This window comes from Mobula birostris, chromosome 8, assembly GCF_030028105.1.
Source record: "Mobula birostris isolate sMobBir1 chromosome 8, sMobBir1.hap1, whole genome shotgun sequence".
NCBI lineage: Eukaryota > Metazoa > Chordata > Chondrichthyes > Myliobatiformes > Myliobatidae > Mobula > Mobula birostris.
In genome coordinates, this window is record NC_092377.1 from 107,622,133 (window position 1) to 107,694,221 (window position 72,089).

Genomic DNA, 72,089 nt, shown 5'->3' on the forward strand with positions numbered 1-72,089 from the left:
CCAGCCGGGGCCGTCAGACGCACCAGTTACCCTCGGACCAGCCGGGGCCGTCAGACGCACCAGTCTCCCTCGGACCAGCCGGGGCCATCAGACGCACCAGTCTCCCTCGGACCAGCCGGGGCCGTCAGACAATGCTATCACACAACCACAGACAATACTGTCACACAACCACAGCCTGTGCAACTGATTTGACAGACACACTTGTGACAGCTAACTCGTGATCCATCATGGTGGTATTTAACTTTGAGACTTGATCGAAAGCACACCAACCTTTACGCTCCCTGCTTTTCCTCATCGTTCTCCAGGACAGAAGACTGCCATTCCGACAGATGCTGGAAAGGAGTGGAATTCATTTAGTACTCGTTGTTGCTGCAGCCACAACAATAGCATTTTACTTTCAGTTTGGGAGTTGTAGTTAACGGCCCTGTTGGTCTCACGTTTATTGTTTTCCTTTCCCTCTAAATTCTGCAACAATTCTCATTAAAGTCAGAGAATTTTAGAATTCTGTTGGAACCATCCAGCTCTCCATAAAGTATCAGATTGGCTTCCTGTCATCAGACATCCTGCTCACCTGATCTGTGACTTCTTCCCCTCCAGTAATGTGCAACTACAGGTGAGGCTTGTTCGGCACAGAATCTGCACGAATGGAATCTCATCCTGCAACTTGCTATGGTATGTTTTACGCAGGCAGAGTTGGCTGCGCTGTCTGCCGTGTCTGCTATTCACTATCCCTGAGTACAATTCTGGTTGTAGTACTGGCAGAGAGGCGTGTTTGCAATAGAGGATGCAGAAGAGATTTCCCATGGAAGATTGGATAAACTGGGTTTGTAGGAAATCTGGGGTGGAGGACATTAAGGGGTCATATACAAGGTAAATAAGAAACAACATTTTCCATAGGAACACACATAAAAGTTGCTGGTGAACGCAGCAGGCCAGGCAGCATCTCTAGGAAGAGATACAGTCGACATTTTAGGCTGAGACCCTTCATCAGGACTAACTGAAGGAAGAGCTAGTGAGAGATTTGAAAGTGGGAGGGGGAGGGGGAGATCCGAAGTGATAGGAGAAGACAGGAGGGGGAGGGATGGAACCAAGAGCTGGACAGGTGATTGGCAAAAGAGATATGAGAGGATCATGGGACAGGAGGCCCAGGGAGAAAGAAAAGGGGGAGGGGGGAAAACCCAGAGGATGGGCAAGGGGTAGAGTGAGAGGGACAGAGGGAGAAAAAGGAGAGAGAAAAAGAATGTGTGTGTATATAAATAAAGAACAGATGAGGTACGAGGGGGAGGTGGGGCATTAGTGGAAGTTAGAGAAGTCAATGTTCACGCCATCAGGTTGGAGGCTACCCAGGTGGAATATAAGGTGTTGTTCCTCCAAACTGAGTGTGGCTTCATCTTTACAGTAGAGGAAGCCGTGGATAGACATATCAGAATTTTCCATAGGGGATGTTTATCAACTTAGGGGGCACAGTGAAGGGAGAACAGCTTAGTGTGGCAAAAACAGAAAGAACGGAATAACTCAATGGGTCAGGTGGCATCTATGGAGGGAAATGGTCAGTCAACATCTTGTGTTATGACTCTTCATCTTCACTGAAGAGTAGAGGGGAGATAGCCAGTATAAAGTAGTGAGGGAGAGGGGTGAAGCAGGAGCTCACAGGCAATAGTTAGATGCAGGTGAGGAGAGGGTGATGGGCAGATGGAGTTAAGTGGGCTTGTAGGCTGGAGATACTGACAGAGGCTGGGCAGTAAAAGCTGGCATCAACAAAGGGATACAGATAGGAGAGGAAAATGGAAGCAGATCCGGGGGGGGGGCGGAGGGACCCATCGGAGTGTGTGTGGTTGATGGTGCAAGGAGGGTGGGTGTAGAATGAGATCGGGGAGAGACAGGACAGGCTCAGAGGAGAAGCAGGTTACCTGAAGTTGGAGAGTTCAATGTCATGCCATCAGGGTTTTAGACTGCCCAGGCAGAGTATGAGGTGCTGCTCCCCTGGTGGGGAGGAGCCTGGGGATGGACAATCTCAATGGGGGGATGTGGAGGAGAACTAAAATGAAAATGGCTGACAACCAGGATTTCCAGGTTGGTGAAGCAGTCACCTCATCTGCACTGGGTCTCTCTGATGAAGAGGAGACCCCATCAGGAGCACAGAGGCTGGAGAATGTGCAAGAGATTGGTCACGTCATATAGAGGGGTTGTCTAGTTGCCTGGATAACAATGAGGGAGGGGGTGGAGGTGGGGGGACATATGTTATATTCCTGGTGGTCACAGGGCAATGTGCCAAGGGAGGGGATGGTAAGTGAACTGAAGAATCACAGGGATAGCGATTTCTCTAGAGAGCAGAATGGGGCGGGGGGGGGCGGTTGACAGGAGGTTTGACTGGTGATGGGATCACACAGCAGCTGAAAATGTCAAATAATGATGTACTGGATGGATGTGTGGAAGCTAACCCTGTTTCCATCTGGGGAAGGTGAGGCAGAAAACATGCAGGAACTGATGGAGCTATGGATGGAGGCTCTATCAGCCGTCGGATTCAAGGAACAAGCTGAAGGTGGTACACAAGCCCCGAGAAGGCACAACACAATATGTCACAACCACCCATTCGGCAGCAAGGGAGATATGGTAATTGTGCTTGTGAATTTACACGTGTCAGCTAATTGTTTAATCGCGATAGTATTTAACTCCATACTTGTCGTCGTAGTGTTTGTTGAGACTTCGACAGAGCACAGCAACGTATTGCTGTCTGTTTGCATTCAGCCTTTTCCCTGAAAAGTTGGACTTTTGAGTCAACTGACTTCGAAGACCAGTGGTATTCTTATAACGTTCAGATTTTATTTTCAGCCTGCAGCATAGGCTTCGGTTCCCATTTGAAAGTTTTAGTTAATGACACTGTTTGGCCTGGCCTTTGTTGTTTATTTTCCCTTAAACACTGTTCGTATTAAAGTCTGTGAACTATCGACCTGCTTCAATGTGTCTCACTCCGCCCCTGGGCCATATCCGAACCTGGCAACAGCAAGTCTCGAACACACAAAGATGGACCCAGCAGAGAGAGAGCAGCTGACCTTGGCCGTGAGATTCATTGGTCAGGTAGGAAACAAGCTACAGGCAATGGAATCTGTTCTCAGTGAAGCTACAGAGGCAATGAGGCAGATAACCTCGTGCCGACAAGCCTAGCCTCACTTGGAGGAACAGGTATTGTCCCTCGCCACAACTGTTCAACATCTCACCACAGACAATCGGACTCGGGTGTCTGCGATTTCCGCACTCACGGCCGCTGTCCGCGAATTTACTGTGAACAGCCAGCATCAGCTGACAACCATTAGCGTTCTCGCCAGCTCATTTCAGCAACTTCAGGCCACCTCAGTCCCACTCCCAGCATCTCGCAGGTCCTTCTTTTCTGCTGCCCAGACAATCTCAGCTCCCGCTCCCAGCACAGACCAGATCCGACTCCCACGACCGTTCAAGTACCGAGTATTCCGCCACTAGGCAGATATTCTGGTGATTCCGATGGCTACAGGAATTTTATTACCCAATGCGAGCTGACATTCCAAGCCCAGCCTGGTCGTTTTGGTGATGATGCGCGAAAACTGGTGTACATGGTCAATCTCCTTGACGGACCTCCACTCAGCCTATTCAACGCTTTACGGGAGCAAGGATACCCCGCAGCCCAGTTGTTATGACATTTCGTGGCGGAGTTAAGGAGGGTTTTTGATCTTCCGGTACGGGGTCAGGAGGCTGCCTACCGCCTATTGAACCTGTACCAAGGCAGAGGAACGGTGAAATTCCGTACCCTTGCAGTAGAGACGGGATGGAATGAGAGATCTCGCGTCACTGCTTTCCAGCGTGGACTGAACGTAGGGGTCCTGCATGAGATCGCTGTCCGGAACGAGCAGGATAGTCTGGATGATCTGATTAATCCGGCTATTCGAGTTGACGACTGGGTAAATGGTACGCGCGGGGAAAGAATGTTTCAAACTTCCGCCTGATCACCGTCTTTTCTCTCCCTCCCTCACCTCATCACCGTCTTTCCTCGCCCTCTCCCTCTCCCTGGCCTCACCACCCAGCCCATGGAGGAGCCTATGCTGCTGGGGCGCCTGTCTCGGTTCCTGCCTCTACTGTAGTGATCCAGGACACTTCCGGGCGGCATGTTCCAAGCGTCCAGTAAAAGAGAATACCCGTCAGCAGGGAGGGGAGTCCTGACGGGTCGGTTCTCTCTTCAGTCAGCTTCCCCTAATTCTGTAATGCTCACAGCTTCCTTGTCGTGGAGGTCTCAGACTCATGCACTTGAGGTGTTTATCGACTCCGGTGCAGCCGGGAATCTTAAGAACTTCTCTCTAGTTGTCAAGGTCCGGATCGGGTTCCCCTTGAATTTACTTAAAATTGATCCGGACTGTTGACTCCCTGTTTCCCTTTGGTTCCCTGTTTTCCCGTGTCCCTCGGGCTTGGTGATTAGAGGCAATTTACTCTCGGCTGAACCGACAGTTTATTGTCTCCGGCTTTCAGCCGTTCGGCGTGAGAGCGTTAACCAAGTCACAGAAGGTAGTTGCGAGTCAATGTTATCTGGCTGGAGCCAACTAACTTCTTTGCCGGAGCAAGCCTAGTCTCCTCCCGGAGCAAGTGCCAGCAAGCTGCCTTTCCTTGCCATAGCGGGTCAGTCAAAGTTAACCCGCCGGGGTGAGTCAAGAGCTCGCCGCTGCTTGGAGCGTACTTGTGTCCAGTCATAGTTCTGTATCGTTGTGTGGTCTCCGTATCCATGTCGTGCGTCTAAAAGGGGTCCCGGCCCTGTAACCCGGAAGGGTCCTGGCCCTGTGTCAAGAAGAATCCCAACTCCGTCCTGTGTCTAAGGAGGATTCCCAGCTCAGTGTTTTATGGCTTGTGTCTCAGTCTGTCCCGTGAATAAGAAGAGTCCCGGCTCCCGAGGCGCCAAGGAATCGAGTCCCGGCTCCGGAGGCTCGTGTTCTGAGTCCTAGCCCAGACCCTTAGTCCCAGCCTAGTCCAGGGCCTGCGTCCTTGTCCATTACGCTATTCCCACTTCTGCTTTGCTCTCCTTGTAACGAGCAATAAACTCAATTTAGTTAACCCCACAAGACGTGTTTGTGTCTTGCATTTGGGTCCACCCTTGCTCCCCACCTTGTGACACTCGCTCAAAGATGGGGAGTTCCAACTCAGGAATTGAGAGAAAAGACCAATGTCAAGGTGCTGGACAGTCGACATCTGGAGAACTGGCCAGATCCACCTTTCCACCCAACCCCTCCAAACTGGTGCTTGAAGCCAACCATCATGAAGAAATGTCTTCCTATCTGGTTAATTCACCTGAACTGCCACTGGTACTTGGTCTCCCCTGGTTATTCTGACATAACCCATGGATCGAATGGTCTCTGAAGGTACTCCAAGAGTGGGGACCAGCATGCCTGTCTACCTGTCTGGGTCCATCTCAAGCTCCATCCCATGAATCCCCACCTGTGTCAGCTAAGGATGTGGACCTGTCTGGGATTCTGGCTGAATATGCAGATCTCTTTGAGGTTTTCAGTAAAAGAGAGGCCACCAGCCTGCCCCCACACCGGCCATATGACTGTGACATAGAACTCCTTCCTGGCACTAGTCCTCCCCAGGGCCGGCTCTTTTCCCCCTCTCATCCTGAAACGGTGGCCATGGAGGAATACATTAAGGAGACATTGGGAATGTGGTTTATCCATCCATCAACCTTGCCAGCAGGAGCAGGCTTCTTTTTTGTGAACAAGAAAGATGGCAAGCTCTGTCCCTGCACTGATTATCGGCCCCTGAACAACAACACAGTGAAGAACTGCTACCCTCTTCCCTTACTGGTGTCTGCACTTGAACATCTCCAGGGAGCAACCATGTTTTCCAAAATTAATCTGCGCAATGCTTACAACCTGATTTGCATAAGAGAAGGGGATGAGTGGAGAATGGCTTTCAGCACCTCTAATGGCCACTATGAATATCTGGTGATGCCTTTTGGTCTGGCCAACTGTATTCCAGGCCTTAGTTGATTATGTGCTCAGGGACATGTTGAACCTGTTTGTGTGTTTAGATGACGTCCTTATCCATTCCTGCTCTCATCAGGAGCACGTCCAGCTTGTCCAGAGAGTACTCAGATGCCTTCTTGAAAATAACCTGTATGCTAAGCCTGAAAAACGTGAATTCCATAAAAACCATGTGTTGTTTTTGGGCTATATACTTACCCCATCCAGTGCTCAAATGGACCCTAGTAAAGTTCAGGCAGTTGCAGAGTGGCCCAAACCGTCTACAGTCAAACAGGTACAGTGCTTCATGAGGTTTGTGAACTTCTATCGCCACTTCATGGCTCCTATAAACACACTCACCAAGAAGACCTCGGCAGGATTGCATTGGATAGATTATGCCAACCAAGCATTTTCTGAGCTAAAGCGACATTTCACCACTGCCCGCTACTGCAACACCCAGACCCATCTCAGCCATTCACTGTCGAGATGGATGCATCCGATGTAGGCATTGGAGCTGTCCTCTCTCAGCGCTCGTCTGCGGATAGTCAGCTACACCCTTGTGCCTTTCTTTCCCGTCGCTTGACTCCAGCCAAGAGGAACTATGATGTTAGGAACTGGGAGTTTCTGGCTGTCAAGGAGACCCTGGAGGCACTGCCTCTCCACCAGGTTTGCCCATAGATACCACCTCCAGCTCTCCTTGGGGAAACACACCTTTAGATACATAGTGCTCTATGGTAGCTCTGTGCATCTCCACTCTCCTCATTGTCGACTTCCCCTTAAAAAGATTCAACCATTTGGCAACAGTCACCAATTCTGATTTCCTGGCATCCTCTAATGCCTCCAAGGTTGGTGCCTTTAGAAATTCCTCAGTCTCCATTTCTGCTGTTTGCCCTTTCTTTCTTTTGGGAATTTTAACCCAATCAATTTACCCAGTCCCAAATTTGGCGTTCAAAATCCCAGACGAGATCCCCACTTATGTTATGCACCCCGTAACTGGGTTGCCAAACCAGCAGAAATGGATCACTCGTTGGAGTCTGGATTACTAGGAGCTAATAAAGTTTTATTAAAGAAATAAGTAACACAGTACTCTAATCGTAAGGATAAAAATGCAACAGGTTAGCAATGATAATACACACATGTACACAGAACTAGGGTAATAGGAATCAAACCAGGCTCTATCGCAGTCTAGGGGTAAAATGATCAGTCTTAAGTGATGCAGAGTTCAGTTCAGCTTAGTACAGCTCGCTGTAATCGCTGTTGGAGAGAGAGAGAGGTGGGGGATGCAGTTTGTTTCAGGCAGACCTTTGATGTCTTCTATCCTGCTGTGGTCACCAACTGTGACCCCTCCATTCCGGATACGATCGTTTTTCCGTAGTGAACCCGGCACCCAGGCAAGGGCGGACACACACACCAGGTTCCTACCGATCGTACCTTTACACCCTGTGAGCCTATGGTCGGTTCCCGCGAACCAGACCTCCAAACTCTCACCAACTTGTGGGGGTACACCGCTCTTTCCAGGGGCTCATTATCTTGTGGTCTCGTGGTGTGTTGCATGCCTAGTGAACCTGCTCTTTTTATCCCCCTACTGGGGTATCGCCTGTCCATCAAACTTCAAACAGTTCAGGTTCAAAGCAACCAGTCTGTCAATATTCTGAATTGTGTTTCTTTTCTGTTAATCTCTCTCTCCTCTCTCATCAGCATTTTGAATGTTTCTCCATTGTCTCTCTTATCTCTCTCATTAGCATCAATCGCCCGACAACTTGGTTTGGCATCACAATATTAACAATATCTTTCAGGATTTTTATTCTGATCTCTATAGATCTCTGTTTCCAACAGATCCCTCTAAAATGAAAGCTTTTTTATATAAGATTAAATTTCCTCAAATTACTGCTGAAGATCAACAGACCCTTGATGTTCCAATTGTTGAGCATGAAATTCAGAAAGCTATATGGTGAATGCAATCAGGTAAAGCTCCTGGACTCGATGGCTATTCAGTAGGATTTTACAAAAAAATTGAAAAATTACTTTCTCCATATTTTTTGGAAACATTTCATGAATCTTTTGAGAAAGGCAATTTACCTTCTTTTTATGAAGCTTCTGTTTCTTTAGTCCTTAAGAAAGATAAAAATCCTGCTGAATGCTCATCTTATAGACCTATCTCGCTATTCAATGTGGATGCTAAAAATCTTTCCAAGATAATGGTTAACCGTTTGGAAAACATTTTATCTAAAATTATCTCTATGGATCAAACAGGCTTCATTAGAGGCCATTACTCTTTTTCTAATGTTCGGGGATTGATGAATATTATATATTCACCATTATCCAAAATACCTCAATGTGTTATTTCTCTGAATGCAGAAAAGGCATTTGATAGAGTTGAATGGACTTATTTGTTTAATGTATTAGAGAGATTTGGCTTTGGTAATAATTTTAATGAGTGGATTCAAATGATCTATAAGAACCCTCTCGCTACTGTCATTACTAATAATCTTAGGTCTCCCTTCTTTTTACTTTCATGAGGTACTCGACCAGGGTGTCCATTAAGTCCTTTATTATTTAATCTCGCATTGGAGCCTTTGGCTATAACAATTCGTGAAGCTAAAAATATTTGTGGTATTTCTATAAATGGGACCATACATAAGATTTCTCTTTATGCAGATGATCTTTTGGTTTATATCTCGAATCCAGAAGAATCTATTCCTAATCTTCTGGAATTATTGAATAATTTTGGAAAATTTTCAGGATATAAACTTAACTTAAAGTGAATTGTTTCCTTTAAAATGTTCTTGTTTTTATATATAAGGATATTCCATCTAGAATTGTGAATTATTTTAAATATTTGGGTATTATCACTACAAAAAAAATAAAGATCTTTATAAAGCTAATGTAGTTCTTTTATTGGACTCTATGAAACAGTTATTTTCTAGATGGAATCCTCTTACACTTCCTTTAATAGGTTGTATTCATGCTGTGAAAATGATGATTTTACCTAGATTTTTATATATTTTTCAAAGTAAACCTATTTTTCTAACCAAAGAATTTTTTGATCAAATTGATTCTACTATTTTGTCCTTTATTTGGAATAATAAAAAAACCAAGAATTAATAAGTCTCATTTACAGAAATCTAAAAAAGAGGGTGGACTCATGCTACCTAATTTGAGATTGTATTATTGGGCTGCTAATATTTGACAATTACGTTTTTGGTTATATTGGCTTGATAAGAACCAAAAACCAGCTTGGATTGATTTAGAATTTAAAGCTATTAATCAATTTTATTTAACTTCATTACTAGGAGCTCCATTACCTTTACAACTTGCTAAAATCCCTAACTTAAATTTCTAACAATTTAAATTGTCTAGTCCTGTATTTCGAAATTTGCTATTTAAACCTTCAATTACCGATCCCATTTTTCTTTAATGGGGAAATAAGGGGATTTGTTCTTTCGCAGATTTATTTACTGATGGTCGATTGATGTCTTTTGAGGAGTTAGTTAGTAAATATTCTCTCTCTCTCACACACTACTTGCAATATTTACAGGTCAGACATTATTTACAAAAATATGTTTCTACGTTTCCATATATGCAAGTATCTGTTTTGTTGGACACTATTTTGAATATGAATCCCTTAGTGAGAGGTTCCATTGGTAGAAATTGTAACTTATTTTTACTACAAAAAGATAACTTCTCACTAAAGATTAAACAAGATTGGGAGAGAGAATTTAATATGACTTTTGTTAATGAAGACTGGTCGCGAGTTTTGAAAATTATATATATATATATATATATATATATATTTTGCTGAATTTCTGTATTTTATAGCTGTAGAATATTATATTAATAAAAAGATTTTAAAATGAAATTAAATGTTTTGCTTTTGGCCTTTTCCCTGAGAAATTGGATTTTTGAGTCAACTGACTCTGAAGACTAGCAGTATTTGTTTAATAATTAGATGTTCTTTTCAGCCGCAGCGTAGGCTTCGGTTCCCGTTTGAGAGTTTTGGTTAACGGCCCTGTTTGGCCTTGCGCTTATTGTTTATTTTCCCTTTAACACTGTTGGCAATAAAGTTTCTGAACTGTCGAACTGCATAACTCTCTCACTCTGCACCTGGGCCATATCCAAACCGAGTAACTCAATGCTCGGAGAAGGTGTCGAGGCAGACACTCTCACCGTTGAAAAGCATTGGGATGAGTAGGAAGGCATAGCAGCCCCAGGGCAGGTACACTAGTAAATGGGACTGGTGTGGATGGTACCCGATATCAGCATGGACATGTGGGGTGTGTTATACACCCATCCTAATGAATAATTTGGCCTTTGGAGGCCTCCCAGGCTCTAAGGGAATATGGCCAGCAGGAGGAAAATGCCAGTAAGTACACACAGAAGCCTCTACACAGCTCCTCATTGCTAAATCCAGCATAGTATCCTATCACTAGCCCCCACACTACACTAACTACTCCCCCCTCCCATCTTTCACCCAGGATCCCACACTCGCCCCTTACGACACTCTTTTGACCCAAATCCTTACTCCAACTCCTGAGCAGAGAACGCACCCCAACTACAAGAGGTGATTGATAAGTTCGTGACCTAAGGTAGAAGGAGATGAGTTATACAACTCTCATTATGTGCACATGCAGTTCAACTCCTTCAGTGATTATCCAGAAAGTTTGAAGTTAATAACTCATCTCCTTCTACCTTAGGCCACAAACTTATCAATCACCCGTGATGAGTTATTAACCTCAAACTTTTTGAAGTGATACCGCAAACACTGGAGGGCAGCAGCAATGAGAGGGGCAAGCCCCTGACCCAGCATAGACAGTGTGTTGCACGGCCTTCGGCTTCTCCTCTTCTGGACTGCTACAGCAGGCAAGCCCATGGACTGAGGCCTAGTCCTTACTACAACTGAGGCCACACAGCACTCCTGCCATCTGTCTCCCCAATAAGCAGGGAAAGAGACAAGTAGCATTTTACATTTCTAATGCCCAACAGGCTCTTTCGATGACAAGAGAAACATCCCAGACACTCGCTCGCGGTTAGGCTGCGCCTGCGCACCGCCTTTGCACACTGGCTCTGATGCCTTCCTATAGCGGGCACTGACAAGGTCTGCTTGTCCTGCGACGGTAAAAAGATGTTTAAACCATAACCATAAAGTCACAGAGATGTACAGCACTTACAGGGCTTCGGCCACTGAGACCATGCTGACCAACAACACCCAATTTTGCTCTAATCCTCACTAATTACTCCCCGTGATCGATTTAAGCGTTGAAGATTGAAACATCGAGGTGAATGCAGAAGGCGAGTGACTGTGCAGCACCAACTACCTGCCTCTTGCTCATTGCAGTGACGATCTCTCCCTCGATACTGCCAGATAAGGTGTCTGTGTGTGACAGCCTGTCGCTCGCTGCTGCTGGGTTTGACTGGTCTCTCCCTCCCTCGATGCTGTCGGAGGATGTTATCAAAGTTCTGCGTTTAGAGGATTGGACTGTGGACACTTACAGTTTGTTATATATATTCTGAATCTTCATCTGTTCTTTTTTGTTGCTATTTGGTGTGACTTGTTAGGTTTTTTGGCACGAATGGAGTGTGTTTAGGGGTTTGATGTTCTTACTGTTTGCAAGGTTTGATTTTCTGCATGGGGTGGGGGGTGTTTGAAGTTCTTGCCGTTTGCATGATTTATTTTTCTGCGTGGTGGGAGGGGGTTTTGAGGTTTTTCTTTAAATGACTGCTGTAGATTTCTTTGTTTTGAGGCTCTCTGGAGAAGACGAATCTCTGAGTTTTATACTGCAAACATACTTTGACAAAAAATGAACCTTTAGAAGTCTGTTCCTGACCTGGACTGAACTGGGGACTGCTTGCATGTGAAGTGAATCTAATGACCACAATACAACCAAAACAGTGATGTCGACAAAGAAAATCCTGATGACGGGATTTGATCAGAAATGCCAACTGTTTATTCCCCTCCATAGATGCAGACTTCATGCAATATTTTGTGCGTGTTGTTCAGGATTTCCGGCACCTGCAAAATTTTTCATGTAACGAGTGTGGCCTGTGGACTGGGAGTGAGCCCATCTTCTGCTCCCCACTCTGGTGTTCAACACCGGCACATCCACAGCACTCCCTGAGAAGCTTTCATTTTAAGCTCTGGCTACACATATACACATATTGCCCCCTTGGTGCCTAATGGGACCCACCCTTTCCCTGCAGTGCTGAAGAATCTAACCTATCAGTCCTATCAGTCATCTAAACCACCCAAGCTGAAGGGAGGAAGAACTGCGTCTACCTAAAGTACAGTCAGACCCAATCTGTGTGGCCGTTGGGTCCCGATGCATTTCAAGGGTGACGTGACCGGCATCTGCAGAGTCTCTTGTGTTTATGATCTATAGCTTGGCCAAAATAGCAAGGATCTTAGATTAGTCAAAGGAGGTCAGCCAAACACAACCTCCTGTTGCTATGGTAAAAAGTATTATCTCAGCACGTTGCTAATAACTTCGGACAAACACGCTGTTCTTAATCATTCAGCATCGGAACTCGATATTATTTGATGTCTGACCTGGCTGTGATCCAATTGGTAATTCTATTGAGTTATGCCAAGTGCATAAACCTATTTTCAGCATTCAAATGTAAACACATAGCAGATCTGTGTAATGATCTGAAATGGAAATACCATTGGCATTGAACACTTGAATACACCTTTTTTTTAAAAAACGCGAGGCCATCTTCTGTCATCTCACTGCTCAGGTATAAATATGTACAGAACTAGTGGCAGCAAGGAAGGACCACGGGGAGTCTCTGTCTGAGTGAGTAAATTCTGACTGAAGGACGCCATGAAATGTTCAAACCATCGACCGGGTGAAAACTTCTGCGATCATTTTATTGTTAGATGATTCTGACGATGATAATTGTGAAAAATCTGTCATTTTCTACAGCACAAGAAGGCTGGAGTTGAACTAGAGTTGCAGGGGGACGGGAACCAGAGTGCTTGGGCACGTAGTGGAGTGGTTTTAGGGAAAGATGATGCTAAGCCTACATAGAAAGACAGGAATTGAAAGGTTGAGCAGCTGAGAATAATGTTCTGAATGTCTCTATTTCAATACCAGTAGTATTATAGTTAAGGTGAATGAGAGAGCAGGGATCAGCCAGTGGAATTACGACATTATAGCCATTACTGAGACTTGTTTGCAGGAGGGGCAGGACTGGCAGCTCAATGTGCTGGGGTTCCATGTTTTAGACATGATGGAGCAGGATGAGTTAAAGAGGGAGGGGTGGCTTTGCAGTCAGGGAAAATGTCACAGCTGCACCCAGATGGGACAGATTGGAGCGGCGGGGTGGAGCTCATCTGTTGAGGCTTTACTGAGGAATAAGAAAAGATGACCAGTTGATGAGATTATATTATAGACCACCCAATAGTCAGCGGGACTTAGAGGAGCAAACTTGTAGAGAGATTGTAAACTGTTACAATAAAAGTGAGGGTGTGATCGCAGATTATCTTAACTTTCCATATATTGATTGGGACTCTTATACTAGAAAAGGGCAGGATGGGACTGAGTATGTCAAACGTATTCAGGAAGGTTTCCTTTATCATTATATAGAGGTCCCAACTAGAGAGTGTGTGATGCTGGATCTCCTGTTAGGGAATGAGATGGGGCAGGTGACAGAAGTTTGTGTAGGGAAACACCTAGGATATTTATGGTCCTCAGGTTAAGATTCTGAATTGGAGCAAGGCCAATTTTGATGGCATCAGAAAGGATCTGGTAAATGTGGATTGGGCCAGGTTGTTTTCTGGCAAAGACCTTTTAAAATGTTAGTGGGAGACCTTCAAAAGTGAAATTTGAAGAGAACGGAGTTTGCACGTTCCTGTCTGAATAAAAGGCAAGGGTGACAGGTTTAAGCTAACTTGGCTTTTGAGATATATTGAGGCCATGTTTCAGAAGATGATGAGGTGCATAGCGGGTACAGGCAGCAAGGAACAAACGAGATACTCGAGGAGTATAAAAAATGCAAAAGAGAACAATTAAATGGGAAATCCGGAGGGCTGAAAGAAGGCCCAAGGTTTCTCTAGCAGACAAGGTGGAGGAGAATCCCAAGGGCTTCTACAGGTATTTTAAGAGCAATGGGATAGCAAGGGACAAAGTTGGGCCTCTTGAAGATTGGCGTTGTTACCTATGCATGGAGTTGAATCTGATAGGGGAGATTTAAGTCTTTTTTGCATCTGTATTTACTCAGGGGTTGGACACAGCGTTTATAGAAGTGAAGCAAACCAGCAGAGAGGTCATGGACAATATACAGATTACAGAGGAGGAGGTGCTTGATGTCTCGAGGCAAATTAAGGTGGATAAATCCCCAGGGCTTGACAAGGTGTTCCCTCAGACCTTTTGTGGCGCTAATAAAGAAATTGCAGGAGCCCTAGCAGAGGTATTTAAAATGTCTTTATCCATGGGTGATATGCTGGAGGATTGGAGGATAACTAATGTTGTTCCATTCTTTAAGAAAGCCTCAAAGAAGAAGATGGGAAATTATAAGCCAGTAAACCTGAAATCAGTAGTGGATAAATTATTGAAAGCTTTTTTAATGGATATATATAAATCCTGCATGGGATGTTGTTCAAGATGGTTCAGTTGCTTGGAATCCAGGATGAAGTAGTAAATTGGATTCAACTTTGGTTTCACGGTAGAAGTCAGAGAGTGGTTGTAGATAGTTGCCTCTCTAACTGGAAACCTGTGGCTCGTGGTGCCGCAGGGTTGGCACTGGGTCGAATGTCGTTTGTCATCCGTATCAACCGAAGCAAAATTAAATCCTCAGAGTGTTGTTGTTCTTCACTGTAATTGCTTACATGACTTTTACTACCTTTTTCTTTCTCTTGCAAATCGAGCATTGGGTCTTTTATTTTGATTTTTATTCCTCTTTTCTTTAATTGGGTTCTTTTGGGTTTCTTGCTTTGTGGCTACCTGTCAGCAAACAAATCTCAAGGTTGTGTAATTTATATTCTTTGATAATAAATTAATCTTGAGTGTTATCTGTACAGTACATTGTTTAATTAAGCACTTTTGTTCCTTTAAATAATTCATTATGGGTTATATGCAAAAACCCGTGAATTGCCTATGTCATCACGCTACCACACAATACTTACAAGATTACTCAAATATTATTGAAATATTACAACAGTAAGAGTGTGGTGCAGGCATTTACAGCGACAAGCCTCTCTCAGCAAGAACAGTGTCTAGGATTTTAGATTCTGATTACAACAAACTCAGTATGTCTGAATGCAGGACTTCTGATACCCCGACAGAATACTCTGGAAAATGCATGGTTATGCACTTTGGTAGAAGAAATAAGTGTGCAGACTATTTTCTAAATTGGGAGAAAATCCAAAAATCTGAGATGCAAAGAGACTTGGGAGTCCTTGTGCAGAACACCCTAAAGGTAAACTTGCAGGTTGAGTCGGTGGTGAGGAAGGCAAATGCAAAGTTAGCATTGATTTCAAGAGGTCTAGAAAGGATGTGATGATGAGGCTTTATAAGGCACTGCTGAGGCCTCACCTTGAGTATTGTGAACAGTTTTGGGCTCCTCATGGAAGATGTGCTGGCATTGGAGAGAGTGCAGAGGAAATTTTGAAGGATGATTCCGGGAATGAAAAGGTTATCATATGAGGAACATTTGATGGCTCTGGATCTGTACTCACTGGACTTTAGAAGGATGAGAGGAATCTCATTGAAACCTCTTGAATGTTGAAAGAGTAGATGTGGAAAGCAACACTCACAACACGCTGGAGGAATTCAGCAAGTCGGGCAGCATCCGTGGAAATGATCAGTCAATGTTTCGGGCCAGAACCCTTCATCAGGACTGTAGAGGGAAGGGACAGATGCCCTATAAAGAAGGTGGGGGGAGGGTGGGAAGGAGAAGGCTGGTCGGTGCCAGGTGAAAAACCAGTAAGGGGAAAGATCAAGGGGCGGGGGAGGGGAAGCAGGGAGGGGATAGGCAGGAAAGGTGAAGAAGGAATTGATTTCTGGGATGGCAGGACCTTGATATGATGAAAGACTGGATCGACTAAGCTTATACTCGCTGGAATTTAGAAGATTGAGGGGGGATCTGATTGAAACATATAAAATTCTAAAGGGATTGGACAGGCTAGATGCAGGAAAACTGTTCCCAATGTTGGGGAAGTCCAGAATGAGGGGTCACAGTTTAAGGATGAAGGGGAAGCCTTTTAGGGCCGAGATGACGAAAAACTTCTTCACACAGAGAGTGGTGAATTTGTGGAATTCTCTGCCGCAGGAAACAGTTGAGGCCAGTTCATTGGCTATATTTAAGAGGGAGTTAGATATGGCCCTTGTGGCTAAAGGGATCAGGGGGTATGGAGAGAAGGCAGGTACAGAGTTCTGAGTTGGATGATCAGCCATGATCATACTGAATGGCGGTGCAGGCTCGAAGGGCCGAATGGCCTACTCCTGCACCTATTTTCTATGTTTCTATAAGGAATAGGAAAAACACAATGGGTAGTAGAAGAGGGCAGAACCATGAGGGAGGTGATAGGCAGCTGGAGGAGGGGCAGAGTGAAACTGGGATAGGGGAAGGGAGAGGGAGGGAGTTACCGGAAGTTGGAGAATTCTATGTTCATACCAAGGGGCTGGAGACTACCCAGACGGTATAAGAGGTTTTGCCTCTCCAACCTGAGTTTGGCCTTATCATGTCAGTAGAGGAGGCCATGTGTGGACATATCTGAATGGGAATGTGAAGCAGAGTTGCAGTGGGTGGCAACCGGGAGATCCTGTCTGTTGTGGCGGACGGAGCGGAGGTGCTCAACGAAGCGGTCCCCCAATCTGCATCGGGTTTCACCGATGTAGAGGAGGCCGCACCGGGAGCACCGGATTCAATAGATGACCCCAACAGACTTAAGTGAAGTGTTGCCTCACTTGGAAGGACTGCTTGGGGCCTGAATAGTAGCAAGAGAGGAGGTGTAGGGACAAGTGTAGCACTTACGCTTACGGGCATAAGTACCAGGTGGGAGATCCATGGGGAGGGATGTGTGGACCAGGGAGTCGCGGAGGGAAAGCGGAGAGGGGTAGAGAAGGAAAGGTGTGCTTAGTGGTGGGATCCTGTTGAAGATGGCGGAAGTTGCGGAGGATAATGTGCTGGATCGGGAGGCTGGTGGGGTGGTAGGTGAGGACAAGGGGAAATCTGTCCCTGTTGTGGTGACGGGAGGACGGGGTGAGGGCCGAAGTGCGGGAAATGGAGGAGATGCGGGTGAGGCATCATTGCTAACAGTAGAAGGGAAACCACGATCCTTAAAGAAAGAGGACATTTGAGATGTCCTGGAATGGAAAGCCTCATCCTGGGAGCAGATGCGGTGGAGACGGAGGAAATGGGAATAGGGAATGACATTTTTGCATGTGGCAGGTCCCTATTACCTCATTAGATGCTGAGAAAGCCTTTGACAGAGTTGAATGGCCTTATTTATTTAATGTTCTTGAGAAATTTAATTTTAATTTGACATTTATATCTTGGATTAAATTGTTATATTACTCCCCGGTAGCCTCGGTTTGTACAAATAATAATAGATCTCCTTTTTTTCGTCTTTTTCGCGGTACTAGGCAAGGTTGCCCTCTTAGACCTTTACTATTTAATATTGCTCTTGAACCTTTAGCAATTGCTGTCCGTGACTCGCCAAATATTGTTGGTATTACCCGTGGAAATGAAATACATAAACTATCATTATATGCAGATGATTTGTTGTTATATATCTCTACCCCGGAGAAGTCAATTCCTGCCATCTTAGATCTGTTTTCTCAATTTAGTAACTTTTCTGGTTACAAATTGGATCTTAGTAAGAGTGAATTATTCTCTTTAAATAAGCATGTACCTATTTATGGACGTTTACCATTTAAATTGGTTACTGATTCATTTATATACTTAGGGATAACAATTACCAAAAAATATAAAGATTTATTTAAAGCTAATTTTTTACCTTTAATTGATCAGATTAAACTTTTATTTACCAAATGGTCCCCAATCTCTTTGTCTTTGATTGGTTGGATTAATGCTATTAAGATGATCATTTTGCCTAAATTTTCGTATATATTCCAATCGGTTCCAATTTTTATCCCAAAATCTTTTTTTGATAACGTAGATTCAAAAATTTCCTCATATATTTGGCAGAATAAAAATCCTAGGTTAGGTAAAAGATATCTACAGTAATCCAAAAAGGAGGGGGGGGGGCTTGCCCTCCCAAATTTTAGATTCTATTATTGGGCAATTAATATTCGATATTTAAAATTTTGGCTACAAGATTTGGACGCATCCTTAAACCCTCATTGGGTAAATCTTGAATCTAATTCATTACAAGGGTTTTCCTTGGGTTCGGTTTTAGGAACTTTACTTCCTTTTACTTCTTTTAAATCATATAAACAAATGAATAACCCAATAGTTAAACATACTTTACGTATATGGTTTCAATTCCGAAGATTTTTTGGGTTTAATCAATTCATTCTAGCAGGTCCCATTATATCAAATTTTCTTTTTCAACCTTCCACGATGGATCAAGCTTACTTTGATTGGAAAACCAAAGGTATAATATCTTTTTGCGATTTATTCTTGGATAACTGTTTTATGTCTTTTGATCAACTCTCTAATAAATATAACTTACCCAGATCTCACTTTTTTAGATATCTACAGATTAGAAACTTTTTAATTACTGTCTCTCCTAATTTTCCACACCCATATCCAATGGACACTTTGGAAAAAATCTTAGACTTAAATCTTTCTCAGAAAGGTGTAATAGCAATTACATATAATATAATTATGAATCTCTGTCCTGATGCCTCTAATAAAATTAAAGCTGACTGGGAAAGAGAACTTGAGATTAATATACCGACTGAAAAATGGGAAAAAATTCTTCAGTTGGTGAATTCATCCTCTGTATGTGCTAAGCATAGGTTGATACAGTTTAAAGTAGTCCACAGGGCTCATATGTCCAAAGATAAACTATCTCGTTATTACTCTTATATTAATCCAATATGTGACAGATGCCATTCTGAGATTGCTTCTTTAACTCACATGTTTTGGTCATGTCCCTTGTTGGAGAAATATTGGAAAGATATTTTTGAAATTATTTCAACGGTCCTAAATATAGACTGACAACTTCATCCAATTACTGCTATCTTTGGACTACCAATGATAGACTTAAATAATTTAACCTCTTTATCATGAAGGATGATTGCATTTCTTACTTTAATAGCTAGAAGGTCCATTTTGTTGAATTGGAAAGAGATCAACCCTCCTACAGTATTTCATTGGTTTTCACAAACTATGGTGTGTTTGAATCTGGAGAAAATTAGAAGTGCTGTTTATGACCCTTCTATTAAGTTTGAAAAAATTTGGAGGCCATTTATTCAGCATTTTCATTTGATGTAATTTGATCATTTTCAAACTTGTTTTATTTCTCTGTACTGTTGTTGGAGGGGAATGGAGGCGTCGACACTGAGGTTTTCTTCTTTTCCATTTTTAAGTTGTTAGTTTTGCCCAAGTCTTTTAGTTTAGTTTAGTTGTTTTTTCTTTTGGGATGGGTTTTTTTTTCTTGTTTTTTTTTCTCTCTTTTTCTTTTTTTTTCCTTTTATTTGCTTTATATTATCCGTGATCAGTTCTACATGTATGGGAGTTTTGGTAATTTCCACTATTCAGTTTTGCAATTACTCTTTTTTAAATGTAACAATGCATCTCCTATTATCTGTATTATTGCTATGTTTTGTTTCTATATTCTGAAATTAATAAAAAGATTGAAAAAGAAAGGAAAGGATGTTTCCCATGATGGGGTGTCTAGGACAAGAGGGCACAGCCTCAGGATAGAGGGGCATCCATGTGAGGTAATTTCTTTAGCCAGAGGGTGGTGAATTTGTGGAATTTGTCACCACAGGCAGTTGTAGGGGCCAAGTCACTGGGTGTAATTAAGGCAGAGCTTGATAGGTTCTTGATTGGACATGGCATCAAAGGTTACATGGAGTGGGGCTGAGGAGGGGACAAAAGGATCAGCCATGAATGAATGGCGGAACTGACTCGACAGGCCAAATGGCCTAATTCTGCTCGTATGTCTACACTGACGATAGACATAGGAGTGCATGAGAACTGCATGACAAAGTAATGACTATAGTAACTCTGCCCCCTTCATATGCATTTTCTATGTCCTGTTGTATTTGTACGACACATCGCGGCTACTGTTTGGAGGCCTTGTAGAATTCCCATCAGGATATTCCCACACTTGCAGTTTCTTAACTCTACATTCTGCATCTTCTGATCCAATCACTCTTCTATAGGATTTGATTTTATTTTTTTTACCAACAAAGCCAACCTACCCCCTCTACACACCCACCTCTCTTTCGACAGGGTATGCATCACTGCCTGGATGTGCAACAGGCTGACTGCGCAAGTACAGCAGGTGCCTGCCAAATGCTTCTTGCTGGCTTGGGGGAGCAGGGCTGTTTGCTCCCTGCCTGGCAATGTAAACGGGAACTCAGCAGGTTGTGAAATTTTTCCACTTTTCCTTTACTACATCGACCACTGCATTGGCGCTGCTTCCTGCACGCATGTTGATCTCGTTGACTTCATTAACTTTGCCTCCAACTTTCGCCCTGCCCTCAAGTTTACCTGGTCCATTTCCGACACCTCCCTCCCCTTTCTTGATCTTTCTGTCTCTATCTCTAGAGACAGCTTATTTACTGATGTCTACTATAAGCCTACAGACTCTCACAGCTACCTGGACTATTCCTCTTCTCACCCTGTCTCTTGCAAAAATGCCATCCCCTTCTCGCAATTCCTCCGTCTCCGCTGCATCTGCTCTCAGGATGAGGCTTTTCATTCCAGGACGAAGGAGATATCCTCCTTTTTTGGAGAAAGGGGCTTCCCTTCCTCCACCATCAACTCTGCTCTCAAACTCATCTCTCCCATTTCACGCACATCTGCTCTCACCCCATCCTCCCACCATCCCACTAGGAATAGGGTTCCCCTGGTCCTCACCTACCACCCCACCAGCCTCCGGGTCCAACATATAATTCTCCGTAACTTCCACTACCTCCAACGGGATCCCACCATTAAGCACATCTTTCCCTCCCCCCCCACCTTCTGCTTTCCACAGGGATCGCTCCCTACGCGACTCCCTTGTCCATTCATCCCCCCATCCCTCCCCACTGATCTCCCTCCTGACACTTATCCTTGTAAGCAGAACAAGTGCTACACCTGCCCTTACGCTTCCTCCCTTACCACCATTCAGGACCCCAGACAGAGCTTCCAGGTGAGGTGACACTTTACTTCTGAGTCGGCTGGGGTGATATACTGCGTCCGGTGCTCCCGATGTGGCCTTTTATATATTGGCGAGACCCGACGCAGACTGGGAGACCGCTTTGCTGAACACCTACGCTCTGTCCGCTAGAGAAAGCAGGATCTCCCAGTGGCCACACATTTTAATTCCACATCCCATTCCCATTCTGATATGTCTAACCACGGCCTCCTCTACTGTAAAGATGAAGCCACACTCAGGTTGGAGGAACAACACCTTATATTCCGTCTGGGTAGCCTCCAACCTGATGGCATGAACATTGACTTCTCTAACTTCTGTTAATGCCCCACCTCCCCCTCGTACCCCACCCTTATTTATTTATCTTTGATTATTTTTTTCTTTTCCATTTTTTCCTCTTTTTTTTCTCCCTCTGTCTCTCTCACTGTACTCCTTGCCCATCCTCTGGGCTTTCCCCCCTCCCCCTTTCTTTCTCCCTAGTCCTCCCGTCCCATGATCTTCTCCCTTCTCCAGCCTCGTATCCCTTTTGCCAATCAACTTTCCAGCTCTTGGCTCCATCCCTCCCCCTCCTGTCTTCTCCTATCATTTCGGATCTCCCCCTCCCCCTCCCACTTTCAAATCTCTTACTAGCTCTTCTTTCAGTTACTCCTGACAAAGAGTCCCGGCCCGAAATGTCGACTGTATGTCTTCCTAGAGATGCTGCCTGGCCTGCTGTGTTCACCAGCAACTTTTGTGTGTGTTGCTTGAATTTCCAGCATCTGCAGAATTCCTCGTGTTTGAGGTTGGGGAATAAACAGTCAACTTCTCAGGCTGAGGCGCTTCATCAGGACTCATTTATTCCTCTCCATAGACGCTGCCTGAGCTGCTGAACCACTCTGGCATTTTGTGCGTGTGGCTCCAAATGACTCAAAGTTACAGGGACTGCCAGAGGAGAGGGTTAGACTACAGACCATGCAGCAGCCCAGTGTCTAACGTAGGTGACAATGTCGGGAGTCTCAGTACAGCAGAATAACAGGTCCTTGGGTCCAATTAATCCCTGCTGACCAAGTGCAGAACAGAGTGGGTGAGCCTGAGCTCACACCACTGATGAGCTGGACGAATTGGAGAGATTAGATAGATACACGTGATGAAGTTTTAAGGCTGTTAGGGAAGTAGGGAATGATTTTTAGAACTTTGCACTTTGTCTTGTGTAATACCCGTCACTGCCTGATTGATTTGTGTAATAACCCACCCCAAGTGACTGCCTGATTGACAAAGATAGCTGACTTCTGCATACCTGTCAAACCACAAAGACGACTGCTTCCTTCAGTTTGCACATGCTCTGTAATGATAACAACTCTTTGTATGCTATAAAGGCCAATGCTGTACTAAGTTACAGGTTCCACGAGTCCCCAGAGGGAGGGGAACTCTGTCTCTCTGGTGTACGGCTCCGAACTTCTCGCCGGCTGAGTTCGAGCAAATAAACTGGTGAAAAGGATAAAGTAAAGAACTATTTGTGGAATGGTTATTGGTGCGGCGAATTTAAGTTTACACATGGATAGAAAGGATATGGAGAATTATGGTCCTGGTGCAGGACAATAGGAGTAGGCAGTTTAAATGGTTTCAGCATGGACCAGATGGGCTGAAGGGCCTGTTTCTGTGCTGTACTTCTCTATGACTCTATAAATGAATGTTAGTTCAGGATGCTTGGAGATTCACTCTGCTGTGTTCTTTTTCACCTGTATTTAGATTTTGGATGAAGAAGCAATGTCCATTTTCAGAGTTATCACCTTCGTATTTCTAAGTGCCTTTGGACGTTTCACTGAGCAATGCTGTAAGTAATCACCGCTGATTTATACACATATCCCCTTCTTCCCTCATCCCTCACACAGGGTGCTCAGTGTGACTGGCGAACCAGTATTGTGAACACCCTCCCTTCTCCAGACCATTCCTCATTTTGCCATCCCCTTCTCCATCTTTCCCACTATGTTCCCACAGAGACTGCTCCTCTGAACATTTCTTGTGTTCTTGTCCAGTCACCATATAGCAGGAGCATGCATCCACACAAAGATGGACATCCCCTCGACTTGACCCAACATCTATCTCTCTTCACTGTCAGTCTGCTTCCCCTCTTGAAGCCTGAGACCACAGAGTTTTAAAATGTAATCTTGCCTGAGTTCTCAATGCTAGTCAGTTCCAATGCACTTCTTTCCTTTCCAGATCAACATGGACCTTACCTGACTGGTGAACATTTCCCACACTCCACCATGACCACTCTAACTGTTCCCCAAAGCCCCCTCCTTCTCCTCCTCCTCCCCTCTTCCCCAAATAGGGAGCATTGCCCACACTTTGCCCCCCTGCTGTGTCTATACTAACTCCTCTGATCATCAACATAACAACCCCATGCCCTCATCCAATTAAATAATGCAGGAATTAGTCACTTATGTTTTATGCAAAGCCACAGTACTTAGCATTAAAAAACTTTGGGACAAAATTAACCCAACCTGTCTTTTGAGAATTGACTGGATTGAGTGCAATGTATCTCTGTTCCCCATTACTACCTCTCCAGCTTTATTTTCCAGCAGTCCAATATCTCACCTTCTTTTTACTCCTTATATATCTGAAAACATTACTGCTATCCTCTATTATTACTCATATTATTGTATAGATTATTTCATATTTCATCTTTTCTTCTGTTATTGCTTTTTCAGTTGTCTTCTATTAGTTTTTAAAAGTTTCCATTCCTTGAGCTTCCTGCTAAATTTTGTTACATTGTATGTCCCCACATTTGCTTTTATACTTTTTCATTGGGATGAAATGGTCTTGCATCTTCTGAATTGTTCCCAGAAACTCCTGCAATTGCTGCTCTACTGTTCTCCTGCTCGTGTCCTCTTCCAATTAACATCGAGCAGATCCTATCTCATGCCTCTACAGTTCACTTTACTCTACTGTCATACAGATATATCTGATTTTAGCCACTCTCTCTCAAACTGCAGGATGGTTTCTTCCATATTGTGGTCACTGACCCATAAGTGTTCTTTTACCATGCTGTTAAATTCCTTTATCTTGCTGTTAAATCTGCCTTGTTGTGTTTTCCCAGCTGTCTCCGAGTCTGAGCAGGCTGCCGTTGACACCCTCATGCAGGTGTTACAAAAGAGCGCAGAGGACAACTCTGTGGACCCCGACCCCACCACCTACCTCGGCCTGCGCTCCACACACAGACATGACCAGAGAGTTGAAGAGCATTTCCTGGAGCGGCTTAAAGCGGACGCCATTCGGAAAGTGATTCAAGGAATAGGTACGGCACTGAAAGACGTTCACTCGTTGGACATGGCTAGAGATGTAAAACTGTGAAATTGTATCAGTCAGCTGGCATACTGAGGACCATCAGGCACTACGAAGAACATAGAACATAGAACAGTACAGCACAGTACAAGCCCTTCGGCCCGCAATGTTCTGCCGACCCTCAAACCCTGCCTCCCATATAAGCCCCCACCTTAGATTCCTCCATATACCTGTCTAGTAGTCTCTTAAATTTCACTAGTGTATCTGCCTCCACCACTGACTCAGGCAGTGCATTCCACGCACCAACCACTCTCTGAGTAAAAGACCTTCATCTAATACCCCCCTTGAACTTCCCACCCCTTACTTTAAAGCCATGTCCTCTTGTATTGAGCAGTGGTACCCTGGGGAAGAGTCGCTGGCTATCCACTCTATCTATTCCTCTTATTATCTTGTACACCTCTATCATGTCTCCTCTCATCCTCCTTCTCTCCAAAGAGTAAAGCCCTAGCTCCCTTAATCACTGATCATAATGCATACTTTCTAAACCAGGCAGCATCCTGGTAAATCTCCTCTGTACCCTTTCCAATGCTTCCACATCCTTCCTATAGTGAGGTGACCAGAACTGGACAAAATACTCCAAGTGTGGCCTAACCAGAGTTTTATAGAGCTGCATCATTAAATCGCGACTCTGAAACTCTATCCCTCGACTTATGAAAGCTAATACCCCATAAGTTTTCTTAACTACCCTGTCCACCTGTAAGGCAACTTTCAGGGATCTGTGGACATGTACCCCGAGATCCCTCTGCTCCTCCACACTACCAAGCATCCTGCCATTTACTTTGTACTCTGCCTTGGAGTTTGTCCTTCCAAAGTGTACCACCTCACACTTCTCCGGGTTGAATTCCATCTTCCACTTCTCAGCCCACTTCTGCATCCTATCAATGTCTCTCTGCAATCTTCGACAATCCTCTACACTATCTACAACACCACCAACCTTTGTGTCATCTGCAAACTTGCCAACCCACCCTTCTACCCCCACATCTAGGTCGTTAATAAAAATCACGAAAAGTAGAGATCCCAGAACAGATCCTTGTGGGACACCACTAGTCACAATCCTCCAATCTGAATGTACTCCTTCCCCCACCACCCTCTGCCTTCTGCAGGCAAGCCAATTCTGAATCCACCTGGCCAAACTTCCCTGGATCCCATGCCTTCTAACTTTCTGAATAAGCCTACCGTGTGGAACCTTGTCAAATGCCTTACTAAAATCCATATAGATCACATCCACTGCACTACCCTCATCCATATGCCTGGTCACCTCCTCAAAGAACTCTATCAGGCTTGTTAGACACGATCTGCCCTTCACAAAGCCATGCTGACTGTCCCTGATCAGACCATGATTCTCTAAATGCCCAGAGATCCTATCTCTAAGAATCTTTTCCAACAGCTTTCCCACCACAGACGTAAGGCTCACTGGTCTATAATTCCCGGACTATCCCTACTAACTTTTTTGAACAAGGGAGCAACATTCGCCCCTCTCCAGTCCTCCGGTTAAAACAAAACCAAGAGCTACAACCTGCATAAATAAAACCCCAAAAGAAAGTGCATCAACACAAAGAGGCAACGTAGAAGATAAAGGTGGACTGGAAGGAGAGCTGGAGACTGATTGGAGTGGTATGGAAATCAGTGGAACTGAATGTGTGAGAGATACATGCCATATGACTGATACAATACGATCTGCTCTGTGTCCCTGGTCAGTTCAATGGCTTTCCTTTCCTTGCACCTGATCACAATTGGCAGAGGTGTTGAATGGTGTCAACATCCAAGTTTGTGAAACACTTCACGTTGTCCCACCGACTGTTGATTGTAACTGACCTTGTAGCAAAGGGAACAAAGTTCTAGAACACAGAACATAGAACTCAGAACACAGAAATTTACAGCACATTATAGGCCCTTCGGCCCACAATGTTGTGCTGACCATGTAACCTACTCACGAAGCTGCCTACAATTTTTCTACCACATAGCCCTCTATTCTTCTAAGCTCCGTGTACCTCTCTGAGAGGGTCTTAAAAGACCCTATTGTATCCGCTTCCACCACTGCCGCTGGCAGTGCATTCCACGCACCCACCACTCTGTGTGTGAAAAACATACCCCTGACATCCCCTCCGTACCTACTTCCAAGCACCTTAAAATTATGCCCTCTCATGTTAGCCATTTCAGCCCAGGGAAAAGGCCTCTGACTATCCACATGATAAGTGCCTTTCATCATCTTATACACCTCAATGAGGTCACCTCTCATCTTCCGTTGCTCCAAGGAGAAAAGGCCAAGTTCATTCAACCTTCTCTCATAAGGCATCCCTCCATTGCAGGCAACATTCTTGTAAATCGCCTCTACACTCTCTCTATAATATAGAACGGTCCTGGACAGTCTACTTGGCCCACAACATTGTGCCAATTTGATACCAATTTACCCTGAATGTCCTTCAGTGTATCATTCATCTCTCCCCTTCCCGTCATATTTGTGTGTCAGAATCAGGTTTAATATCACTGGCATATGTCATGAAATTTGTTGTCTTTGCAGCAGCAGCACAATGCAATGCATAATAGTAGAGAAAAAACAATTATTAACAGTAAGTAGATATCTTAAATCGTTAAATTATATAAGTAGTGCAAAAATGGAAATAAAAACGTAGTGAGGTAATGTTCATGGGTTCAATGTCCATTCAGAAATCTGATGACAGGAGAAGAAATTGTTCCTAAATCACTGAGTGTGTGCTGTCGGGTTTCTGTACTTCCTTCCTGATGGTAGCAATGAGAGAGGGCATGTCCTTGGGTGGTGGGAAGTTCTTAACGACCCACCAACCCACCAAGCTCCACAATCACAACTAGTTTATCATTTCCTGACAGTCACCTTATGTACAGACACTCCTGTGCCTCACATCATTTTATGGACATACACTCATAAGACTATAAGACCATAAGATAGAGGAGCAGAAGTAGGCCATTCAGCCCATCGAGTCTCCTCCACCATTCAGTCATGGCTGATCCAATTCTTCCAGTCATCTCCACTCCCCTTCCTTCTCCCCATACCCTTTGATGCCCTGGCTAATCAAGAACCTATATATCTCTACTTTAAATATACCCAATGACTTGGCCTCCACAGCCACTCATGGCAACAAAATTCCACAGATTTACCACCCTCTGACTAAATAATTTCTCCGCATCCCTGTTTTAAGTGGGCGTCCTTCAATCCTGAAGTCATGCCCTCTTGTCCTAGACTCCCCTACCATACAAAGTAACTTTGACATATCTAATCTGATCAGGCCTTTTAACATTCGGAAAGTTTCTGTGAGATGCCCCTCATTTTCCTGAACTCCAGGGTATACAGCCCAAGAGCTGCCAGACGTTCCTCATATGGCAACCCTTTCATTCCTGGAATCATTCTTGTGAATCTTCTCTGAACCCTCTCCAATGTCAGTATACCCTTTCTAAAATAAGGAGCCCAGTACTGCACATAATACTCCAAGTGTGATCTCACGAGTGCCTTATAGAGCCTCAATATCATTTCACCAAAATGCATGACCATACACTTTCCAACACTTCTTTGCCCATTCCCCTAAACTATCTAAGTCTCTCTGCAGGCTCTCTGTTTCCTCAACACTACCCGCTCCTCCACCTATCCTTGTATCATCAGCAAATTTAGCCACAAAACCATTAATCCCATAGTTCAAATCATTGGCATACATAAAAAACAGCGGTCCCAACACTGACCCCTGTGGAACTCCACTGGTAATTGGCAACCAGCCAGAATAGGATCCCTTTATTCTCATTCTCTGCTTTCTGCCGACCAGCCAATGCTCCACCTATGCTAGTAACTTCTCTGCAATTCCATGGGCTCTTATCTTGCTAAGCAGACTCCTGTGTGGAACCTTGTTAAAGATCTTCTAAAAATCCAAGTATACCACATCCACCGCATCTCCTTTATCTACCATGCTTGTAATTTCCTCAAAAAATTGCAGTAGGTTAGTCAGGCAGGATTTTCCTTTCTGGAAACCATGCTAGCTTTGGCCTATTCAAGTGCCTCCAGGAATTCTGTAATCTCATCCCTAAAAATGGATTCCAACAACTTCCCAACCATTGATGTCAGACTAACAGGTCTATAGTTTCCTTCCTGCTGCCTCCCACCCTTCTTAAATAGCAGAGTAACATTTGCAAATTTCCAGTCATCCAGTACAATGCTAGAATCTACCTTTTCTTGAAAGATCATTGTTAATGCTTCAACAATCTCTCCAGCTTCTTCCTTCAGAACCCAAGGGTACATTCCATCAGGTCCAGGAGATTTATCCACCCTCAGACCATTAAGCTTCCTGAGAACCTTTTCAGTCATAATTTTCTCTGCACATACTTCACTTCCCTGACACTCTTGAATGTTTGGTATACTGCAGACATCTTCCACTGTGAAGACTGATGCAAAATATGCATTCAGTTCCTCTGCCATCTCTGTGTCTCTCATTACAATATCTCCAGTGTCATTTTCTATTGTTCCTATATCTACCCTCAACTCTCTTTTACCCTTTATATACTTAAAATATCTTCTTTGATATTAGTCACCAGTTTCCTTTCATAATTCACCTTTTCCTTCCTAATGACCTTCTTAGTTTCCTTCTGCAAGTTTTTAAAAGCTTCCCAATCCTCTTCGGCTTCATTGCAAGCCCTGTCTTTTGCTTTTACTTTGGCTCTGACTTCACCTGTCAGCCACGGTAGTGTCCTCCATGCATTCAATAATTTTTTCTTATTTGGAATTTATCTGTCTTACACTTCCCTCATCTGCAAATTTGCTAATCCATCCATCTACTTTTTCATCCCGGTCACTGATGTGTATCACAAACAACAGAGATTCTAGTGCATATCCTTGCAGAACACCACTGGTCATGGACCTCCAGTCTTCCATCTCTGCTCTCTGTCTTCTATGGGCAAACTAGTTGCAAATCCAAACTTGCAATTCACCCAGAGTCCCATGCCTTACTAAATCCCATGTAGATAACATCCTCTGCCTTGCACCCATCCAGCTCCTTTGCCACATCTTTAAAAATAAAAGGCTTGATCAAGTTTGTAACGCATGACTTGACTCACATGAACCCAGGTGATTGTCCCAAAGTGGGCCATGCCTTTCCAAATGTGCCTAAATCCTGTCCTTTAGTATTCTCTCCAATAGCTTCCCTACCACAAGATGAAGATCACTAGCCGTCCATTACCTGGATTAGCTGGTCTTTAAACAACTCCTACATGTCAGACATGGACGTGTCCAACAGTAACTCCTCCCAATCAACACCCCTTAGCTCCTGTCTCATCCTGTCATCATTTATCCTCTTCCAGTTTAGTACCTTACCAAAAAACTTGATTTTATCCTTAGAAATAACTATTGTTAAGTGTAATTTCATTTTTGAATTTTAACTGTTTTCTCCCCTTGCTCTGCAGGAAGTGATCTGCCCTCTGGTTCAGCTGCTCTCTACGTGCTGGCTTTTAGAGCTGGCTGTCTGGATCCAAGCAGCATCTCCGATGGTCAGGCACAGATTAATCTGGTGAAAATTCTTGGAGAGAAGTTCAATATGGAGTACCAAAACCTAGGTAAGTTGTAGAACAAGACCATCACAAAGTTAAATTGCAACCAAGATTGAGCAGAAGGAACCATTTTTTGGCTTCTGCTGATACCACCACATGATTGGGGGCAAAACTGTGCGTTGTGGTTAGTGCAACACCGAGTGGTTAGTGAACCAGTGAGCTGGGTTCATTTCCAGATGTCAAATTCCAGGAGTTCACATGTTCTCCCTGTGACTGTGTGGGTTTCCTCAGGGTGCTCTGGTTTCCTCCCACATTCCAAAGACATACGGGTTAGTGGGTTAATTGGTCACATGGCAGTAATTGGGCAGCACAGGTTCGTTGGGCTGAAGGTCCTGCTGAAAGGTTCAAAGGTTTATTTAATATCAAAGCATGTATTTGTTATATAACTTGAAATTCATACTCTTCACAGACATCCATGAAACAAGAACCCCATAGAATGAATGATAGAAACACTGAAGCCTCAAAACCCCTTCCCTCTTCACACAAACAGCGGCAACTGCATCTTACTGTGCTCTATCTCTAAATAAATAAAATTTGAATTAAGCACCACACAACACTAACAAGTAGTTCATCTTCTCATGGCTTTTGAAAACATGATGTAATCATTCCCATTCCTCACTCTTCCTTCAGATACTTACTCAATTTCCTTTACAGGTCACACATCCCCTTCCACAGCCTCCATCAGCTTTGGGAGCTGGATTTATAATGAATGTCAGTCCTGTCATGAGAAAGAGCAGGCACTGGGCATTAAGTGGAGACGTGTTAAACCGAACTGCTGGCTACTGGTGCCAATAAGCATCAAATTGCAGAGCTAAAGAAAATGGTGCATCTGCTGTAGAAATGTCTGAAAATGAATTGTTTCTCTACCTTCCGCTTTTTTACTTCCCTCTCCCCACCTTCTTACTCTGATTTCTCGTCTCTTTTTCCAGTCCTGATGAAGAGTCTCTGCCCGAAACATCGACTGTTTACTCTTTTCCATGGACACTGCCTGGCTCGCAGAGTTCCCCTGCATTTTGTGTGTGTTACTTGGATTTTTAGCATCTTTGGATTTTCTCTTCTTTGTGTTTCTTTATCCTAATGTCAGGGAAGTGTCCATCACTGAGTTGTCAAAGTTCAATTTAAATTTATTATCAAAGTACATATATGGCACCATAAACAACCCTGAGGTTCTTGCAGCCAATCACAGTAAATACAAAAAATACAGAAGATCCAGTGAAAGACCACACTCCACAGGGTGGACAACTCATTTATTGCATCTGAGCATCCATTTTTAAAGTGTGATTGGTCCTTTTAGAAGTTTGTCAATCATTTCTCCAAAGTTCTGATTGCTTCCATTTTTTTAAGCAGACTGGATAATCTTCATGAAGATTGCAGACACAAGAACAAGTCTTTCAGCTCACCATTTCAGTGGAAACGATGATGCCAACTACCTAATCTCATTTGCCTGCACATGGTCTACATCCCTCCATCCTTGTTTGTTCATGGGCCTGTCTAAACACTGCCATTGTATCTGCTTCTATCATTCTCCTATGATTCTGTCCTCCCTGTACCACAATTTTGTGCTGATTCATCCAAGCTCATCTGGACGACTGTTCTCAATCCGACATTCCCAGGAAGAGGTTGAGACTGTTCATTTGATATTGAGGAAACCGATAGATTGTTCTGAGTAATGACTCCTAGCTACCTGGGTATTTGAACCTTTGTTCCTCCCTTTTGACCTCATATTGTGTCTTTGCTGTGATCTTGCTTTTTTGCTCATTGTATATCATCCCCCCCTTCCCTTCTGTCCTTCCTCCTTTCTCTCTCTCTAGTCCAAGTATTTCTTTTCTCATCACCTGCTTACTCCAGTTCACATACCTTCTGTCCGTAATCTGTCTCCACATCTCCTTCCGATCCACTGTTACCTCATTCTTTGCCACCCTGTGATCCTACGTTTTGGAGACCTTGTACCTCTTGCCTTTGTTTCACTCTCAATGGTGATTGCAGTAGCCAGGGCAGTGCTCTTGCCCTTGTTTACTCTGGTCGTTTTACCCCTTCAGTTGTACCATGGATGAAAAGCCAAGCTGCTCAATTGTCTCTCAGACTACAACTAAACACCATGTTTCCATATTGCAGCGTCCCAAGGACACCCTCTTACAGACTTCTACCAGATCTCCTTAGCAATGCTGGCGCTCTGCATTGAAAAGCAACCTGTCCAAATCCCCTTTGTGGATAAAATCTACAGCAGGGTTATGAGTCACAAAGATCCATTTGGAGAACATTTCTTAATTGGTAAGTGTAATTTACTGAGGCTGGGGACCTAATAGCCATATCACACAGAAACAGAACCTTCAGCCCAATTGGTGAAGATTCCTATCTTTGTTAGTGACGTTTGCCTGGGTTTGACCCATATCTCTCTGAATCTTTCCTGTCCAGAAACCAGCCCAGTTACTTAAATGTTGTTAGTATACCTGCTTCAACCAGTTCTTTTGGCAGCTCGTTCCAAATACTGAATGCCTTCTGGATGAAGTTGTCCATCAGATTCCTATTAAATCTCTCCCCTCTCACCTTAAGCCTTCCAGCTCTGGATTCTCCATCAAAGACTGTCTGCATTCAGTCTTATCTATGCCTCTTATGATTTTATACATCTCTAAAATTTCACACTCCTCATTTTCAAATGCTCCAATGAAATATGTTCCAAGCTGTTCACCTTCTCTCCATAACTCATTTCCTCGAATCCCAGCAACGTCATTGTATAAATCTACCCTTTACACTTTCAAACCCAATAGAATCCTATGGTAAGGTACTGCGTTAGAGGGAGCATATATATTTTAAACACAAGAGGCCCTAGTATGGACCCTCGAGGCACTCTGCATGTCATTTTTGTTTGCTCAGATATGTAGCTACCAATCAATAGAAATAGTCCCTGTCCTGTAAATACGATTTAAACCACTGGCGGACTGTACAGTAAAGTCCCACTCAGTTTTCCAGTCTGTCCAGTAATAAGCCATGATCTGCTGTGTCAAAGGCAGCCCTGAGATCGAGCAGAACCAAAACTGAAATATTACCATCATCGTGGTTGAAGCAAAAGTCATTTAAAACCTTCACCAGAACAGTCTCAGTGCTATGGTGTCGTCGAAATCCAGACTGGAAAACATCCATACAGTTGCTGAGAGCCAAAGAGCTACTGAATTGCTGATAAACAACTTTTTCAATGATTTTACTTAAACGTGGTAAGTTTGATATAGGCCTGTAGTTATCATTTACTGAGGCATCCAGATTGTTCTTTAACAACTGCAGTTTTCAGGGCTTTTGGGAAGCAGCCAACAGAAGAGAAGTGTTGACTATTTGCAGAATGTCTGGTGCAGTCAACCAAAAACATAGTTTAAAAAGGTTGTAGGTAAAATGTCAAGGGAACAAGAGGAGGATTTCAAATGTAGCACATTTCATCTAAAGTGTTATAGTCAAAAGGTTTGAATTGTATCAGCTTAAGTAAATTAGTTCCGAGTGAGTGAACGGATGACACTGACTTTTGACCTGATGCAGAGACACTAACAGCCTGGCTAATCTTCTGAATTTTGTCATAGAAATAGAACACGGGGTCATTACATTGAGGGAGAATGAGCTGATTAATTCTTCTCCCTGATTGCAGACTTAATGAAGGTTCTTGACCCAAAACCTTGATGGTTTATTCCTCTCTGAAGATGTGGCCCAAACTGCTGGGTTCGTCCAATATTTTATGTGTTTTGCTCAAGATTTCCAGAATCTGCAGAACCTCTTGAGCTTAAGGCTTGCACTGCTGATTGCTTAAAACAGTAAGAGGTGATCACATTGAAATATACAAAATCCTTACAGGTCTTGCCAAGTAGATGCAGTGAGAGAGCAGTGTTTCCCTGGGCTTGAGGCCAAGAGCCAGGGGGTAACAGATTCAAAATAAGGAGGCAGAGAGATGGTGACCTCTGAGTTGGTGAATGTTCGGAATTCTCTTTCCAAGAGCACAGTTCAGTCTCTGTTGCTGACTTTATTTAGTGCATAAATATCCAGGGAATGGGAGGGGTACAGGAAAATGGTTCAGGTGTTGTGAGGGGCTGAATGGCCTATTCCTGCTTCAACAGATTGCGCTTTTTTTTAAATGCTACCTCAATCTAGGGTGGGAACTACACACTGAGCCTGATGGTTAAATCAAGCAGGGTATCTGCTGGGTATCTAATTCAATATGGCTTGTTTCATATAAAAATAAGACCATAATTTATAGGAGCAGAACTAGGCCATTTGGCCCATCGAGTCTGCTCCACCATTTCATCATGGCTGATCCACTTTCCCTCTCAGCCCCAATCTCCTGCCTTCTCACTGTATCCCTTCCTGCCCTGACTAATCAAGAATCTATGAACCTTTGCCTTACATATACACAATGACATGGCCTCCAGAGTGCCTGTGGCAATGATTTCCACAGATTCACCACTCTCTGGCTAAAGAAATTACTCCTCATCTCTGTTCTAAAAGGACACTCCTCTATTCTGAGGCTGTATCATCTGCTCTGAGACTCCCCCACCAGAGGAAACATCCTCTCCACATCCACTCTAATGAGGTGCTTCAATATTTGATAGTTTTCAATGAGGTCACCCCTCATTCTTCTGAATTCCAGTCAGTACAGGCCCAGAGCCATCAAACGCTCTTCATACGAGAAGACTTTCAATCCCAGAATCATTTTGGTGAACTTCCTTTGATCTCTCTCCAATATTAGCACATCATTTCAAAGATAAGGGGCCTAAGGCTGCTCAAAATACTCCAAGTGTGGGCTTACCAGTGCTTTATAATGTTACGTAAACGGCAACAATGAATATCAATCGAGACAGGTTATATAAAAACAACCAAGCATTTATTAAACACGTGTAAACGACAAGGAAAAAAAAACACAAAGGAAAACTTTAACTGGAAGTTAACTGATATGCAGCCGTTCACCAACTCGCCACTTGGCTCTGGTTCTTAAAGCATTAAATGCGAAAACAGTTCTTGAAGCGATAACTTCAAAAGTCCAACAGTTTTACACATTCAATTGGGAGAGACTTCTCTGGAGAAGGATTTCTTCACAGACGCACCTTTACTGCTGGTTCTGTCCACAGGATTCACGATGCCGAAAACAAACAGTTTAAATCAACTGACCTTAAATTCCTTTAGAGAGAGAGAGCACCTTTTTGCATGAACTCCTTGCTCTTTCTGGCAAGAGTTATCTCTATGCAGGTACTCCTCCAACGAAGGCTCAATAAGGTCGATTCTTTATTAAACTGCCAAACGATGCCAACTTCTCTCGATCCTTCGATAAATTCTTCACTCTCCCTTCAACTGTTGGAATTGAGTAAATTGGCATATCCAGCCACAAATTTCCAGTCCAAATAATAAGGTATTTTGCAACAGAACACACAACCATTTTAAAAATGAAACTGCGTCACCAAAAACAAACACGCAACAGAAACAGAGATACAGCACGTTCTACCTGGAAATCTACAAACTCAAAAACCCACTGCATCACCTGGGTCGACCCTTATATAGTCACGGGGCACATGTCATCACGTGACCTCACATCGGCAGAAAAATCACATCAGGTGACCTCCAAAAGATAATTTCATCATTCTCACATCATGTAACAATAAAGCCTCACCATTATATACTTGATGACTCAACCTGCAAATTAACCTTTAGGGAATCCTGCACAAGGGCTCCCAAGTCTTGTTGGACTTCAGATTTTTAAAATTTTCTCTCTATTTGAAAGTAGTTTATGTTTTTATTTCTTCTACCAAAGTGCATGACCATACACATCCCGACACTATATTCACTATCTTGCCATTCTGCAAGTCTAAGTCCTTCTGCAGCCCCTCTACTTCAAAACTACCTATCTCCACCTATCTTCATATTGTCTGCACACTTTGCAACGAAGCCATCAATTCCGTCATCCAAGTCATTGACATATAACATAAAAAGAAGCAGTCCAAACACAGACCCCTGTGGAACACCACTAGTCACTGACAGCCTACCTGAAAAGGCTTCCTTTATTCCCACTCTTTGCCTCCTATGTCTTATTCTGCACCCATGTCTTATTGTCTTATCTTTGCAGTCCTGATGAATGGTCTTGGCCGAACGTGTCACTCATTATCCTTTCCACAGATACTGCCTGAACTCCAACATCTTGTATGTGTCACTCTTCTTCCAGAAGTGCACCAGACAAATCAAAAAGTGCAGGGTGTTTGGACAACAAGAAGGCCATTCAGTCCATTGAGTAATGCTGACCTTTTGTGCCACTTGTTCTCAGGTACCCTCTCCCTGCACTGAATGTTGCTGTCACGGTTTTGTACTTTCCTCCAGAAAGTGTGGGTGCACAACAGTCGCATTCTGCTGGTCCTTCACCACACGTTCAATAGGTTCTTAAAACAGGAATTATCTGTCTGCTGGAACGCAGACAAAGCTTCTCATTGTATCTCAGTCCATGTGGCAACCATGATGCTAAACCAGTTGTGAAGAGTTCAGAGAAGGTGCTGTACCCAGTAGACAGCGAATTCACAATCGCTTCTTTCTGAAGCACAAAGGGTTCTGCAGATGCTGGAAACCTGGAACAACGCACACAGAATGCTGGAGGAACCCGGATAGTCAGGCAACTTCTCTGGAGAGCAATAAAGAGCCAAAGTTTTGAGCCAAAAACCTTCATCAGGACATAGAGCATAGAAATCTACAGCACATTACAGGCCCTTCAGCCCACAATGTTGTGCCGACCATGCAACCTACTTTCAAAGCTACCTGGAATTTTCCTACCACACAGCCCTCAATTTTGCTATGCTTCATGTACCTATCTAAGAGTCCATGGAGGTCTATCTAAGTCATCCCCCATGTACCTATCTAAGAGTCCATGGAGGTCTATCTAAGTCATCCCCCATGTACCTATCTAAGAGTCCATGGAGGTCTATCTAAGTCATCCCCCATGTACCTATCTAAGAGTCCATGGAGGTCTATCTAAGTCATCCCCCATGTACCTATCTAAGAGTCCATGGAGGTCTATCTAAGTCATCCCCCATGTACCTATCTAAGAGTCCATGGAGGTCTATCTAAGTCATCCCCCATGTACCTATCTAAGAGTCCATGGAGGTCTATCTAAGTCATCCCCCATGTACCTATCTAAGAGTCCATGGAGGTCTATCTAAGTCATCCCCCATGTACCTATCTAAGAGTCCATGGAGGTCTATCTAAGTCATCCCCCATGTACCTATCTAAGAGTCCATGGAGGTCTATCTAAGTCATCCCCCATGTACCTATCTAAGAGTCCATGGAGGTCTATCTAAGTCATCCCCCATGTACCTATCTAAGAGTCCATGGAGGTCTATCTAAGTCATCCCCCATGTACCTATCTAAGAGTCCATGGAGGTCTATCTAAGTCATCCCCCATGTACCTATCTAAGAGTCCATGGAGGTCTATCTAAGTCATCCCCCATGTACCTATCTAAGAGTCCATGGAGGTCTATCTAAGTCATCCCCCATGTACCTATCTAAGAGTCCATGGAGGTCTATCTAAGTCATCCCCCATGTACCTATCTAAGAGTCCATGGAGGTCTATCTAAGTCATCCCCCATGTACCTATCTAAGAGTCCATGGAGGTCTATCTAAGTCATCCCCCATGTACCTATCTAAGAGTCCATGGAGGTCTATCTAAGTCATCCCCCATGTACCTATCTAAGAGTCCATGGAGGTCTATCTAAGTCATCCCCCATGTACCTATCTAAGAGTCCATGGAGGTCTATCTAAGTCATCCCCCATGTACCTATCTAAGAGTCCATGGAGGTCTATCTAAGTCATCCCCCATGTACCTATCTAAGAGTCCATGGAGGTCTATCTAAGTCATCCCCCATGTACCTATCTAAGAGTCCATGGAGGTCTATCTAAGTCATCCCCCATGTACCTATCTAAGAGTCCATGGAGGTCTATCTAAGTCATCCCCCATGTACCTATCTAAGAGTCCATGGAGGTCTATCTAAGTCATCCCCCATGTACCTATCTAAGAGTCCATGGAGGTCTATCTAAGTCATCCCCCATGTACCTATCTAAGAGTCCATGGAGGTCTATCTAAGTCATCCCCCATGTACCTATCTAAGAGTCCATGGAGGTCTATCTAAGTCATCCCCCATGTACCTATCTAAGAGTCCATGGAGGTCTATCTAAGTCATCCCCCATGTACCTATCTAAGAGTCCATGGAGGTCTATCTAAGTCATCCCCCATGTACCTATCTAAGAGTCCATGGAGGTCTATCTAAGTCATCCCCCATGTACCTATCTAAGAGTCCATGGAGGTCTATCTAAGTCATCCCCCATGTACCTATCTAAGAGTCCATGGAGGTCTATCTAAGTCATCCCCCATGTACCTATCTAAGAGTCCATGGAGGTCTATCTAAGTCATCCCCCATGTACCTATCTAAGAGTCCATGGAGGTCTATCTAAGTCATCCCCCATGTACCTATCTAAGAGTCCATGGAGGTCTATCTAAGTCATCCCCCATGTACCTATCTAAGAGTCCATGGAGGTCTATCTAAGTCATCCCCCATGTACCTATCTAAGAGTCCATGGAGGTCTATCTAAGTCATCCCCCATGTACCTATCTAAGAGTCCATGGAGGTCTATCTAAGTCATCCCCCATGTACCTATCTAAGAGTCCATGGAGGTCTATCTAAGTCATCCCCCATGTACCTATCTAAGAGTCCATGGAGGTCTATCTAAGTCATCCCCCATGTACCTATCTAAGAGTCCATGGAGGTCTATCTAAGTCATCCCCCATGTACCTATCTAAGAGTCCATGGAGGTCTATCTAAGTCATCCCCCATGTACCTATCTAAGAGTCCATGGAGGTCTATCTAAGTCATCCCCCATGTACCTATCTAAGAGTCTCTTCAAAGACCCTATTGTACCCGCCTCTACCACCATCGCTTGTAGTGCATTTCATGCACCCATCATTCTCTGTGTGGAAGAATTTACCTCTGACATCCCCCTTGTAGCTACTTCCAAGCACCATAAAACTATGCTCCCTTGTGTTAGCCATTCCAGTCCTGGAAAAAAGCCTCTGGCTATTCACACGATCAATGCTTCTCATCATCTTATACACATATCTCAGGTCACCTCTCATCCTCTGTTGCTCCAAGAAGGACAAGTTTACTCAACCTATTCTCATAAGGCATGCTCCCCAATCCAGGCAACATCCTTGTAAATCTCCTCTGTACCCTTTCTATAGTTTCCACATCCTTCCTGTAGTGAGGTGACCAGAACTGAGCACAGATAACTGTCCCAGAGTGCTTAAGGAAGTAGTCCAAGAAATAGTGGATGCATTAGTGATAATTTTTCAAAACTCTTTAGATTCTGGACTAGTTCCTGAGGATTGGAGGGTGGCTAATGTAACCCCGCTTTTTAAAAAAGGAGGGAGAGAGAAACTGGGGAATTATAGACCGGTTAGCCTGACATCGGTGGTGGGGAAAATGCTAGAGTCAGTTATCAAAGATGTGATAACAGCACATTTGGAAAGTGGTGAAACCATCAGACAAAGTCAGCATGGATTTGTGAAAGGAAAATCATGTCTGACGAATCTCATAGAATTTTTTGAGGATGTAACTAGTAGAGTGGATAGGGGAGAACCAGTGGATGTGGTATATTTGTACTTTCAAAAGCTTTTGACAAGGTCCCACACGGGAGATTAGTCTGCAAACTTAAAGCACACTGTATTGGGGGTAAGGTATTGATGTGGATAGAGAATTGGTTGGCAGACAGGAAGCAAAGAGTGGGAATAAACAGGACCTTTTCAGAATGGCAGGCAGTGACTAGTGGGGTACCGCAAGGCTCAGTGCTGGGACCCCAGTTGTTTACAATATATATTAATGACTTAGATGAGGGAATTAAATGCAGCATCTCCAAGTTTGCAGATGACACGAAGCTAGGCGGCAGTGTTAGCTGTGAGGAGGATGCAGGGTGACTTGGATAGGTTAGGTGAGTGGGCAAATTCATGGCAGATGCAATTTAGTGTGGATAAATGTGAGGTTATCCACTTTGGTGGCAAAAACAGGAAAACAGATTATTATCTGAATGGTGGCCAATTAGGAAAAGGGGAGGTGCAATGAGACCTGGATGTTAAAGCCGATTCTGATTCTCTTTCTAATTCTACGTTGTAGATACAGCCTCCATGACTGTCCTTGCTCTCACCTGCATACACCATCGCAATGATCTTGATACCATGGAAAGACGCCACATTGAACAAGCCATCATGCTCTTGTTGCGTCAGCTCCTGAGTTACCAGGAGATGAATGGTACCTTTGGGACTATCTACAATACTGGCCTTGCTGTTCAGGTGAGTTAAAACTGGCAAGTAACACTTACACCGTGGGTAGCGAGGCACTCGTTACTGGTGACACCGATCCTGTGATGGAGTGAGGGAGGCTGGGTGTAATCGTGACCAAGGACAGCAGAGCAAACTGAGAACATTGGATAAACTATGCATTCCACACCTCAGCTGATTTTCCCCTTCCTTTATTTCAAATCTGAGTCAGAGTTAATTCTACACCTTACTCTGCACTTGTGTTCACCACCGTCCGCAGCTCTCTCGTTACAGAACTGCTACATTTAAGAGGCAATTATACAGGCACTTAAATAGACAAGGCAAAGATGGACAAGGTCCTAATGCAGGTATATGGGTTAGTATGGATCTGGTATGATGAAGGGCCTGATTCTGTGTTGTACACCCTGAATCTACAACTCTCAATATCTGCACTATTCTGTTCAATACATTATTTCTCAATAAAGGTAAAAGTTCAAGTGACTTTGACCAGGGCAGAAGGTGGAACACCAGCTGATCAGAACATCATTCCCACTTGATAAACATCCCCCTCCCTGATATCCAGTTAACACAGTGAAAGTGTAACATATTTCACTGCTGGCCAAATTCATTCATTGGCCAAATGTCCACCAAATGCATTTCTTTGAATTATATTGGATATCGTTCTGAATATCTTTTGTCTTCTGTTTCCAGGCTTTTACTGAACACGAAAAACTGGAATTTTCTCTCTTCCGTTGCCCAAAAAATTTGCAGCTCTTGGTCAGCGAAATCTATAAAGGGTCATTTAACACAGTGCATAAAGCTTTCCCGGTCCTTCTGGCTTTGGAGGGAAAGTCGCTATTGCATGTTGGAGACCCCAGTTGTCATTCCCGTTGGGGTGAGTATGAAAACCATGATACCAACATGTGTTAAGGGAATCATTAAACAAACTCTTAGAAATAACTGAATTGACAGCCATGTATCAGATGACAACACCTTGCCTTTGCCAATCAGTGGCAACTGTATTTGATACATCTGGGACCTGGTGTGGTCTTCTGCTGCTGTAGCCCATCCACTTCAAACTTCAATGTTTAGTGCATTCAGAGCTGCTCTTCTGCACACCACTGTCATAACGTATGGTTATTTGAGTTACTGTTGCCGCCTTCTCTCATTAACAAGGCATTTTCACCCACAGAACTGCCACTCACTGGATTTTTTTTTCGCACCACTCTGTAACCTCTAGAGATTGTCATGTGTGAAAATCCCAGAAGATCAGCAATTTCTCATATAATCAAACCACTCAGCTGAAGTTTCTGATGATCTTCCAGTAGAAGTTTGCAAACCCCAGGAACTGTTTGCTTTAGATACTGGGTGGTGGTGGTGGCCATTCTCTGAATGCCTGGGTATTGATGGGGTCCATCTTGAGTTTGTCATTGAAGATGATGAAACCCAAAAATGAAATGGTTGTCATGTGAAACTCAGACTTCTCCAACTTGACATAAAGTCCATTCTAGAAGACTCTTTGAAATGTCACAGACATGAGTGACGTGCTCCCCTATGGACTTTGAGAAGATGAGGATATCACCCAAGTAGACAAAGGCATACTTATGGAGAGTATCCAGGAGCATGTCATTGATAAAGGCTTGGAAAATGGCTGGAGTGTTCACAAGGCTGAAGAGCATAACTAGGTACCCGTAGTGCCCAGTTGATGTATTGAATGTAGTCTTCCCTTATATGGACCAGATAGTATGCACTCCATAAGTCTAGTTTTGTGACTACCTTGCCCCTGGAGCATCTTGAAGGCTGTATTCATAAGTGGAAGGGGGTGCGCAGCCCTCCAGTGAAAAATGATATCGTATCCGTTAAATAGGGGCCGTGGACAATTCTGATTTGATGGAGTCGAACATGAAAGCACAGAGGAACATCTGGAGAAATTTCTGAAATGCTCGTTCGCTGCTGTCATTACTGCGTGGTCGGGATTCTTCTGGAGGGAAGGCCTCAATATCCCCGGCTTTGCCTGCTGTTGGTGACCGAGATTGAGGTCGAATCGTTCGGACAGAGATGGCACTCAGTACTCGGTGTCGGAGAGCTGATTCAGAGACTCGAAGTTTTCGGATGACTCAGAGACGGATTGTGGTCGGGAATGGCAGGGAGTGTTTTTTTTCCTTCTCCCGTCTGCGTGAGATGTGGGACATTTGAGAGACTTTGAACTTTTTACAGTGCTCATGGACTTCTTCATCAAGTTATGGTATCGTTGCACTGTTGTAACTGTGTGTTATAATTATGTGGTTTTGTCAGGTTTTTCAGTCTTGGTCTGTCCTGTGTTTTGTGATATCACACCGGAGGAAATATTAAATCATTTCTAAATGCATGCATTACTAAATGACAATAAAAGAGGACTGTGTGTCTTCATAATCTTTATACTTTATTGTCGCCAAACAATTGAATCTAGAACGTACAATTATCACAGCGATATTTGATTCTGCACTTCACACTCCCTGGATTACAAATATTAAATATTAAAGATACTAAAAATAGTTAAAATTAGTAAATATTAAAAATTTCAATTATAAATCATAAATAGGAAATAGAAAAATGGGAAGTAAGGTAGTGCAAAAAAAAAAACCGAGAGGCAAGACCGGATATTTGGAGGGTTCGGCCCAGATCCGGGTCAGGATCCGTTCAGCAGTCTTATCACAGTTGGAAAGAAGCTGTTCCCAAATCTGGCCATACGAGTCTTCAAGCTCCTGAGCCTTCTCCCAGAGGGAAGAGGGATGAAAAGTGTGTCGGCTGGGTGGGTCGTGTCCTTGATTATCCTGGCAGCACTGCTCCGACAGCATGCGGTGTAAATTGACAGAAGATTGGTTTGTGTGATGTGCTGCGCCGTGTTCACGATCTTCTGCAGCTTCTTTTGGTCTTGGACAGGACAACTTCCATACCAGGTTGTGATGCGCCCTAGAAGAATGCTTTCTACCGTGCATCTATTAAAATTAGTGAGCGTTTTAGGGGACAGGCCAAACTTCTTTAGTTTTCTCAGGAAGTAAAGGCGCTGGTGGGCCTTCTTGGCAGTGAACTCTGCTTAGTTGAACCAAGTCAGGTCATTTGTGATATTGACCCTGAGGAACCTAAGGCTTTTGATCTGTTCCACTTGCGCACCACCAACGTAAATTGGGTCATGCGATCCGCTACTCCTTCTGAAGTCAACAACCAATTCCTTCGTCTTGCTGATGTTGAGGGATAGGTTATTTTCTTCGCACCATGCCATGAGGTTCTTAATTTCCTCTCTGTACTCAAACTCATCATTACCCGAGATACGGCCTACAATTGTTGTGTCATCAGCAAACTTATATTTATATTGAGTTTGATGGAAACTTGGCTATACAATCATGGGTGTACAGTGAGTACAGCAGGGTGCTGAGTACACAGCCTTGTGGGGCACCGGTGCTCAGAGTGATTGTAGAGGAGAGCTTGTCCCCTATTTTTACAGCCTGGGTCCTGTCTGTGAGGAAGTTGAAGATCCAGCTGCAGATCTGAGTGCTAAGGCCCAGGTTCCAGAGTTTAGGAATCAGTTTATTTGGAATGATGGTATTAAAGGCAGAGCTGTAGTCAATGAAAAGGAACCTTACGTATGTGTCTTTATTCTCCAGGTGTTCTAAGGAGGAATGTAGGGCCAGAGAGATGGCATCTGCCGTTGACCTGTTGCTCCGGTAGGCGAATTGCAAAGCATCGAGGTTCACCGGTAGGCTGTGGTTGATGTGTGCCATAACCAATCGCTCGAAGCACTTCATAGCAATTGATGTCAGAGCTACAGGTCGATAGTCATTCAGGCACGCCACTTTGCTTGTCTTCAGCACTGGGATTATTGTTACCTTCTTAAAACATGAGGGGATCTTAGACTCAAGCAAGGAGCAGTTGAAGAAGTCAGCAAACACTCCAGCTAGCTCGCTTGCACAGGCCCGGAGAACCCATCCCGGGACGCCATCTGGGCCCGTCCCCTTCCTTGGATTTATCTTCAGGAAGGCCCTTCTAACGTCCTCCTCGGTGACGATGAATCTTGATCCCACCAGGTCTGGTTCATCTGGAGGGAGCGGGATGCTCCTCTTCTGTTCGAATCTTGCGTAGAATACGTTAAGTTTGTCAGGAAGAGAAGCGCCACAGTTATTGATATTTCCAGCCTTTTCTTTGCACCCGGTGATCTCATTTGGACCCTGCCATAGTCTACTGGCATCCCTCTGGTTAGCCTGGGCTTCCAACTTGGCTCGATATTGCCTCTTGGCACCCTTAATGGCTTTCCAGGGTTCCAGGAATCCACGCCTGGATTCCGTGTAGCGACTGGTATCCCCGGACCTAAAAGCCTCAGCTCTAGCCTTTAAAATGGACTTGACCTCAATTCATCCAAGGTTTCCAGTTAGGAAATACCCGGATCTAATCTAATCTAATCTAATGATTCTTGGTTGTTATGCAGTTTAATCCCCTATAATACCTGCACAGTCACAGGCTCCCATCCTACAGGTGAGGTGAAGGGCCAAATGGGACCTGTGTGGTAAGGGCCTCTTTTATCGATGCCTCCATTCTCCTTCTCTCTGGGCCACAGCGTGCGGGGGATGAGTGCCAGGCGGCAGGTCTATCGCACGGTTGTAGGGGACGAGTGCCGGGAGCAGGTCTATCGCAGGGTTGTAGCGGACGAGTGCTGGGAGCAGGTCTATCGCACGGTTGTAGGGGACGAGTACCGGGAGCAGGTCTATCGCACGGTTGTAGGGGACGAGTGCCGGGCAGCAGGTCTATCGCACGGTTGTAGGGAACGAGTACCGGGAGCAGGTCTATCGCACGGTTGTAGGGGACGAGTGCCGGGCAGCAGGTCTATCGCACGGTTGTAGGGGACGAGTGCCGGGAGCAGGTCTATCACACGGTTGTAGGGGACGAGTGCCGGGAGCAGGTCTATAGCACGGTTGTAGGGTCGGTGCGGTGGAAGAGTTGAGGCCTTTCCCTTGCTGAAGACCTCCTCAGACTCCTTGTAGACATAAGGAATATTGACCTGCTTGGGTGTTGCCATCGCCTCCAGACCTTCCTTCAAAGACAACTCTTGAGGCTTCCAGGGTGGCATGGGTGATTCAACAGATTCTCCCTTGACTCACAAAGCTTATTCGCGGCAACAGGGTCAAAATTAGAGTCCAAATCCCCATTCATAGCTTCAGGCGAAGGCAACAAGCCATTACAGATGGCCTTTGCACCCCCAGGAGCACACTCAAAGAGTCTGCGTTTCAAAGCCTTCCCTTTAGTTGGGATCTGGTTTCTGAATCTCATAGGCTTCGGGTTACCTCGAACTGAAGTCTGTCCCCTTGCTGGTCTTGGTCTCAGGAAATTCTGGGAGTCAGAACACCACACCACAAACATACCCTTTTATAACTACTGGACTAAGCACTGATTCTCCCCTCCCTCTAATCCACGGATGGGTTATGCTGGGACAGTCAAGAATACCCGAGGATGAGGGTTATGAGTGGAGATTCAATAATGTAGAAACTAATGTCTCCCACATAGTCCCCTGTGCTTATTTGCAACACCACAGTCTGTTAGTGGATCTGCTCAGAACCTAGTGAGCGGCCGTCCAAGACAGTTGCGGGCAAGGTCTGGCTGAACTCTCGCAGCGGAATGTCAAGCCACACGTGTTGTTCCTAAGTCCAGAAAATTACTCGCTGCCCCAGAGTCCACAGAAGCCTTCGTCTGCCCCAAGGTCTTACCCCAGGTGAACTTCACCTTCAGCACAACAGCAGAATCCGTAGGACTGGGAGTAGTGACAACTACTGTCAGTCCTCCTGATACTGGATGGTCTTAGCGGTCCTCAAGGCTGCTGTAGCTTCGGACGTTTAACCTACCCGCGACCCGCTTCTCCACAATATTAGCCGCTCCCTTGATTCCAATGCCGGCACCTCTTGTCGACGGAGAGCCTCGTGTAACCGATCTGTGTGGGCTTGACAGATTCCTGATCAGGAAACGGGCTGGTCACTCACGGTCCGAGACCTGGGAGGGGGGGGGGGGGGGCTGGGGAGTGAAACCGCAATGCACTGAGGTCGGGCTTCAGCCTCGTAATGTCGTCCCTCTTACGCTCTGCCAGGTGATTGTCAAACAGATGGACTGGTTGTTGAGGACAACTAAGTCGCCTATTGGCTCTCCCAAGGTGAGAGCATCAATTAGCTCATCCCAGAGCCCGGGACAGTATGGAGTGGCCAAGGCTTCCCACTCCCTTGCGCCAGAGGTCAGAAATCAATAGCGTTGTCAGCCGCTGACCGATGTCCCCGATCCAGGCTCTGTGTGTGCCAGCGGGATGATAAAATACCTTTCTCAGGGAGACCATGAATTCCTCCAAATCCACTCAAATCTCTGAGCTTCCTTCCCAACCTGCAGTGTCCCTTGTGAGGAGAGGAGAGAGATCATGAAGGCCACTTTTCCAGTTCCGAAGGGAACCAGGACGGCGGAGCTGGAACACCAATGAGCATTGAATGATGAAGCCATGGCAAGAACTCGGTCTCCGTTGAATCTCTCCGGGGTCAGAAGATGTACTGACACAACAGGGCGACCAACAACCTCAGCTGAGCGACTCTGGCATCCTCCTTGTGAGAGCTGGCACACGGCGGCCTGGAGACACATTATCAAACCGGATTGAGAACTGAGCACAAAACAAACGCCGGGTGAAATCACTAGTAGGGCTTATGATTGAGCACTGAGCCCCAGTTCAGGTGTTCCTTAAACACTCAATTCTCGGTACCCAAAACACGATTACCAATTAGCGGAGCCATCCTGAACCCTTAAGGGGGCTGTGCCAGCTATCTGTACTCCGGAGAGTTAGAGCGTCCAAACCCCGGAAACTGGCGCTGTTGGTAACGTCTTGTAACAGTCCTGTTCATTCACGTTTGGTTCGTAAGCCTCTGTATGCACAAACTTCTCTCTTCCTTTCTGTTTTATTACTTGTTCAAACTAATTAGGTTTCAAATTAATAAAAGACATTCGGTAAACTCTTGATAGCTTTGTACATCATATATTGAAATCTCTAACTTTATTAATCATGAATCAGATTTGAGATATTGTTTTTCTCTCTCAGATAATCTGCCTGAAGATGAAAATGAGAAGTGAAACAAGGACCAAGAGATGAAGACCAGGATGCTGTTGTCGTCCATTACATGGAAAGGATACCTTGTAGTTATATAGTTGGACCATAGAACGGCATTTGATTACCACGTCATGCTAAATTCATTAAACCAATAACCCCTGTTAATCACTCTTCCTCCAGACTCTGACCAAATCCTACCTTTATGTGCCTGAAACGGTGCTTAGCACTGTTAACTCATGAACACGCCTGTGCTCTGTGCCTCACCTCCACCCTGACAGCGGTTTGCAGGGATCCTCCACTGCGTGTGTGTTAAATCAATAAACAGCCTCTCGCATCTATGTTGCATTTATCCCGTCTCGCATTAAATACCTGCTCTCTTATACTGGACATTACAATCTCTGGGGAAAAAAGACACTGACTACCTACTCTATCTATGCCTCATATGTTTTTTAATAAATTTAAATGAAATTTCCCTTCAGCCTCCACCACTGGAGAAAATAAAACAGCCTCGGGCTGCCCTGATATTTTTTTATTTATTCACTGAGATACAGCACGGAATAAGCCCTTCCGGCCCTTCGAGCTGTGCTGCCCAGCGATCCCCAATTTAACCGTGGTGTAAACACGGAACAATTTACAATGAGCGGTTATCCTACCAACCGGTGGGTCTTTCGACTGTGGAAGGAAACCGGAACACACCGGACACCCCTGTCAATTTGTATGGCAACTTTCAGTGAGTCTCGATACCAAGATCCCTCTGTATGTCATCACTGTTAAGGATCCCCCCTTTTGCTGTGTTCCTTCTCGCTATGTTGGATCTCCCAAACTGCAACACTTCACCTTTGCCAGATTAACCTTCAGCTGCAATAGATCTATGTTCTGCTTTATCCTTTGGCAGTCTTCCATGCTATCCACAACACCACCAATCTTTATGTGGTGTGCAAGCTTTGTAGCCCACCCTACCACGTATACACTGTTACGTACCCCGTAACTGGGTTGCCAAACCAGCAGAAATGGACCACTTAGTTGGAGTCTGGATTACTGGAACTAAGAAAGTTTTATTAAAGAAATAAGTAACACAGTACTCTAATCGTAAGGATATAAATGCAACAGGTTAGCAATGATAATACACACATGTACACAGAACTAGGATAATAGGATCAATCAAGCTCTATCGCAGTCTAGGGGTAAAATGATCAGTCTCAAGTAACGCAGAGTTCAGTTCGGCTTAGTACAGTTCGCAGTAATCGCTGTTGTGCAGTTGGAGAGAGAGATAATATGCAAATCTGATTCAGACAGACCTTTGTTCTTCGCAGCTAGCTTTCGGGCGAACCCTTTTAATGTCTTCTGTGGTCACCGACTGTGACCCCTCCGTTCCGGATGCGACCGTTCTTCCGCGGTGAACCCGGCACCCAGGCAAGGGCGGACACACACACCAGGTTCCCACCGATCGTACCCTTTTCACCCTGTGCGTCTATGGTCGGTTCCCGCGACCAGACCTCCAACTCGCACCAATTTATGGGGGCACACCACAATCCCAGGGTTTCGTTATCTCGTGATGTCGTGCCTTAGCGAACCTGCTCTTTTTATCCCCCTGCTGGGGTATCGCCTGTCCATCAAACTTCAAATAGTTCAGGGTCAAAGCAACTGGTCTGTCAATATTCTGAAGTGTGTTTCTTTCTCGTTAATCTCCCTCCTCTCTCATTAACATTTTGAACGCTTCTCCATTGTCTCCCTTATCTCTCTCATCAGTATCAATCTTCTGATAACTTGGTTTGTCGTCACACCCCTATCCTTCAAAGGATTTTTACTGGGGTAAAAATCCTGGGCATGAATACGTTATTAGATACACATTAATATACATGGTCATCAGCTATTCGGCTAATACAGAGAACTTTAAGTTTTCAGCACCTTGACAGGCAGTCAGCAATCACATTTTCCGTTCCTTTTATATGTGTTATTCTAATATCCTCTAAGACCAGGCTCCAATTTAGCAAACTTCATAGTGGCCAAGAACACTAATGGATTGTGATCAGTGTAACTTCTCAGTGGTTTCCGTCCCGGACAAATATAACAAAGGTCGTCCCACACAAACTTAGCATTCTTTTGCAGGAGCTTAGTAAGAGGGAGGGTAACACCCGCAAAGTTTTTGCAAAACTTCCGATAGTACCCCACCATCTCCAAGAACCTTCTCAGGGCTCTCTTGTCTGTCGGGGTGGGGACTTCAGAGATAGCCGCACCTTAGCCTGCATCGGAGCCAGCTGCCCCTGTCCTACCACAAATCCCAGATAAGGACCTTCGCGTGGCCGAATTCACTTTTTGCGAGGTTCACTGTCAGGCTGGCTTCAAACAGCTTATTAAACAGTTCCTCTGCTGCCACAATGTGCCCCTCCCACCTGTCAATCCAGACCACTAAATCGCCAATATACGCTTCTGCATTCTTTATCCCTTTTGTCACTGAATTAATCATCCTATAGGGGTGTTGCTCACTAGGCTGACCTGATGTGACAACAACACCGTGTACCGGCTCTTTGCATCGCCTCGGGACGTCCGGACATACGTGTGCGTGCTGGTTAATTATCTTTCTCAACGGCTCCCTCTGTTCGGGGGTTAAGGGAGAGACCTTATCAGGTTCTCCCATCTGGTTGGCACCATACTTATCTTTTCAAAATGGGGTTTTCCCTTATCAGGTGGCACCCTAGCCTCATTAATTTTCGTGATAACACCGACTAGGTCTGCTCGCCTATCATGGCAAGCTGTTAGCATATCAAAAGCTTGTAACTGTGTTAGCTCACGTCTACAATAGTCAATAGCATCCTTCCTCCTGTGCGGCCAGTAAAACTCTTTCATGATTCTATCGACTGTCTTCCTCACCCCAAAATGTCCACCGAGGGGTATCTTGTGGGCCAGGTTAAAAATCTCGCCCCTATAAATTTTCGGCACTATCACCCCCCATTTCTCATCTGCGGGCACGGTACTTGGTCTCTATTTCCTCCTTAGTACTCCCTCCTTCACATCATAGCCCATTGGCTCCCTTTTTAATTCTGTTTAGGAGAGAGCTGTCTCTGTCAAAACCATTAGCTCCTCGTCTCGTTCCTGTGCCTGTATAAAGTCCTTCCTTGCTAATGATAAGTCTACCTCAGCTCCCTCACTACGCTCCTTCTCACTTTCTAACCCCTCCTGGTACAAGGCTGGTAAAAACGTCTCGGCTATATCTATATTCACTTCGGCAGCCTTTCTGGACATGCGCTGAGTCACTGCGCAGAAGGGATAAACCTGTGAGTCCATGGGCGGGGCCTCAATGCTGGCAGGTTGGCTTGTCAATCTTACTGCTGGATACACCTCTCCGCCGGCGAGGTCATTACCGAGTAAGACCTCCACGTCTTCCATCGGTAGTTCGGGCCTCACCCCGATCGTGACCGGTCCGGAGACCAAGTCGCTTTTTAGGTGTATCTGGTGCAAAGGTACTGCTTCGGTTCCTTTCCCAATGCCTTTTATCACACTGACCTCTCCAGTCTCGGTCTCTGAACTAAAGTCTAAAACACTCCTTAAGATCAGTGACTGACAAGCTCTAGTGTCTCTCCAGATCCGTACTGGAACCGCGTTTAACCCCTCCTTCACCGACATCAATCCGGCCAAGATAAACTTCTCACGCCCTTCCTGAACTTTATCAGACCTCTTCTCCCCTAGCGGTTTGTTTGCCAGCTCAATACAGCCAGTCGGAACCATTGTTTTTCCTTTCCCCGTCTCCTTCTTTGGGGCAAAGCACCTAAAGTGACCGGCTTTCCCACAATTATAGCATACAACCCCAGGAGACTTCCTACCAAACTGCTCCCGGTCTACCTTATCCTTCTCACTAGTCCCCAGCTTACTTTCTAACTTTTCTGGTGGACTCTCTCCGCCCTCTTGACTACCCTTCTGGTAGCTTTTACTCGGGGTAAACTTCGCTTTGTGTGTTAACGCGTATTCATCCGCTAACTTAGCAGTTGCGGCTAAGGTTTCTGCCTCTCTCTCATCTAGGTAGGGCCTCATACCTTCAGGGACACAACCTTTAAACTGCTCAATCAGTATTAGCTGTAGCAGTCTGTCATAATCCCCAGTGACCCCTTTCGAGGCGCACCAATGCTCACAATACATCTGCATCTCACGGGCAAACTCTAAATACGTGCTTCCTCGCATTCCGGAATCTCTGCCGGTATGCCTCCGGGACCAACTCATAAATCCTGAGTATCGCCTCTTTCACCACATTATACCTCTGGGCATCTTCTGCGGACAAGGCCGAGTAAGCTCGTTGGGCTTTTCCTTTAAGTACGCTCTGAAGCAAAACAGCCCACTTATCCCTCGGCCAGTCCTGACTTGCAGCAACTTTTTCAAAATGGAGAAAGTACCAATCAACATCGGCCTCCTCAAATGGGGGAACCAGCCTAACCTCCTGGGTCGCCCTGAACCCTCCACCTTGGTTCGGCATTTGGTCCCTACCTAGTGCCATCCTTAACTTCTCAAGCTCAAACTCCCTTTCCTTCTCTCTCTCTTCCCGTTCTAACTGCCTCTCTTCTCACTCCAGCTGTTTTACCCAGAACTCGTGTTCGAGTCTCAATTTTTCCATCTGCAGCTGTACTGCTTCTCCATCAGGTCTGCCCATAGATACCACCTCCAGCTCCCCTTGGGGAAACACACCTTTAGATACATAGTGCTCTATGATAGCTCTGTGCATCTCCGCTCTCCTCATTGTCAGCTTCCCCTTAAAAAGATTCAACCATTTGGCAACAGTTGCCAATTCTGATTTCCTGGCATCCTCTAATGCCTCCAAGGTTGGCGCCTTTAGAAATTCCTCAATCTCCATTTCTGCTGTTTGCCCTTGCTTTCTTTCAGAAATTTTAACCCAATCAATTTACCCAGTCCCAAATTTGGCATTCAAAATCGTGGACGAGATCCCCACTCATGTTACGTACCCCGTAACTGGGTTGCCAAACCAGGAGAAATGGACCATTTAGTTGGAGTCTGGATTACCGGAACTAAGAAAGTTTTATTAAAGGAATAAGTAACACAGTACTCTAATCGTAAGGATATAAATGCAACAGGTTAGCAATGATAAAACACACATGTACACAGAACTAGGGTAATAGGAATCAAACAAGTTCTATCGCAGTCTAGGGGTAAAATGATCAGTCTCAAGTGACACAGTTCAGTTCAGCTTAGTACAATTCGCAGTAATCGCTGTTGTGCCGTTGGAGAGAGAGAGAGAGAGATAATACGCAAATCTGATTCAGACAGACCTTTGTTCTTCGCAGTTAGCTTTTGGGTGAACCATTTTAATGTCTTCTGTGGTCATCGACTGTGACCCCTCCGTTCCGGATACAACCGTTCTTCCGCGGTGAACCCAGCACCCAGGCAAGGGCGGACACACACACTAGGTTCCCACCGATCGTACCCTTTTTACCCTATGCATCTATGGTCAGTTCCCGCGACCAGACCTCCAACTCCCACCAACTTGTGGGACACACCGCTCTTCCAGGGTCTCGTTATCTCGTGATCCTGTGGTGTGTCGTGCCTTAGCGAACCTGTTCTTTTTATCCCCCTGCTGGGGTATCGCCTGTCCATCAAACTTCAAACAGTTCAGGTTTAAAGCAACCAGTCTGTCAATATTCTGAAGTGTGTTTCTTTCTCGTTAATCTCTCTCCTCTCTCATTAACGTTTTGAACGCTTCCCCACGGTCTCCCTTATCTCTCTCATCAGTATCAATCTTCTGATAACTTGGTTTGTCGTCACAACAGTAAGTAACAAAGATCCCTGTGGAACAACCCGAGTCACAGACCACTACCTAATGACTTCTACAGGCATAGAAAATGTATCCCACATATCCTTGTTTTCTGGAGGAGCCTTGTGGAATCCATGTAGACAGCATCCGCTACTCTGTCTTCTTCAATCCAACTCAGTGGGATTAGCCAGAAACATACAAAACCATGCTGGCTGTTCCCATGCTTCTCCACATGTTCAGGAGTCCTATCCTTAAGGGTTGTATATTCACTCGCTTCACTCAGAAACTCACGGTATATCCCATAGGCCCTGGGGATTCAACAGACCCTCTAGGATGCATCTACTAAACTCTACCACATCTAAAACCTTTTTCCCAGTCTGTGATGGCAAAGTTTAATCATCCACAATGATAATTCTGTTGTTTTTACACCTTTCCCTAATCTGTCTGCATCTCTGCTGCTCACTGTCCCAGTGGCTGCTTGGAGCTCTGTATATAAACCCATCTAAGTGACAGCACCTTTCTAATACTTGAGTTCTACCCACATCGACTCAGTCAATGAGCCCTCCATTTCTCCCCATTAGGGTACAGCTGTGATATTTTTGCCATCTAGTAATGCAACCCCTCCCCATTTAACACCCCCACACATTCCTCCTTAAACATCAAAATCCCAGAACATTAAGCAACCAGTCCTCTCCATCTCTCAACCAGGTCTCTGTATTTGCCATAACATAGTTCCATGTACCGATCCATGCTTCAATTTCATCACTATTATTCTTAATACTCCTTACACTGAAGCAAACACATCTCAATCCATCTGTCATGTTGTTCGTATCCCCTAGCTCCAGGCAATCCTTACTTACAGTATTGCTACTCAATACTCCTAATTTAGCTTCAATCCTTTCATTCTGTGCCTGATAGTCTGCTTCCTATCCCTCTGTCAATCTAGCTTAAACTCTCCTGGGTAGCAGCAGTGAGCCTCCCTGCTAGTAGGTTGGCTTCAATCCAGTGAAGGTGTAATCCATCCCATTTGTACAGGTCACCCTTGTCCCCAAAAAGGTTCCAATGATCTTGAAATTGGAAACCCCGTCTCTGCACCAGCTCAACAGCCGAACACTTATCTGCCCCAACTTTCTGTTCTTCTCCTCACCAGCACAAGGTTCTCAAGGTAATCCAGAGTTAACTACTCTAGATATCTTGTTCTTTAATTTCTTTCCTAACTCCTTACACTCACTGTGCAGAATCTCATCCTTCTTTCTATCCAACTCATTGATGCTAATGTACACCACAAACCCTGGCTGCTCACCTTTCCCCCTTGCCGATACCCTGAGACTTCCCTTGTTTTTCTTCAATAACAATTCTTTGCACAGACAGGGATTAGTTAAAGACTGAAGATGAGCATTATCTGCCACATGAACATTGACACATGGAGTGAAATGTGTTCTTTCTGCGTTGACTGACCAACACAGTCTGAGGATTGTGCTGGGGGCAGCCCACAAGTGTGGCCATGTTTCTGACCGCAAGATAGCACGCTCACAATTTACTACCCCTGACCTGTACATCTTCGGAATGTGGGAGGAAGCTCACACGGTCCCGGAGAGAACATAGAATGTAGAACACTACAGCACAACACAGGCTCTTGGGCCCATGATCTTGTGTCAACATGTGCCTATCTAAAAGTTTAAGTGCCCCTAATGTACCACCACCACTGGCAGGGCACTCACCCACTATTTTCTGTGTCGGGAACATATATTTGACATCACCCCCCCCCAATACTTTCCTCCAATTACCTTATTATGCACTCATGTGTTAGCCATTTCTGTCCTGGGAAAAAATCTCTGGCTGTCCACTCGATCTATATGGTCTATCTATCATCCTGTACATCTCTATCAACTCAGGTCTCATACTCCTTTGTTCCAAAGAGGAAAGTCCTAGCTCGCATAATCTATGCATCTTCTTAAGACTGGCAGCATCCTTGTAAATCTCCTCTGTATGCCCTGCAAAGATTCCACATGCTTCCTGTAATGAATTGAGCAGAACTGAACACAATATTCCAAGTGTGGTCTAATCAGGGTTTGAGGGAGCTGCAACATTACCTTGTGCCTCTTGAATTCAGTCCAACTAATGAAGGCCAACACAAAATAAGCCTTCTTAACAACCCTATCAACTTCACTGGCAACTTTTGATGATCTCTGCACGTGGACCCCAAGATCCTTCTGTTCCTCCACACTGTCAAGTATCTTATCAACAACCTTGTTTTCTGACTTCAAATTCAACCTTCCAAAATGAATCAATTCACTGCTTTCTAAGTTGCATTTGCCACTTCTCAGCTCAGCTCTCGATCCTGTCAATGTCCTGCTACAACCTACAACAACCTGTGTCATCTGAAAACTTACTAACCCACCCTTCCACTTCCCCATCCAAGTCATTTATAAAAATCACAAAGTGCAGGGGGCCCAGAACAGACACCTGCAGAACACCATTGGTCACCAACCTCCAGGCAAAACACTCTCCATCTACTCCCACCCTCTGCCTTCTATTTGCAATCTGTTTCTGAATCCACACAGCCAGGTTTCCCTGGATCCCATGCCTCCTGACTTTCTAATTCAGCCCACCATGGGGAACCTTAATCATCTTACTAAAATCCATATACCCGCATCTACTGCCCTATCTTCATCAATGTGCTTTGTTACCTCCTCATTGTCAGGCTTGTGAGGCATGATGTGCCCCTCATAAGGCAATGCTAGCTATCCCTAATCCCAAATACTCACAAATCCTGTCTCTAAGAATCTTATCCAATAGTTTGCCCACCACTGAAGTAAAAACTCACTGGTTTATAATTGGCAGAGTTCTCTTTACTCCCGCTCTTGAACAAAGGAATAACATTTGCCACCCATCCAATCACCTGGTTCTATTCCTGAGCATTCATCAAAGGCGTAGCAATCTCTCCATGGAAAATAAACTGCATTGGGTTCATCTGCATCTCGCTCTTGCTGACAACGTGCATGGACACAAGGACTTGGGCTATATTATGTTTTTTTGTGTGACTGTACATTTACTGCTATCTTATAGGGGCTATATGTGTCTTGTGCAGTTAGTACTGTGTGCTGCATCTTGGCTTTGGAGGAAACATTTCATTTGGCTGTATTCATCTCAATCCGAATAACAATTAAACTTGAATATCAAGTCGAAGAACTCAGTGGATCAGGCAGAATCTGTGGAAATATACTGACTGGGAACAGACACCAGTGGAAATATACTGATTGGGGACAGACATAGCAGCAGAATTAGGCCATTTAGCCTATCAAGTCTGCTCCGCCATTCCATCATGGCTGATCCTGGATACCACTCAACCCTTATATACCTGCCTTCTCAAGATAACCTTTGATGCCCTGACCAAGCAGGAAACTATCAACTTCCATTTTAAATATACACATGGTTTTGGCCTCCACTGCAGTCTGTGGCAGAGCATTCCACAGATTCACTACTCTTTGGTTAAAAAAAAATCCTCCTTACCCCTGTTCTAAATGATTGCCCTTAAATTCTGGGGCTGTGCCCTCTAGCTCTGAATACCCCCACCAAAGGAAACATCCTCTCCACATCCACTCTATCTAGTGCTTTCAACATTCGGTAGGTTTCAATGAGATCTCACTGCATTCTTCTAAATTCCAGTGAGTGCAAGCCCGAAGCTGCCAAACGCTCCTCATATGTTAACCCCTTCATTCCTGGAATCATTCTCGTGGACCTCCTCTGAATTCTTTCCAATGACAATATATCCTTTGAGATAAGAGGCCCAAAACTGTTGACAATACTCCATGTGTGGCTTGACTAGAGTCTTATAAAGCCTCAGCATTATCTACTTGCTCTTATATTCTATTCCCCTTGAAATGAATGCCAACATTACATTTGCCTTCTTTACCACAGACTCAACTTGTAAAGTAACCTTCTGGGAGTCTTGCACGAGCACTCCTAAGTCCCTCTGCATCTCTGATTTTTGAACATTCTCCCCATTTAGATAATAGTCCACACTATTGTTCCTTTTACCAAAATATGTTATCATATATTTCCCAACATTGCATTCCATCTGGCACTTTCTTGCCCATTCTCCAATTTGTCTAGTTCCTGTTACAATCACATTGCTTCCTCAGTATTACCTACCCCTTCACCTATCCTCATATCATCCACAAACTTTGCCACAAAGCCATCATTTCCATTATCCAAAACATTGCCAAACAATGTGAAAAGTAGCAGTCCCAATACTGACCCCTGAGGAACACCACTAATCACTTGCAGCCACCAGAAACTATTACTACTCCACTTCTCCCTCTCCCTCAGTGTGTTCAGTTCATCCACATTAGCTGCGCCGCTCTCTTCTAGGAGCGTGTTGACCATAGGCTTGGGAGGGCGCCCAGGGTTCATCCTCCCATGCTTGGGCTCCCATATTATGACTAGGCTGGCAGGTAGCTCGGGGTGGCGTAGACAGTGCCCCGCTAGTTGCAGTCTTCTCACCTCAATTTTAGTGGTGAGCATTTTAGTAGCCACCAGAAAAGGCCCCCTGTATTTCCACTCGCTGCTTCCTGCCTGTCAGCCATTCCTCTATCCATGCCGTATCTTCCTTGTATCGCCATAGGATTTTATCTTGTTAAGCATCTTCATGTGTGGCACCTTATCAAATGCCTTCCGAAAATCCAAGTAAATGACATCCACTGCCTCTCCTTTGTCCACCCTCCTTGGTACTTTCTCAAAGAACTCTAACAAATTTGTCAAGCAAGTTTTCCCTTTACAGAAACCATGCTGACTTTGACTTATTTCAAAGGTTTCAAATGTACATTTAATGTCAGAGAAATGTATACAATATACATCCTGAAATGCTTTTTCTTCGCTCTTATCATTAGTCTCCAAGCACCCCAAAACCTCATCCTTAATACTAGACTCCAACTCTTTCCCAGCCACTGAGGTTAGGCTAATTGGTCTATAATTTCCTTTCTTTTGCCTCCTACCTTCTTAAAGAGCAGAGTAACATTTGCAATTTTCCAGTCCTCCGGGACCATTTTAGAATCAAGTGATTCTTGAAAGATCATGACCAATGCATCCATTATCTTTTCAGCAACCTCTCAGGACTTTGACCATCTCATCCAGGTGACTTTTCCACCTTAAGACCTTTCAGTTTGCCTCACACCTTTTCCTTTGTAATAGCAATGGCACTCACCCCTGCTCCCTGACACTCACAGACCTCCAACACACTGCCAGTGTCCTTCACCGTGAAGACTGATGCAAAATACTCATTAAGTTCATCTGCCATTTCTTTGTGCCCCATTATTACATCACCAGCATCATTTTCCAGTATCAACTCTCACCTCAATTTTACTCTTTGTATAACTGAAAATTCTTTTAGATCCCAGCTTTATATTATCGGTTAGTTTGCCCTCATATTTCATCTTTTCCCTTCTTAGAGCTTTTTTGGTTGCTATTTGTTGGATTTTAAAAACTTCCCAATCATCCAACTTCCCACTCACTTTTGCCATCTTATGATCCTGTTCCTTGGGTTTTATGCAGTCCTTAACTCCTTATCAGCCAGATGCCTACCCCCGCCATTTGAGATCCATTCTATCCTGCACCTTATGAACTATTCTCAGAAACTTTAACCGTCTCTGCTCTGCCATCATCTTCGACAGTATCCTCCTCCAATTCACCTGAGCAAGCTCCTCTCTCGTGCCTCTGTAATTCCCTTTATTCTGATACATGTGACATGCGCTTCTCCTTCTCAAACTGCAGTATGAACTCAATCATATTGTGATCACTGCCTCTGAAGGGTTCCTTTATGTTAAGCTCCCAAATAAGATCTGGGTTATTACACAACACCCAATCTAAGATAGCCTTTCCCCTAGTAGGCTCAAGCACAAGCTGCTGTAAAAAGCCGTCTCAAAGACATTCAACAAATTCCCTCTCTTGTGATCCGACACCAACCTGATTTTCCCAATCTTCTTGCACATTGAAGTCCCCCATTACAATTCTGTCACTACCCTTATTACATGCCTTTTCCAGCTGTCTTTGCAATCTCAACCCCACATCTTGGCTACTATTTGGAGGCCAATATATGATACCCATAGATTTTTTTTTACCTTTACAGTTTCTTCACCCACAAAGATTCAACATTCTCTGACCCCATGTCACTTCTTTCCAAAGATGTAATTGCATCTCTTACCAACAGAGCCTTACCATCACCTACGCCTTCCTGCTGTCCTTTTGATACTAAGTATATCCTTTGATGTTAAGCTCCCAACGATGGCCTTCTTTCAGCCATGACTCAGTGATGCCCCTGATGTCATATCAACCAATCTCTAACTGCGCCACAAGTTTGTTCACCTTATTCTGAACGCTACGCACATTCAAATACAGCACCTTCAGTCCTGTATTCTTCACCCTTTTGAATTTTGCCTCTGTGGTACAATTTAACTCCTTGTACTGTCTGTATTTGTACCCAATCATTGACTTGTCCTTCCTTACATTCATGTTACATCCATCATCTACTTGTAAACCTGCTGGCTCATCCTCAGCTCTATCATACTGGCTCCCATCCCCTTGCCATTTTAGTTTAAACTACTCTTGTAAACCTGCCCACAAGAATATTGGTCCCCCTCAGATTCAAGTGCAATCTGTCCCTTTTGTACAGGTCCCACCTGCCTCACAAGAGGTCCCAATGATCCAGAAATCTGAATCCCTGCCCCCTACTCCAATTCTTCAGCCATGTCACCTCATTCAATTCCTATCCTCACTGTCGAATGGCACAGATAGCAATCCCAAGATTACTACCCTTGAGGCCCTGCTTCTCAGCTTCCTTCCTAACTCCCTGTGTTCTGCTTTCAGAGCCTCCTCCATTTTTCTTTCTATGTTGCTGGTACCAATATGTATCATGACTTCTGGCTGCTCACCCTCCCTTTTCAGGATACTGTCAACGCGTCCAGAAGCATCTCGGATCCTGGCACCTGGGAGGCAAACTACCATCCCTGTTTCCTTTTTGCATCCACAGAATCACCTGTCTGTCTCCCTGACTAAAGAATCCTCTATTACTGCTGCCATCTTCTACAGTTCCCTACCCTTCTGAGCCACAGGGCCAGATCCCACCCCCCCCACCCGCCCACTGTACTCAAAATGGAGTCCCTATTGTTGAAGGGGATGGCCAGAGTGGAGCTCTCCACTATCTGACATTCCCCCTTCCCTCGCTTGGCATTCACCCATTTATCTGTCTCCTGTGGCCTTGGGCTGACCAGCTCCCTGTAGCTCCTGTCTATCACTGCTTCATTTTCCCAAACATCAAACCACAGGCCCCCAGCCTCAGGGCAGAGTAAACACAGCAGAGCAGTGAGCAGAACCGGCCCGACTCTTGCCTCTGGTGCCAACACCTGCTTCTCCAACTCACCTGGCCCGGCCTTTAAATCCTGCGAGTTATTGAGTAACACATACAGCACGCTGGAAGAACTCCGCAGGTCAGCCAGCATCTGTGGAAGGCAATAAACAGTTGTGTTTTGGGCCGGGACCCTTCATCAGGATCGGAAGGGAAGGGGGGCAGAGACCAGAGTGAGAAGGTGGGGGGAGGAGGAGGGGAATACAAGCTGGCAGATGATAGGTGAGGCCAGGTGAGGAGGGAGGGTGGGGAGGGCGATGAAATAAGCAACTGGGAGGTAGGTGGAAGAGGTAAAGAGCTGAAGGAGGAGGAACCGGATAAAAGTGAGAGTGGACCATGGAAGAAAGGGAAAAGGGGGGAGAAATCAAGAAATGTGTGGGGAGGGCAGTGGAGAAAACAGAGGGGCTTGATTACCCGAAGTTAGAGAAACTGATGTTCATTCCATCAGGTTGGAGGCTGCCCAGAGAGAATGAGGCGATGCTTCTCCAACCTGAGTTTGGCCTCATCATAGCGGTAGAGACCAAGTACAGTCATGTTGGTGTGGGAGTGGGAGGTCAAATGGGAGGTCAGAAGAACTGAATGAGCACCACTTCAGGTCCCAACCCCGGATCCCAGGTGGGGAAGCCAAAGGCAGCTCACCAACACCCCCCCTCCCCAAACACACCTGAGGATGCCGTAGATGACAGACCCCAAGTGACATCAGAGAACAACCTTTATGATCGTTAGATTTTGACAGCCAAAATCTAGGCTGGTCCAGCTCTACCTGCAGGCTGTGATGGTGCTTGAGCAAAGCACTCCCTTGTTCAGACAGCTTGTCAGTCCATGTTGAATGGAAACAGACCCAATGAGCACCTCATGCATAGAGTAGCAACTCCCCCAGGGTCAGTACAGCATGGGCGTGAGACAGTAAATCTCAGTTTAAATCAGGAACGCACAGAGGAAACTAATCACAGTGCATTGGGAGAATAAATAGATCACCATCAAACATAATGGAACATGATGGTCCACAGGGATGCTTCACATTAAAGGCTGTGATGGAGTGATTGAAAGTGGAATGTGTATTTTAAAAGCTCTGAGTAATTTGTCAACATTTTAAAGGGTCAATACAAGGGTCAATTCTGTACTTTTCTTTTAACAGTAAGTGATTGAAGCAGTGCCTTCATCTCCATCTGTAGCTCTTAACGTGGAGTACGTCACACACAGCAAATTATATTTGGCAAGTTAGTGGATTAATTTGTTGACAGATTGCAACAAAGAAAATTGATGGCGGAATTCTGGTTGCTTCTGTTCACCAGTAATATTGAGAGATGGAGAAAACCAGGAAATCAGCAGATTTCAAAAGATTAACAAGGATGTCTCCAAAACCCCTCCACCTTCCTGCCTTAGAGGGCAGAAAATGGTAACTCTGTGAAGCTCATATTTCTGCTAAAATAGGACCTGTTTTCTACACTTTGATATATACTTGAAGGAATTCAGACAAGAAATTCCTTCACAAAACTGATGTGCTGCTGGAAATCAGATAGATTTCCGTTTCTCTCAGTCTGTCAGTGAAACCGTACCCTGTTGTACTTCCCACACTCGCCTGCACTTTCTCCCCAGCGAGTGGCAGGCCAGAGTCCAGGATATCTTGTGTCAGATTTTCATCAGACGCACCAGTCACTCTCAGGCCAGCCAGGGCTGTCAGACGCACCAGTGACCCTCGGACCAGCCGGGGCTGTCAAGACGCACCAGTAAACCTCAGGCCAGCCGGGGCCGTGAGACAATGCTGTCACACAACCACAGACTCTGCTGCAGGGTCTATGCGCCTGCACAACAGGTTCAACAGTCACACTTGTGACAGCTAACTCGTGGTCCATCATGATGGTATTTAACTTTGAGACTTGATCAAAAGCACACCAACCTTTACGCTCCCTGCTTTTCCTCATCGTTCTCCAGGACAGAAGACTGCCATTCCGACAGATGCTGGAAAGGAGTGGAATTCATTTAGTACTCGTTGTTGCTGCAGCCACAACAATAGCATTTTACTTTCAGTTTGGGAGTTGTAGTTAACGGCCCTGTTGGTCTCACGTTTATTGTTTTTAGACACATAGAAAACTTACTGCACAATATAGGCACTTCAACCCACAAAGTTGTGCTGAACATGTCCCTACCCATAGCCCTCTATTTTTCTAAGCTCCATGTACCTATCCAAAAGTCTCTTAAAAAAACCCTATCGTTTCCGCCTCCACCACCGCTGCCAGCAGCCCATTCCACACACTCACAACTCTCTGCGTAAAAAACTTACCCCTGACATCTCCTCTGTACCTGCTCCCCAGCACCTTAAACCCATGCCCTCTTGTGGCAACCATTTCAGCCCCGGGAAAAGCCTCTGACTATCCACACGATCAATGCCTCTCATCATCTTATACACCACTATCAGGTCACCTCTCATCCTCTGTCGCTCCAAGGAGAAAAGGCCAAGTTCACTCAACCTATTCTCATTAGGCATGCTCCCCAATCCCGGCAACATCCTTGTAAATCTTCTTTGCACCCTTTCTATGGCTTCCACATCCTTCCTGTAGTGAGGCGACCAGAACTGAGCACAGTACTCCAAGTGGGGTCTGACCAGGGTTCTATATAGCTGTAACATTACCTCTCGGCTCCTAAATTCAATTCCATGATTGATGAAGGCCAATACACTGTATGCCTTCTTAATCAGAGTCAACCTGCGCAGCTTCTTTGAGGGTCCTATGAACTCGGACCCCAAGGTCCCTCTGATCCTCCACACTGCTAAGAGTCTTACCATTAATACTATATTCTGCCATCATATTTGACCTACCAAAATGAACCACTTCACACTTATCTGGGTTGAACTCCATTTGCCACTTCTCAGCCCAGTTTTGCATCCTATCAATGTCCCGCTGTAACCTCTGACAGCCCTCCACACTATCCACAACACCCCCAACCTTTGTGTCATCAGCAAATTTACTAACCCATCCCCTCCACTTCCTCAACTAGGTCATTTATAACAATCACGAAGAGTAAGGGTCCCAGAACAGATCCCTGAAGCACACTGCTGGGCACCGACCTCCATGCAGAATATGACCCGTCTACAACCACTCTTTGACTTCTGTGGGCAAGCCAGCTCTGGATCCACAAAGCAATGTCCCCTTGGATCCCACGCCTCCTTACTTTCTCAATAAGCCTTGCATGGGGTACCTTATCAAATGCCTTGCTGAAATCCATATACACTACATCTACTGCTCTTCCTTCATCAATGTGTTTAGTCACATCCTCAAAAAATTCAATCAGGCTCGTCATGCGCAACTTGCCTTTGACAAAGCCATGCTGACTATTCCTAATCATATTATGCCTCTCCAAATATTCATAAATCTTGCTGCTCAGGATCTTCTCCATCAGCTTATCAACCACTGAGGCAAGACTCACTGGTCTATAATTTCCTGGGCTATCTCTACTCCCTTTCTTGAATAAAGGAACAACATCCACAACCCTCCAATCCTCTGGAACCTCTCCCATCCCCATTGATGCAAAGATCATCACCAGAGTCTCAGCAATCTCCTCCCTCACCTCTCACAGTAGCCTGGGGTACATCTCATCCAGTCCCAACTTGATGCTTTCCAAAAGCTCCAGCACATCCTCTTTCTTAACATCTACATGCTCGAGTTTTTCAGTCTGCTGCAAGTCATCACTACAATCAGCAAGATCCTTTTCCATAGTGAATACTGAAATATTAAGTACCTCTGCTATTTCCTCTGGTTCCATACATACTTTCCCACTGTCACACTTGATAGGTCCTATTCTTTCATGTCTTCTTCTTGCTCTTCCTTAATCCTGCCTGCCAAGGCCTTCTCATGGCCCCTTCTGGCTCTCCTAATTTCATTCTTAAGCTCCTTCCTATTAGCCTTATAATCTTCCAGATCTCTAACATTACCTAGCTCTCCGAACCTTTTGTAAGCTTTTCTTTTCTTCTTGACTGGATTTATTACAGCCTTTGTACACCACAGTTCCTGTACCCTACCATAACTTCCCTGCCTCATTGGAATGTACCTATGCAGAACTCCACACAAATATCCCCTGAACATTTGCCACATTTCTTCCATACTTTTCCCTGAGAACATCTGTTTCCATTTAAGCTTCCAAATTCCTGCCTGAAAGCTGCATAACTCCCCTTACTCCAATTATACGCTTTTCTAACTTGTCTGTTCCTATCTCTCTCCAATGCTATTGTAAAGGAGATAGATTTATGATCACTATCTCCAAAATGTTCTCCCACTGTGAGATCTGACACCTGACCAGGTTCATTTCCCAATACCAAATCAAGTACAGCCTCTCCTCTTGTAGGCTTATCTACATATTGTCTCAAGAAACCTAACAAACTCCACCCCATCTAAACCCCTCGCTCTAGGGAGATGCCAATCGATATTTGGGAAATTAAAATCTCCCACCACGACAATTCTGTTATTACTACACCTTTCCAGGATCTGTTTCCCTACCTGCTCCTTGATATCCCTGTTACTATTGGGTGGCCTATAAGAAACATCCAGTAGAGTTATTGACCCCTTCTTGTTCCTAACCTCCACCCACAGAGACTCCGTAGACAATCCCTCCACCTTTTCTGCAGCCGTGACACTATCTCTGATCAACAGTGCCACGCCCCCACCTCTTTTGCCTCCCTCCCTGTCCTTCCCTTTAAATTCTGCAACAGTTCTCATTAAAGTCAGAGAACTGCCGACCGCATTAGTGTCTGTCTGTCTCTCTCTCTCCGCACCTGGGGCATATCCGAAAGTTTTGACAAACGCTGTCTAAAGGGACAGAATCACTGTATTCAGTGGACAGTACTCGGTCGCCACACAGCTCAGTCAGGGGACAACACTGTATCCTCAAACATCTTTTGCAAGAAAGTGAACTTCCAGTGGCCAAGGAACATTGAAGAACGTTATCATTAAGAAGGTGTTATATCTCTGAAACCCGCTTATACCGGGCGTCTCTGGAAAAACGGCTCGTCAGTTCCTCGCTGACGGTCACTGGATTCGGCGCCGATAAACCCGGCTTCGTACATTTTAGCGTGTACTGAACACAACTTTGGTCCCGTCAAACCCGTGAGGGTGGGAGGTCCTGATTTGTGTGATTGCTGTGTGAGTTACTGCCCCGGCAAGAAATAACAGACCGTTAGAAATATATTTAAGGATGTTAATTTAAGCAAACAGTTGTTAAATGAAAGAAAGAAAAAAACAGAAAAAGCCCATTACTCTTAAACAATCACTGAAGTTGGAGCTCATCTTGAACTTGTCTGTCACTCACGCACCAGACCCTGAAGGCACACACCACCTTCCGAACGTTGCCCGTAATCCATCTCGAACAAACGGGTCTCCCGTGGGAGTACTGCTTCTTCCTTCTTGAAGCCAGGCACCAAGCACCTTGTGCAACAGGGACGGCATCCTCAGCCGTCTTTCCCCCCTCTTCTTCCAGCTCCTGCCAACCAAGACCTTCAACCCCGCGTTCTCCCATTTCCATGATCCTGACTGGCTGAAAGCACATTCCTCAGGTGAATAATAAGCCTCTTATCATTTCAAACCCAAACAAGCCGGAAGCGGAACGGAATGCTCTGACAGAACTGCTAAAATAGCATAGCAGTAAAAATCTTAGCCAGGGCGTTACATTTCCTTGTGATATGACGGACTTTGGGATGATGTGAAGGCTACTTACATAGAGAGTGACTGGTTGATCCCCCGTGAGTGTTGACAACAGAGAGCACACGGTGTACCATTGCAAGCTTCCCTGAAGATGGCAGCAGAGGCGATAAGGTGGTTAAAACGGCATATGGGACACCCGTCTTCATTAGCCAGCAGGGTACACAGTACAAAAACAGAGATCATACAGGAAACTTTATTAAATACTGGTTCGGCCGCAGCAGGAGTACTGTGTTGTGGTTCACTTGCTCTTCAGCGTGACCATGACATCTCGTCTACGTTGCTGTGCTGTGGATAGGCGCGGCTAATTCGACCACTCCAGGCTCAGGCGTTCCCTTTTCACGTGACACGGATGTGGTGACTTTCAGAGGTGTGCGGCCTCTGCATTGCTGAGACCTGACGTAGGCTGGGGAACCGCTTCATCAGGCACTTCCACTCTGTCCATCGCAACCGGCATGATGTCCTGGTGGCCGCCCATTTCAGCTCTACTTCCCACTGCACGATGAGGCCACTCTCAGGTTGGGGGACCAATACCTGGTATTCCATCTAAGTAGCCTCTAACCCGATGGCATGAACATTGATTGCTCTAACTTCCGATAATTTATTACCCCCCCACACTTCTCCCTTTCTCCATTCCCCATTCTTGCTCCCCTCTCACCCATTCCCATATCCTCACCTGCCCAGCACCTTCCTCTGGCGCCTCTGCTTCCCGTTCTCCCACGGTTCACTCTCCTCTACCATTATATTCCTTCGTCTTCAGCGGTTTACTTTTTCCACCTCTCCCCTCTGAACTTCTCACTTAATTTCTCCCTCACGCACCCACTTTCCCCCTCACGTGGCTCCACCTATTGCCTGCTAGCTTGTGCTCCTTCCTCTCCCCACTCCCCACTCACCCCACCTTCTTATTCTGGCCTCTTCATCCCTTCTTTCCAGTCCTGATGAAAGGTCTTGGCCAAAAACATCCAACTGTTTATTCCTTTCCTAGATGCTGCCTGGCCTGCTGAGTTCCTCCACCACATTGTGCATGTTGCTCTGGCTTTATGTCGATGATTTTCAAGATTTTCTTTGTGCCACCACTCTCACCTCCAGATATATCATAAGGGGGGCATTGGGAACAGACCCAAATGAAAGACACAGACACTGAAGTACTAGGAACAGGAACGGACAAAACTAAGTGACAGGACAGGATGCAGACTAGGAGTAGGGACAGGAACACAGACTAGGCTAGGGGAAGCAGGACCAGGACAAGGGACTGAGAACAAGGAGCCTGGGTGTGGACTGCGAGCCAGAGACTGGACAAGGACCCATTCTGAGTCTTGATTTGGGCTCAGACCCCAGAACCAGGCGAAGGCAAGACGAGGCTTGGGCTCCTGGAGACCAGGCGGAGACGTGACAAGGCTTGGGCTCCTGGAGGCTCGAGTTCTTGTAGGTTAGACGAGGACTTGACAGGGCAAGGGTATTTGGAGGCAACTCCTGGGCAGGACACAGGACTCCACCCTACAGAGGCAAGGACAGGAAGGGACGGAACCAACCACAGGGTAACGGCAATCGGCCTGGCTTACCCGACAGAGGCAAGGGACAGGAAGGGAGCTAGGTCTGGGGTGGCTCCAAGACTCGAGGTGGCCAGTAACCTCAGCAGGCTACAGAACAGCCAAATCCATATCTTGATGACTGCACTAGCCTTCCACTGGTGGGTTGCTGTAAGGGGAGACTGACAAAAGAACCCAGCAACCACACTCAATCCCAGGGCCACTTATATTCCCAGCCCCAAGATGAGCATCAGGTGCTTATGGTTAAGTCCAACCGAAACAAGGGACAGCCGGAAGACCCGGAGTCCAGAGTCTGTGGACCGGACCGTGAACCGGAATGCGGACTTTGGACCGGACCATGACAAGATAAGAGTGAGCATTGTTATTACGTGGGTACACCAAGCACGATCCGATCCCTGCTCATTCCAGATGTGTCACTGTTGAAGGTCTTCAGGGAGGTTCAATGAAAGTGACTGAGGCTCCTCCTCTGTCCACCGTCTGATTGTTTGTCCCCATCCAGCTCTCCAAGATGTATCAGATTGGCTTCCTGTCATCAGACACCCTGCTCACCTGATCTGTGACTTCTTCCCCTCCAGTAATGTGCAACTACAGGTGAGGCTTGTTCGGCACAGAATCTGCACGAATGGAATCTCGTCCTGCAACTTGCTATGGTATGTTTTACGCAGGCAGAGTTGGCTGCGCTGTCTGGCATATCTGCCGTTCACTATCCCCGTGTACAATTCTGGTTGTAACGCTGTCAGGAAGGCGTGTTTGCAATAGAGGATGCAGAAGAGATTTCCCATGGAAGATTGGATAAACTGGGATTGTAGGAAATCTGGGGTGGAGGACACTAAGGGGTCATATACAAGGAAAATAGGAAACAACATTTTCCAGAGGAGATGTTTATCAACCTAGGGGGCACAGTGAAGGGAGAACAGCTTAGTCTGGCAAAAACAGAGAGAATGGAATAACTCAATGGGTCAGGCGACATCTATGGAGGGAAATGGTCAGTAAACATCTTGTGTTATGACTCTTCATCTTCACTGAAGAGCAGAGGGGAGATAGCCAGTATAAAGCAGTGAGGGAGAGGGGTGAAGCAGGAGCTTGCAGGTGAGGAGAGGGTGATGGGTAGATGGAGTTAAGTGGGGAAGGGGAGGCTGGAGATAGTGACAGAGGCTGGGCAGTGAGAGCTGGCATCAACAAAGGGATACAGAGTGAGAGGAAAACGTCCTGCTGGCCAGAACCAGCTTGTCCGTCCTTGAGGGCAGGACTAGGTTTCAGTTTACCTTGAACTGAAGGCTGCTCCCTTATTGATCGTTGGTCACGGGAGAGTCTGGGTGTTGGAACAGCATGCCATAAACAAACCCTCTTGTAATGATTCTCCCCTCCCTCCAGTACGCGGATGGGTTATGCTGGGACAGCCAAGGATACCTGAGGGTCAGTGGTAGGAGTAGAGAGTCAATAATGTGGGAACTACCACATGATCCCCTATCCTTATCTGCAACATGATCCCCTATCCTTATCTGCAACATCACAGTCTGTTGCTGGAACCTAGTGGTCAGCCGTCCAAGACAGTTGTGAGCATGGACTGGCTCAACTGTCGCTGCGGTACGTTGAACCGACAGGTGGTTTGTAAATCCAGAAAATTACCCGCTGCCCCAGAGTCCACAAAAGCCTTCACCTGCCTCAAGTTGTTACTCCAGGTGAACTCCACCTTCAGTGTGAAACAACAGCGCATAGGACTGGGTGTAATGGCTGCTACCGTCACAGTCCTCATGATACTGGACTTCTCAGCAGCTCTCCAGGTGGACGCAGCCTCGGACATTCGTCCCACTTTTGCCCTGCAAAAGATTATCAAGATGAATAGACTGGTTGATCAGAATCTCTAAGTTCTCTGCTGGCTCTCTCAAGGCGAGGGCATCCTTCAGTTCATCATTCAGTCACATTGTCAGCCACTGACTGTCCCTCCATCAAATCTTCATCAGGCAGTCCAAGGCTTGGCTAGCTCCACAGGGTGATGAAACACCTTCCTCATGGCGGCCACAAATTCCTCCGAATCCGAACAAATCTCAGACCTACCTTCCATGTGTGGTGACCCAGGCCAGGGTTCTTCCAATCAGAAGAGAGATAATGAAGGCCACTTTTCCACGCTGTGAATGGAAGCAGGACAGCTGGAATTCTGACACTAATGAACATCAGAGGAGGATGCCATGGCAAGAACTTGGGTCACAATCGAAGCTCTCTGGGGTTGCAAGATAAACCAGCTCCGCAGAGTGACCGGCAGCCTCGCCTGAGTGACTTTGACTTCCTCCCTACAATAGTTGTCACACAGTGACCTGGAGGTCCTGTATCTCCAGACTCTGTCTTAAAATGTTCTTGCTGTGGCTGGCCACAACAGACAAAAGGCTCCGATATCCCCCTGGGCCCACGATGGCTCAATCGTACTGTGACAAGAGCCCTTGATAAGGATGGTTTGGACCCAAATGAATGATTATCCAAAGCAAGGATTGGGACTGGATTGAGAAATGAGCACAAAACAAACACCCAACAAAATCACTAGCAGGGCTTACGAATGAGCATGGAAACTACTAATTCTTCCATCTCTGACTTTTAATGGTGGTTGGCAGTCCAACTTAAAGGTGCATTACTGCCACTAACTGGACTGGAGTGTGGTGGAGAGTTGAGAAATAAAACTCCTACCGTTTCTTTATTGAATGAAAACTACCCCAAAATGCCCTTTAGATTGTAATCAATGATAGACATTATTGTGAATTAAATTAAAGTCACTTCCATAACTTAGTTTTCAAGTGAAACTATGAACCCCCAAAGCTAGTAGTGCAGCCAGAATTTGCTTTTTTTTCAACTTTATATGCTTCATATTGTAAAAGAATGTGTTCAACTGTTTCATAATGATGACAAAACCCACATACACCAGAGTGATGTTTTCCAACATGATGTAAGGAATAATTAAGCATTGTATGCCCAATTCTATCAAGTTAATACAATTCCTTCCCTTCTTGTTTTACCCCCTTCTCCCATCAATTGAACAGCTTTATATATTCTGTAACGATGTCTCCCCTTATACCCATTATCCCACAAGTCTTGCCGTAATTGCCTAACTCTTAACCCCACCAATCCCTTAGCTTCTGATTTGCTAAGAGGAAGGTCTATATCCACAGATAAACTTTTAGCAGCTTCTTTGGCCAAACAATCAACCTGCTCATTCCCCTCAACACCTCTATGTGCAGGGACCCTTAAGAGCCAGACATGAAGACCAATACTTAGAATATGAAATAAAGTTTGAAGTGCTTCTGGCAAAAAATCTGACCTACTACTAGAATGACCTGTTTTAGGACTAGTCAAACTTGAAGAGAATCTGAACAAAGTATAACTTTACAAGGACAGATTTCCTCCACCCACTGTAAGCCCAAATAGATGGCAACCAGCTCTGCAGTATGTACTGATAATTGGTTAGTAAGACGTTCCCTTATTGTTACCGGGAATTCAAGCATAAAAACGGCCACACTGACAATCCTAGTTAGATTATCTTTTGATCCATCAGTAAGAATGATTAACATATCACAGTAATTTTTCTTAACATATTGTTAAACCAACAGATTCTCAGGTATATCAGCATCCTTGGACTTCAACAAATCATGCAACCTAAAATCAACTAAAGCCATTGGAAAAAACCACGTTGGGGTTACCGAAAAAGCTACAGTGGGACATATTGTGAAATCCAGCAAACCCATATTCCTGGCGTGATAAAGACCCAGCCCCAAAAACCAAAAATAATCTTCTTGTGATGTTCCCAACAATCTTCCATCACACTTAACTGGGTGATCATTTCTCTGCCCCTCAAATTAATCGATAATCAACAACTTCAACCTCCGCAACTGTAAGAGTAATTATTCCATTTCAACCAGTAAAGCTGAAACAGGATATCACACTTAATGCCTGTGCTTGTATCACAATCAGACTTTTAAACTTGAAGATGAAGCTGATCCATAAGCCACACAGCCATAATCAAGTACAGATCTAATTAAACATAAATATACAGTCAACAGAGATTTTGTGTAGCACCTGAAGAATACCCACATAAGGATATTTAATGCCCCTTTACATTTGTCAATTATCTTACTGATATGGTGCTTCTTATCCCGC

General features: G+C 45.0%; 1 protein-coding gene across 4 annotated transcripts; it reads left to right on the forward strand.

Annotated features, from left to right (window-relative positions):
- The first annotated feature begins 3,009 nt into the window (after positions 1-3,009).
- Positions 3,010-47,873, forward strand: LOC140202273 (cobalamin binding intrinsic factor-like). Of its 4 annotated transcripts, none has more exons than XM_072267157.1 (8): positions 3,010-3,078; positions 22,978-23,062; positions 24,329-24,526; positions 29,992-30,141; positions 32,251-32,406; positions 40,305-40,480; positions 41,159-41,342; positions 47,541-47,873. In XM_072267157.1, exons 1-8 carry the CDS (start codon positions 3,025-3,027, stop codon positions 47,570-47,572), a joined length of 1,035 nt encoding a protein of 344 aa, XP_072123258.1. In that variant the 5' UTR covers positions 3,010-3,024; the 3' UTR covers positions 47,573-47,873. The 4 variants fall into 4 exon arrangements, with proteins under 4 accessions (XP_072123258.1, XP_072123259.1, XP_072123261.1 ...); XM_072267158.1 differs by lacking the exon at positions 3,010-3,078 and adding an exon at positions 12,497-12,537; XM_072267160.1 differs by lacking the exon at positions 3,010-3,078 and adding an exon at positions 12,701-12,766.
- Positions 47,874-72,089: the final 24,216 nt, after the last annotated feature.

Coding starts and splice junctions, on each gene's coding strand:
- LOC140202273 (XM_072267157.1), top strand. CDS start 3,025: ATGGACCCAGCAGAGAGAGAGCAGCTGACCTTGGCCGTGAGATTCATT. Junction 30,142..32,250: donor TATGGAGTACCAAAACCTAG/GTAAGTTGTAGA, acceptor TCCATATTGCAG/CGTCCCAAGGACACCCTCTT. Junction 41,343..47,540: donor CAGTTGTCATTCCCGTTGGG/GTGAGTATGAAA, acceptor TTTCTCTCTCAG/ATAATCTGCCTGAAGATGAA.